The sequence below is a fragment of the Ursus maritimus genome, unplaced genomic scaffold (assembly GCF_017311325.1).
Source record: "Ursus maritimus isolate PB19 unplaced genomic scaffold, ASM1731132v1 scaffold_12, whole genome shotgun sequence".
NCBI classification, from domain to species: Eukaryota; Metazoa; Chordata; class Mammalia; order Carnivora; family Ursidae; genus Ursus; species Ursus maritimus.
Genome location: NW_024423564.1, coordinates 3,051,771 through 3,123,231, shown reverse-complemented (window position 1 = coordinate 3,123,231; position 71,461 = coordinate 3,051,771). Strand labels below are relative to the sequence as shown.

The window sequence follows — 71,461 nt, the reverse complement described above, 5'->3', positions numbered from 1 at the left end:
CCCAGTTTCAGGTACACCAAAGGGCAAACCAGATAAGGAATGGAAGCAGCCCCTAGATCTGGCAATTAGGTTACTGCTTTGGGGTAGAAGTCAGATGAGAGAAATGAAGTAAAAGTTAAAGGGGAAAAAAGCAAGTACAGTTATACCCTTTGGAAAAACATAAGAACGGAAACAGGGTGATAGTTGTTAAAGTAAACAGAGAGCACTTTGTATTTGTGTTTATAAACTAATGTCTGAAGAAAAGCAGAGCTCTGGGACTATCTATTATGATTATGGCTGAGGGACAAGGGCAGCACCGTAAGTGGCAATAGAGCTCCTCCACCAGGCTCATTCCTCCCTTCCCCAGCAAAGAACACCCACCTGGATGGGGCATCCCACCCGGAGGGAATGGGTGAGGATGTGAGTGTCCATGTCCAGGATGTCCAGCCCCTGGGGTTCCTGCTGATGGTGGGCCATGTCCTCCAGCCCCAGGAGGCATAGGTGGTGGGGGCATGGCTGGCGGTATCCCAGGTGGAAGGGCTCCAGGAGGCGGCACTGGGGGTGGGAAGGACCCAGGAGGAGGCATGCCTATAGAGAAAATGGAAGAAGAGTTAATGACAGTAAGGAGAAATATCTTTAGAGAGCCTGTTCAATCTGGCCTCTTCAAGCAGGATAAGCTCTCTTCCCTTCCTCCCGGGTCTCTAAAGTCAGTAGCAATACTAGACAACTCTGAACAACTTCAGCCTCAAGTCAACAACTTTCCTCCCCACAACTGTTGCCCCTCACTCCCTTTCTCATCACCTACTGACTCCACATCGTCCCCTTTTATCCATTATTTTTCCTTCCTCCTGCCTGACCCCCACCACACCCCAAACCCAAGCCAAAACTATTTTGAATAAAAGGTTTACCTGGTGGAGGAAGCCCAGACCCCAGTGATGATACCACAGGATTGGGGGCTGAGGGCGGAGGGGGTGCATCTGCAAACAGCTGATGAGGGCGGTCGGCCTGGGAGAGTGGGTTCTGGGCTGCCAGAAGTCGTTCAGCTGCTGAGCCATGGCGCTCACCCTTGGAGTCCTTCTTGAAGGCATAGGACACAGTGATAGGGCGGTTACACAGATACTGCCCGTTCATGGCCTCAATAGCTGCATCCGAAGCATCAAATGAAGCGAAATTAATAAAGGCATAACCTTTGGAGTTGCCTGTATCAGGGTCCCGCATAATCTTTGGGGTTTGTAAGATGACCCCAAAGGCACTGAAAGTATCATAAAGCAGCTTCTCATCAATCTCCGGGTCCAGATTGCCAATGAAAATGTTGGCCCCCACGTCCAGGTTCTTGTTGTGAGCTGATGCCTTGTTCACCCGTATTGGTTTCCCATAGAGTTTGATCATGTTCATGATCTTAATGGCATAGTCAGCATCTTCCTCACTCAAAAATTCCACAAAGCCATAGCCTGGTAAGTAGAAGAGTGGAGATTAACAACTTAAGTGAAGTGATTCAAAATGGGGTATAATTCATTCACCTTCCAAAGCACAAAGAACATGAAATAGCCACCTCACTTCAATGGAAAATGGTTCCAGAAGCAAACTGTGAGCTACGCTTAAAAGGAAAAATCTACAGGTGATTCATTCCAAAACAGCTACGAAAACTGCTGGAACCCTCCAGGAGAAGTCTGTGTCCCCAGTACGTAAACACACCTCTTGTCATGTACTCACCTTGGTGCTGACCTGTGACTCTATCCTTTGGCATATGGGTGTTGACTACTGGCCCTGCCTGGAGAAACAGCTCCCACAGCAGTGGTTCGCTAACCTTCTCGTCCAGGCCCCCGACGTAGACAGTAGCATCTAGAGGATAGAAGGAGATTAAGGCAGAGATGAGGTAATGACAGGAAACAAGGAGGTAACAGGCGGGGGGATTGGGAGTGGAGATGGGGTATTGGAGCAAAAAAGAAAAAAAAAAGTTAGATTTAGTCCTTACACTTCCCTCATTCCAGAGTTAGAGAAACTTCTTCAGTCTAACTGAAGGTTCTGCTGCAAATTCTCTGTAAATTCCTTTGTTTCTGTTTTTTGTTTGTTTTTGTTTTATTGAATGGTAAGGCAGAGGGGGTTTGACAGAGCATCACACCTACAGGCCTCAGCCCGCACCCGGCCACCCCGCCCCCAGCAGGCACGGGGGCCGGTCTCCCGACCTCCGGGGGGATCCGATCTCCCGCCCCGGCAAAAACACTGCTGGCCCTAGTCGAGGCCTCCTAGCCCCCCTGGGCCCATTCCCGGCTCGTCCCCTCCAATCACCCTGGTTCCGCTCGGAGATCGGGCCGGCCGCCATGGCGAAAGAGCTCCCGCCGTCTCCAGGCAGCAATCCCGCCCTCTGACCGCGGTCACTACTTCCACTTCCGGGGCGAAGGCGGTCGAGAGGGTGGTGGGCGGGGCCGTGGCGGGGGAGGAGCCGGAAGCGGCCGCGGCCATTTTAGGAGCTGCGAGGATGACGCAACTCGTGGAAGCGGCTTTTCGGGTCCTGTGCAGAGTTGCTGCTGCGAGCGGTGAAAGCGGGGAAGGCGGAATGGAAATGCCCAGCCCCTCTTAAGGCAGTGTTAGACATTAAAGGATCACAGTGTTCCCAAAAATGTAAATTCGAAAGCTAAAAGAACAACTTTCGTTTTTTAAATATTTTGTTGGCACTTGATCCTTCCGTTCCCCGAAGAAGGGTGTGCTGAGGAAACCACCCCCATCCCAAGGATTCGGCTGCGTTAGGGCGCGGAGGCAGCCCTCCACCCTGGCCCGCAGCCTTTGGGCAGGGGCGGTGTCAGCCCCAGCTTGAGCTTGAGTCGTGTCTTTGTTCCTCAGGGGAAGAGGGTTGCGGAACGTCTGAGCTGGGGTGACGTCCGAGCTCACCTAGTCCTATTGCATGGAGGGTGATGGAAACCTGAGGCTCAGAGATGAAGTGTGACCAAAGCTGAGGGATGGTTGACATTGGAGCCCAGAGGCTCAGTTTCAACCGCCAGAACACCCCGGGCCCAGCAACAATGTCTTGGTATGCTTTTTGCCCCATCTTTTCTAAAAAGATGCCTGTGGACTTCGCCTGACTTAGCCCCATATTTCCTTAACGATAATATGGTGGGTCCCATCCTCTCCCGGTTCATACCCATCAGTTTCTTACCTAGGATCTTTTATTCAGACACAAGAGATAATGCCAGCAATGTGTATAAATACTGTGCTTTAATGAACTTAAATAGAAATGTCACTACAAAATATACAATTGGAAGAGACTGGGGGCCTCCCATACCCACCCATAGAAAACTAAAGGGAAGAAACAGAAATTGGAATTAAGGAAGCAGCAAGAGGAGGTGAGGATGAGTTCTGTAGGCCATCTTGTTAGAACTGATGAACAGCATCTCTCGTCTCACAGTTTAACAGCTGGATATCCAAAGGCATAGAATTGCCTTGAAAAAAACAAAGGTTATTGTATTCTGGGTTGCTTTTGTTTCTTAATTCCTCAAATCATAAGAAACATATCTCGAGGAACGAAACAGGACAGGGCAAGAGTTGGGAGAAGGTTAGTACCACCCAACTGCAATGGAAAGTCAGGTCAGTGAGCTCGTTGAGGGTGGGAGTGTCAAAAGCTGAGACAGTAAGACCAGATAGGAAAAATTGGAGGATTAAAAAGAACCCTCCCTCACCCCAGACCACCCTCTGCCATGCCCATAAAAAAAACCCCAGCAATTTCAATGGGATTGGGAGAGAATGGTATTTGGATCTCTTTTCTTGGAATGATCCTCAGGAGATACTCTTGGTGTCCATCTCCTTAAAAGCTCCTGAAGATGGGATAGCTCATCCTGGAGGCCAGAGATTGTGGGTGCTGAGAGGCCTTTCTGTGGCGGGGGTAGAGAGAGGCAGAGAGGATATTATTACAGCTCTAGTTCCCTGTTTCTGAGATCTGTCCACTACTCTGGCATCTTTTTTTTAATTATTATTACTATTATAATTGACATACAATATCCTGTTAGTTTCAGGTATACATCCTGGTAATGTTTTTATACTTTCATAAGATTTTCTAAAATTATACTTTTATACTTCTATAAAATTTTATAAAATTATACTTTTATATAATTTTTATACAAAAAAATTATCTTTTTATATATTACAAGTGATCCCCATGATAAGTCTAGTTCCCATCACCTCTGGCATCTTTAATTCTCTTTCTCCCTCCAACTATGCCCTAGGTTCTACTTGATTTGAACCACAAGCAGTCTTTCCCATACATACACACACATTCCCAAACCTATTCACTCTGATACCAACAAGAATGGTACTTCACTCCTCAATACCCCCAGCCCTTTGCTTTTCTAGCTCCTAAAAACATCTGGTTTCTCCCAGAACATTTGGTTTAACAGTCAAGCCCCTTCTCCCACTCCCAATCCCTATCCCTGTCTTCCCTCCTCACCTGGACCTCAGGCCTTCCCCTCAGGTAGCAGCGTCTCCACAGCCTGATCTGGGGTCCCAGGTATCCAGGCAGCAGCAACCCCGGGGGTAAAGGGCAAGCTCCCCAGTGTGAGGGGAGCCCCCACTCCTGATCAGCCAGGCTTTCAGAGGAGATAGCAGGTCGAGGAAGCCAACGAGAAGAGACTGCCAGCACGGAGGGACTGTCCCGCCAAGGACAGAGTTGATTCAGGGGGGTCAGGGCCCCTCTGGAGAAAAGCCACACAGAACTGGGGGGTCCAGGAACCATGAAGCTTGGCTAAAGGGAAAAGAGAAATCAACTGGCAACCTAGAAACCAGATGACCCCACTTTCACCAAACTGGGTCAGGAAGGAATGTCTAGCTGCCACCTACTCACACTGCATTAGTGATCAAACTACAGGACTCCCCCTCTCCCCACCGAGAACTCTTTATCTACTCTCCTCATTAGGCTTCAAACTAGGCCTCAGGTCTGATGAAAGTCAATTTTAGGGAAACTTATAAAATGTGTATAAGAAAGGGGTTGCCTGGGTGGCTCAGTCAGTCAAGCATCCTACTCTTGATTTCAGCTCAGGTCATAATCTCAGGGCTGTGAGATCCAGACCCACATCTGGTTCTGCATGTGCTCAATGGGGAGTCTGCTTGAGATTCTCTCTCCCTCTGCCCACTCCCCACCCCCCGCTGGCATTCACATGCCCTCTCTCTCTCTCTCTCTAAAATAAATAAATCTTTTTTAAAAATGTGTATAAGAAATAGAAAAACTTAGATGAGGACAAGAAGGATCCCCTCTGTACTATTCTAAGATTTCTGCCTTCCTGGGGATAGTCAGGGACTCCTAAGTGACAGCTACAGAAGTGTGGGCAGCTTTCCCTGGGGAACTCAGACACCATGTCTTTCCACTTCTCCCTATCTAGTAGGATGAGCCTATCAAGTGAATTTAGGAAGTGTAGACACCTCACCTGCTGTCTAGGGAGCCAGGAATCTGGGCAGTGTTCCGGGTCATAGCCAGGATTATGGAATTGTAATATCTGTTCACTGCTGTAGCGTAAATCCCAGTCCCAGACAGACAGCTGCAGGTTAACAGAGTTCCCAGCAGGGGGTTGGGAGTACCCTGGGGTATAGATTTGTGTATAGGAGTTGAACTGGACAGAGGAAACAAAAAGGATGGTTAAACAAACAAAAAAGTAATCCTTTCCCCAAGTCTGGAGAGAAATCATGAAAACCTCACCTCTTCCTCTGGGAATCAGATGTAGGGTGAAAGTCCAGTCGTGAGAATGAGCACCAACCTCCCCCTTTCCCACCCACAGACCTCACTTTCCATAAATCAAGATTAAACTTCAGAGGGCATTTCTCAAGGAGAAGAAAAGACAGCTTAAAAACGGAAGTCACTGACCTGTCCACTCTGCTTTCCGCGCTCCCAGGGAGTATCTCTCAAGAATGTGAGAGTGTCAGGAACCCTGGCACTGTCATGAAGAGCAAGAAGGAAAAACTCTGAGAATTCAAACTCAGCTGGAAACTGATGGAGGAGCTGCCAGACGCAATCAAGGAAGAGGAGAAACACTGGAGCCTGAGAAGAGGGAAGGTGAGAGGTTAGAAGGGAGTGTAGGCACCTGAAGGGGGAGGATGACAAAATGATGGGGGACAAGGGACACAGCCAACAGGGCCACTAAGGACAGGAATAGAAATATGGATTAAGGGTAGTAGGGGGTTGTGGTGCCTCTTTCATGTAGGTCTCCCTTCAAGCTCAACCTAATCTCAGGATCCTTCTAACCCAATTTTACTTTCAGTGGATTGTACTATATAGTTTTCTCATCCCCTGACATCTTTAGTAATAACCTCCCCCCAGTACCCTCCCCATATGATCTTACCTCTTCACTGGCTCCTGTTACCCCAAGTCGGGTCAGGAAGGGATGTCCAGCTGCCACCCACTCTCGCTGCACTAGTGATTGGAAGCCAAGCAGTGTTCGGGCTTCCGGGGCCGAAAGCAGCTGGACGAGTGAAGAGAGGAGGCCATTGAAATCACGATCACCGCGTTCTGGGTGACAAAGAGGGAGAGGGGACAAAGAAAGAGGAGCCAAGAAACTAGGGCAGAAGTAAATGAGAAAAGGAAACATGGCAAGAAGAGAGGGACACAGAGGAGAAAAGTTTTGGTTAGGTAAGATTGAGAGGGCAAATAGAAGTGAAGAGAAAATAAAGACCTTGAATGATTCAGTTCATAGACTCCACCTGGATAGAAATACCCAGCTTCACGTGTAGGAGGCAGAATCATAAATCTCAGACCAGCTTCCACATTGTCCTTCCCACTCCAACCCAGTCACCATCTACTGACAGAAGGACGGGAACAGAAGGCGAGGAACCCTGCTGTTAAGGACCACAAGCTGTCGTAACACTACAGCTAGTAGTAGTACTACCACTACTGGGAGGCAGGGGTAGCACTGAAGGATGAGTTAGGGCCCAGGGGTAGTTCCTAGTAACAGGAGAGGAGGACCCTAGTGCTAGACGGGGACAAGGAAGACTTACAGATCTTCCTCCCGGTTGGGTGGGTAAAGGAAAAACGAAGGAATGGAGTAGGTTAACCCAAGAAACTCACCTTGGAGTACTACAGACCGAACCCTGGATGTCACTAAGACTGAGATGTCACTGGCCTTTCGAAGACAAGACCTGAGGGGGCAGATGACGAAGAGGAGAGAAGAATGATAAGCCTGGAAGAAGGGAGTAGTGGGTCATGGGATGGAAAAGAGGCAGACTCTAAAATTCTGCCTGTTCTCCTTCTAAGGAGCAGCAAGTAAGAGTCTTCTTGGGATACCAAAGAGAAGAATTAGTGGAAGGCCATTTAGGAATTCAAGTTAACAGAAGGTTGGGGAGGGCTAGAAAACAAGGGAGTACCTGACGTAATCCAACCATCGTGTTCCTTCCAGGGCTGAGAGCCATTTCTCCTCAGCTGCAGATGAATCTGAGAGAGAGTAGAGGGGTCAGAAGGACGAAGAGATCGGGAGGACTCGGGATTTATGATTCAGGGTCTGCAGCCTGAGGGTTAAGAATAAGTTGGGTAGTGGTTACACAGGACTGGGGATAGAAATGAACAGTAACTGTAAATGGCCATGAGGTTACTACAATTAAATTGTGGTGACAGTTGTACAACCTTGTAAATGTAATAAAATTCACCTAACACTTAAGATGGGTGAAGGGTGGATTTTATGGTATGTAAATTACATCTCAATAAAGTTGTTAAAATAACACACTGGGGACAGGAAGGCAGAAAATCAGTGAGTCCGTGGGAGATGGGAGTTGACTAGAAAACTGTGGATCTTTGGCTTGAAGGGTTACTCATCTGTAACAGGCAAAAGGGTAAACCGGGTTGGGATCAGCAGACCTAGGGGCGGGGGTGGGGGTCAGAGGTTATCTCACCAGGCAGGCAGAGGGCCCTCAGCTTCAAGTGGGCAAGTTGGACATCTGTAAGACTAGGCAGCTCATCCACAGTGTCCACCAGGACGACGTCTGAATGCCCAGCCTGGAGCATCGACTCCACTGCTCTGGAGGGGAAGAAGTCACAAAGTAAGGGAACAAGTCTGTCCTGAACCTCCAGCCCTTGATTCTACTCATCCAACCTGCCCTCACCTGATATGCTCCTTGTTAGGGTCGCTGGCTGTATAGAAGCCACCACAGCGGAGAAGATCACTGCCCCCAGGGTGATGCCAGGACAGACGCTTCAGACAGTGGGAGGTTAGGATCACCAGGGAGAAACTCCTAGCCCCACCCTATCCTGCCCCCACCCTGATCCCCTCCACAATGACCCCCCTGACCTCCCATAACCATCTAATCCCCACCCATCACCCTGGCCCCCACACTGACCGGTCCACGGCCCTGATGGAAGTGGCCAAATGCTCTCCTGACCTCACTGTCCAGAGTTCGCTTAGGGACCCAGAAGTAACGGGGGAGGCTGTGAAATTGAGAGTTACAGTCACAGCTTGGCTCAGTGAACTCATTATAATGCAGACCTGTCATTACAAGGAAGTTGTTTAGGAGGGGATTATCTCAAGGGACCTCAGGTTTAGAGATCTAGGCAGTAAGGGGGAGAGCTCTGTGGATATCCTAAGAGTCTGTAGAGTTTGTGGCCAGTCCTAGCTTTAGAGGATCTGAGAACTGTGGGAAGACTGGGAGGGCAGCAGGGGTTGGGGCGGACTGGGGGATCACCTGGTGGCTACGTCGAACCTCTCATTGACAGTGCTGACCCTCCAGCCCCTGGCCCCCTGCTTTTTCCGTTCAGTCTCCCAGTCTTCTGATGTCTCCAAGAGGGGAATAGGTGGTTTTCTGGACCCTGAACTTTGGCCTAGAGCAGGAATGAAGCACAGAAAAGAAGGAAGAGGAACCAGAGAGAGCTTCTCAGCGCTATTATCTTCAGCCAGCCTCTGCTCTTTCAGATTCTTTACCCTTTCCCTACCCTAAATAACCCTCACTCACCAGCTTTGCTCAGGGATATCCCTGCATACTGTTGAGCTTGACTGCTCTGAGCTCTGGCTTGGACAATGGCACTGGTCACCTGTGGAGGAAAGGGCATCCCAGCCTTTTGGCTCAGACTGCAGAAGTGAAGAGAAGGAGATGGGACCCACGTGTTGCTCAACTGTCTTAGCCACCAATAGAGAAGAACAGAGAAGACTGTCCCTAAGCAAGGGAGCTTCCGCAGGTGGTGGGGACTGGGGTCAGGAGAACACATCCAGAACCACAGAATCAAAGAATGTCAGTTCTGGGAGGAATCTCTGGAACAGTTTCATCCAGCCCTCCCTGTTTTTCAAAGGAAGAAACTTGCCCACTGTCACCATCTTGATCATGGGCAGTGCCAGGCTAGAATTCAGGCCCCTTACTCTCATTATACCATCCTTTATCCCAGCCTTTTAGCCTCTCCTTGAAGAGAGAAGCAGACAGAATGATGAGAGGGGTCCTAGGAGATAGGGGAGTAGTAGGAATGCCCAGAAAAGGATCCCAAGGCTCTAAGGGGAGGAGGAATGTTTGGGTTGAAGGCCTCTTACCTGAAAGGCCTGAGGCTCTAGTCCTCCAGCCTCAAAAGCAACTCTGAGCAGCCGGAAGTCTCGGCCATGAATGAGAATCTCCTCAGGGATAAATTTAAGTGGGGACCCTGGACGGAGGAGCTGGACTCTGGACAGGCCACTCACTGAAGTCAAGAGTTAGAAAGCAGTGTAGCCATGGATCAGGGTCCCTCTACAAGGAAGTCTTCCAGCCCATCCCACTCCAGCCCTGCTGCCCTCTGAAAATAGAGGAAGGATGAGGCCCTTCACCAACACCTCACCCCCCCCCCCGCACCCCACTCACCAGCCTCTAATCGCCCAATGTTGACCAGGACAAAATCATATTCACTGCTCAGGGGAGTCTCCTAGAGGGAGCACATGACTGATGTTAAAGCCATCTGAAATTTTGCTCATTGTCCTACCTTGGCAATCCCTAACCTCCCTGGAGATAATCCCAACAACCCCTTAAGTATAACTCTCCCTGTCTCACTTGTCTAAAACCTTCTAGACTTCCCAATCCATTTCTCATAGTCCTTTCCATTGCCCTAACCATCTCACCTGACTCCGTTGCCATCCACAGGGCTGGAAGGTGACCCTCAAGTTGGTGCAGATCAGGGTTCCAGACAATTCAGGTTCCAGCCCCTTCCTCACCCCTGGGGCCCATGCTAGGATCTGCTCCCCTACAAGGGAAGGGGGGAAGCCAGGTTGTGACTATTCCCAGTGTCACCCACACTGGTAATCACCTGCTCCTCTGAGACAGGAGGATGGAAAGAGGGAAGATTAAGATCCTCCCCTAACTTCACTAGGACAAAAGCTTAGGAGAAGACCATTTGTATTCTTTTACTCGAGAGCTCAGAATAGTGCCTGGCACAGAGTAGGCACTCAAATACTTCTTGAATAAGTACATGAGAAAAGGGACTAACAGAGTCAGAAAACAGGGACCGTCAAGGTCCACCCTCCTAGCCAGCTCTGACAGAGAAGAGAGCAAGCCTCAGACAGAAGCACTTTGAGCAAGGAGAGGAATACAGAGGTATCTTTGGTGAGGTTTGAAGCAAAGTTTGAGCAGAATGAAACTGGGAAGAGTCTTTGGAGATTGGAAGGATCCGAAGGGAGTTATTACCTGGGAGGCATCCCGAGGCCAGGTGACTACCAAGCTGACAACTCCTGGGCTCCAGCGTCCCAGTCCTCCGGACAGACTTTGGTCCAGAGAGCTGTGAAGGGTATAGGGTTAATCCCCAGGCCTCTCCAACCCCGGGATCTAGGATTACCTCAGCAGCCACCCTTGGAGGCCTACACTCAGACTCTGGGGGGAAACTGAGATCAGCGGCTGTGGGGAGCTTAGGACCCAGTTGGCAGACAGTAAAGGGAGGGGCTGGTTAATGGATAATGAGACAATGAACTTGAGACTGTGAAAAAGACCAAGCTCCATCAAGCGGAGCTGATCTGGGACACACCCTCCTCCTCTTCTAGCTCCTTTCCTAGCCCCTCTTTTATCTCCACATCCTCCTCATTCACACCCTCCTGCCCACGGTGCCCTTCCCTCCCAAGCCCAAGTCTCCTCTCCTTACCCCCATGTCTGGCTCCGCCTTCTGGGGGGCGATGTTGAAACTCTGGCCCCGACCCCCCCACCACATTTCTCTGGCTCCATCCGGGGACAGAGCAGTGAAGGGTGGGAAACCTTGAGGATGCTCAAGCCCCTTAGGGAGAGGCTGAATCTTATAGTTGAGAAGAGAGAAGTCAGGGAGAGGGGCAGGGGACAGCACCAGGGAAAGGAGCGTTTGAGGTGCACGGAGCACGATTAGGGGTCTTTTGAAAGGTGTGCCCAACCCAGCAAGAGGAGGCTCCTCGGAAACTTCAGTCGACTCTGGAGAGGGCGGGAGAGATGCCCAGCCCCTTAAAGGGGAATACACACAGTTTTGGAAAAGTGGAGGAGCCTGGAAAAGGTGAGGGAAAAGTGGGTAACTGGGGGGAAAAATACCCAGATTCTTTTCCCAATCCCAGATCCTATGCTCTTTCTGTTCACAAGCACTGGAAACTATTTGAGGGGAGCAGTAATGCCGAGTATTAACCTGGAATAATTTGGGCTCAGGTTTTTTGTCTTCTTAAAGGGGGTGGTACGGTGGGAGGAATGCAAAAAACAGTTCAGGCTTCCTTGCTGCCTCCCCTGACACACGGGAAATTGGGCCTCGGGGGATTTTTGCCTGGGAAGGCCCAAGAAATGAGGGAGGGGAGTTAAAGCATTTTAGTATATCATTCTCCAGACAGCATGAAACATACCTCATGTGGCGGGTGCCCTGAGAAAATTGGGGAGAGAAATGGAAATATCTCCGGGATGCAGACAAGTACAGGTGTGTTTATGGGCAAGTTCTGGGGGTGGAGGCAGGCCCAGGGAAGAGATCTTACTACTTAATCCAACACACACAGACACACACCAGTGGGAAACCAGAGCCCATTCCAGCTACATGACCCCTCCCTCCAACCCAGACACCAGATCTCCAAATTAAAGATTCATGTTCAGGACCTTCAAAGCTGAGGGCCGGAACCCTCTATCAGTTCAACAGCCCCATCTCCCACCATCCCCCCTGCAACCCGAGCAGCAGAGGTGGGTGGGGAGGACCCTAGGAGGGAAATAGAGGAACTGCAGTTGATGGTGCCTGGATAGGAAGCAAGTGTCTGCATTTAGATGCGAAAAAGACAGGAAATGAAATACAAAATAAGGGTTAATGAGCTGCTGTTTTATTGATTTTGAGTCTGTACAGAGGCAGCAGACCTTAGGTGGGCGCCCCAGTTTTCCAAAGTGACACTCAACTCTCTCCTCCCCTCAGCACACACACCCTTCCGGCCTCAGCTGTAAAAGTTCCCTGTCTTGGCCGCTACTGTGGAAATAGTGAAGATATTGTGAGACAGGAAGTTAATTTGGAACAAAGAGGCATACACCTGCTAGGAAGGTGGCCCAGAAGCCTTATTCTAGAAGTCCTAAAAGCTCCCAAGCACCCCCAACCCTACTTTCCATGGGCCTCAATCTCTTGGGAAGAAATACTTCCCAGGGTCTCTTGCACTAGGAAGAGCTGTGTTCCACAACTTTAAAATCCCTTTCTCCATTTTCCTTCTCCCCACCACCCTTCATTCAAGAGCCTCATTCTATCCTTAATATTTTGAGGTATAGCAGCAGCAGAGGAATCCAGAGGAAAAAAACATCAGGGGGATGGGGGGAGGTGGAAGGCAGAAAAAAGTGGGTGACTTGGATGAGCAGAGGAATGTAAAGGGGCAGCAGCCGAGGGCCAAGTGAGAGGAGGGACCAGGACTCTCAGCACCCCCACACCAGTGGAGGTTTCAGTGGACGAAAGGAGGGATGCAGAAGCAAGGGGCTGTATCAGATTTTTCCATTTTCAGAATCCTGGTCTGGTTGCAGGTTTGTGCCAAGAGTGAAGGCTGCTGGGAGGGGCAGCTGGAGGAGGGGGGCGGAGCTGAGTGACTCACGAGATGAGTCACAGATCCAGTTATAAGCACAGAAAGAGGCCAACGTCCTCCCCAGCCCCCACCGCTCTCCAGTCACCCTCAGCCAGCTTCCGCTCCTCTTCCCTACCGCCCCTAACCCACGTGGCCGGTGAAGGGCGGTGGCATGGAGAAAGTCTACATGAGGACGTCATAATAAATATTTTGTTAAACTACTTAAGTATGGGGCAAAACACCCTGCGATTTGCAGGCTGGGTACCTACAAAGTGAAACAGACAGGAGTGCCTGTGTGACTCACTGAAACTGCAGCTGAAGGGTCTGCAGGGAAAGGAAATTAGAAAAATTCTGTCTTCTCATCTAGTGTCTGGGGCACTGACTGCTTGGAGAAAGACAACACAGAGTCCAGAGTAACTGGTGTCAGAGTAAGTCGGGGACAGTCATCTCTGAATGGAAAGACAAATGTGACTGGAACCTTGGATGTGTGGCTGTTTAGAAAGGAGACCATTTGGAACCAGCTCCATTTTTCCTGCCTCTGTATCACTTCCCAAATACACAATATGAAGTCATTGCTAACTTTTGTTTTATTGGTCTGTGAGCTTTAGTTTCGCTTGAAAAGAAACAGAGCCAGGACGGGAGGGAGAGTACTTCCCTCCAGGCCCTGTACAGCACCATGTTTCACACCACCCCACTCCATAAAGACACTGAATCTTAAAAAAAAAAAAAAAAAAAAAAAAAAAAAGTTTTGATATAATCTTTTATTTTGTTGATAGAATCCAGTACGAGGGAAAAACTTTTGATTAAATCTTGTAACTCCCAATAAAACGAGCACAGATTAAGATAGGAATTTGGGGACCTGCCCTAGAGTATACTTGCTCCATCAGGGCTGGGGTGGTGAATGTAGGGTGAAAGGGTAGCACTGTCTTAAAAAGGGGAAAAATAACCCCAATATTTCCCCTCTCCAATAAAAACCTCAGTAGGTACCCCAATGCCCTGGATTAAAGGAACTAAGTGCACTTATTTAAGCCTGAGAGATACCATCCCTCGGCCAGGGCTACAGGATCTGCCCCTTCACCCACATACCCCTCCTTAACCAAGAAATTTTTGCTCATTTTGGGTGCACATCACGTACCCCTCTCCTCCCCTCTCCCCAGCACAGTAATTGCATGGGCTTGCCTCTTCCGCCCCCTCATCTTCCCAAAATACCACAAACCAACCAGAGTCTGTTTTCATTTCCCAGGCATTATTCCTTCACCCTCCATCCCACACAACCCCCCCCCCCCAAAGAATAAAGCAAAACAGTCTTTACTCATCCCTACAGAAAAACATCCATTGACTCAGGGCCCCTCATCCTTAGAATGGAGATTTTTTTTTTTTAATGCCTCAATATATAGTTACCTTCCCAAATTAAACAAAAACAATTTATTTCTGAATAAAAAGTTACAGGGCCTAAATAAAGCCCTAATTTATCATACTCACCCCTAGACAACCCCCCCAAATTTCTACCTTTTTTATTTGAAAAGAGGTCAAATAAATTGGGATTGGTTAGTTTATAAATCAAAACAAAAACAAACAAGACACAAGGTTTCTGTTTTTGTTCATTTGTCCTCAGTTTTTAAAAACAACAGTACTAACTAGAATCTAATAACAAATCAAATCCACACACAGCAGTCCAATGGAGAGTTAAAACGTTCCTGGCTTTACTCCCTGGGAAAAGCCCTGGTCTGTTCCCATTCCTATTGGTCCGGCCGGAATGCTACGCTGCGGACGGGCTGCGGGCGGCGCTGCTGAGCGGGAGCCGCCTGTTGCCTGGCTGCACTTAGGGGACGGAGGCTCACAAGGCGACAGTCTCACCAGTGTTGTTCTAGCCCCAGAGGCAGGATGACACGAGCAAGGCACTCATTTCAGGCACGAAATTTAAGGGGTGCCCCCAAACTCAATAACCAACATACTATTTTAATGCAGTATTTTTTGAACATCAAAACCCATGTAAAACATCCACAATGAACTAAGTATCCAAACTGCTCTGGACAGGATTTCAACCCCATACTTGCTCAATTCCGCTTATTTCCTTCACCCTAGTCTCAGTCCTGTGGGTAATCCTTCTTTACGATTTTGGTATTTTATTCGTCATGGAGTTTGCATTGTATTTTAAATACTGCATTGAGACGGTATTTATCTCCATCACTGAGGTTTTCAGAACCCCTTAAAGTTCTGTACCAGAGGGGAGTGCTCATCTTGTACTAGGTTCCAGCCCCGCCCAGAAATACACACATCCCCTCTTCTGGAACCTACCTCCTTTAGCCTCGGTGCTCTATTTTCAAATAAAAGCCCAAGAATTAACAGCCATAGGAAATGATTAAATCAACAGACTATCAGATTTGAAAATGAGTGGCTTTCAAGTCTGCTGAGAGGAACCTTTCTAAACTCTGAGCAGTTCCAATGAAGGGGACAGTCTTGACAGGATTTGTTACCAAGGGGGATATGGGAGGACAACTTTCCTGATTGGGCAGAAGCAACATATGGCAATTACAGGTCCCCAACACACACACACACACACACACACACACACACACACACACACACCCACATCCGGTTTAGAGCAAATGTGGGGATGATATTCCATGAGATGGGTTAGGAGGACATACCTCAAAAGAGAAATCCACATACAGAAAAACAGCCCCAATTAACACTCTGGACACTTAAGTACACTTATTCCCCTTCTTCATATGCACCCAGGAGTGTATACAATTGCATAGTTGATTTTTTTTTCCCCCAGAAGAAAAAAAAAAAGAAAGAAAAAGGAAAATTGGCCCAGGATAGGTCCTCCAATTTAAAGCTCTTAGAAATGGTGCTGGCCAGAGCAAAGGCTGTCCAGACTTGTGCTTTGTGCAAAATGCAAAGGCGCTCCCCCTTCTGTGTCCGTAGACCCATTCCCACCCTTTGGGGGAAAGGGCTGAGTCAGGGAAAGGGGGAAACCCAAAGACAGATCAGCTCATTGGGACTAATCTGTGATCTGTGGTTACAGTTCACTAAAATATATTTCTCTAACTACCTTTTTATAAATTGCCCCTAACCCCTACCCCCGTGTTTCAACATCAATCCTATTATCAAAAATATGTCTTCTTACAAAGTGTTTTTTTTCTTATTTTAATAAACTAACCACAGATTAACGTCAGCTATGGCTTGACAAAAGAAGCCGGGATGTTAAATTCATTCTCCAAAAGTAGAGAGGAAGGAGAAAGAATCACTTAAATAGGAAGAAAAAAAAATCGTTTTTTAAAATGTTTTTGCTCACTGGGGTCTTTTTGTTTCTTTTCCTTAAAAAAAAAAAAAAAAGTCAAAGTAAGTTGCTTTCTACAGAAACACAGCAGAGAGGATGGTAGTGCTCCATTTAGGTTTTTGGTTTTGTTTGCAACAGTCCGGCCAGAGGTCTGTCCTGCTCCCGCCCCTCCCAGGGTGCACTCACACCCCAATGTGTGGTTATTGCTAAGCAGTTACAAAAGATGACCTGTGCCCCCGCTCACCTGGAGAAGGCTCAGCCCACACAGCTGCTCTTCTCGTCACTCTTCCCTTTCCCTGAGGGAACTTTCTTTTTAATAAAATTAAAGTCGTTAAAAAAAAAATCACAATCTTAGCTAAGCTCAGCCCTCAAAAAGGATGAGGAAAAGATAGGGGGCAATCAGCAATCTCCTCTCGAACTAGAACAGATGACAGATGGCTATTTAGAAGGAAATAAAACTTGAGAGGAAAAGGATTCCCCTTTTAAGTTCTTCCCTTTCCCATCTCAATAAACGGATTTCAACTTAACCCCTCCTAATAAGCACCCGTGAGCACACATTACTGCCTCGTCTTTCCAGATCCTTCAGGAGGAAGAATTTATCCAATCCTAATTTCTACCTTAATTCAAATCAACAGCAAATCTGTCTAATTCCCAAGTTTCCCTCCACGCTCCCAACTCCACCGTCATGTGCTTTTTTCCAACCTACAAGAACTTTGGTCTGTTTTTTCTTTTATTGACTGAGAACCTCCTTGGCCCGCTCCTGCCCCAGACTTCTGCCCACCTCCCCACCCCCACACACTAAGCCTTCCCCTCATTTCCCTTAGGTCCTGGGGTGTACCCAAGCAGTTATGAGACAGAGTCACCATCTCCCCCCTTGTACCTTCTCGGTCCCATCAAGACTGACGAAGGACTAGCGCGGCCCCCCGGGCATCGTCCAGCCCTGACTGCTCTTGCCAGCCTGGCAGCTCTCCAGCACACACACTTCCAAAGTTTCTAGCCAGGCTCCCACCAACATTACTGCATTTGCCCCATCTGCATGGGGGCTGGGTCTTGATGAGCCAATTAGTTGAGCTTAACTCTTCGTTTAGTCCCCCTCGCCCTCCGAGGTTCCCCCCCTCAGAACCTGTGCACCAGCAGCTCCCCGCCCGGCTCACGCTCCCTCCTCCTCAGTTCTTCCCTGTAACAGCAGGAGCAGAAGTTGTTCGTCTCAGGGTGTCCGTAGAAGCTGCAGTTCGGCTGTTTGCATTTGGTCTGGGTCGGAGGAAGCCCCCGGGGACCTCCAGCCCATCCATCTGGCTCAGGGGGCTCTCTGTAGCCGTTGCTATAGGAATCGGCCACGCGGAAGGGGGGTGGTAACAATGCGCCCCTGTGAACGCCATCCTTGCAGTGACTGCCTGGCTCCAGAGCCGGCATGCAGTCCTGATGGGGGTAGGGTCGCCCTGGAGGGCACTGTCTGGGGAAGGTGGCATATGGTGGTAGGCCCCCCCCACAAGGACCCCCGGCCAGCTGCCTCCGGGGCTCCTGGCAGTGGACTCCAGCCCCAGCAGGGCGAGGGACTGTAAAGCCCCCAGGGTAGCCAGCAGAGAACGCCACTGCCTTGGACTCTGCTGGGGGGGCGGTCAGCAACTCCTCCCCGCCGCCGTCTGGCTCTGGCTTCTTGGCTGGAGGAGGCCCACTCCCCGCTCCTCCATTCAGGATCTTCCTTTCTGTCTCCTTCTGCTTCTGCTCCGCCAGGAATCTCTCCTCCGCATCAGAGAGGTAGCGCTGGATCATCTCCTCCTGATACTGATGGCGGTGGCCCATCTTCAGGGTCCCCACAAAGATAAACCTCCCCTCCCCCTGCAAGGCAGTCCTGAGCATGCTCAAGCTTTGCGTCACCTCCTGGCTATACTTGCTCCCTCCGTTACCGACAGACTCCGATGCGGGCTTCTCAGACACGGGCCCATCCCCAGCTGCCTCCTCCTTGCCCCCCTTCCAGCTCCTCAGTGAGCTCTTCTTCTTCTTCTCCAGTGTCTCGGTGCCGCTGCTCCCCGCCGACCCTGTCCCCACCCCTCCAGGCTTAGAGCCCTTGCTGTGCATCAGGCCCCCCATGTTCTTCTTGAGCTTGCTGCCCAAGGTTTTGCCAAAGCTGCCCAGTTTGTTGGCCACGGAATCTGCTCTCTTCTTGTCTTTCTCCCGACCTCGCTTTGACTTCTCTTTCCGCTTGCTGCCCTCATTGCTCGTAGAACTGCTGCCAACTGACTCCTTGTCTGATTCCCCAGACTCAGGAGTGGACCGGGGCTCGTCTCCGGCTGAGGCTGTGGGGGACTCAGGCTGTGCCAGGGGAGCCTGCAGGACGTAAGAACAGGGTTAACGGCTGTCCCCTGGGCTGAGCTGAGGGGAGTCCCCTCTACCCATCCATCTGGTTCACAGGGCCCGCTGCAGCGCAGGTACAGGAATGAGCCCCGTGGAAAAGGGCTGATAACACCCCTGTGCACTCCATCCCTGGAGTGCCTGCCTAGTTCCAGCGAAGGGCCCTTGTCGTGGTGGGGAAAGGTCACCCAGGAGGGCACTGTCCTTCCCCAGCTCCAGTCAGCTCTTCCATGGACCAGGGAAAGATGTATCTAATACCTAACTTTTATCTCCCCCCGTAACTCCCTCTGTAATAAGGAGATAACAAAATGAGCCTGACGTTCTTCTAGAGCAATGGAGCAACCATGTAATACAGGACGTCTGGGTAAGGAGGAAGAATATTCCATAGGGACTAGCATATCCTTTATTATAAAGTTTTCTCTCTTTCTTTTTTTTAAAGATTTTATTTATTTGACAGAGAGAGAGCATAAGCAAGGGGAGTGGCAGGCAGAGGGAGTGGGAGAAGCAGGCTCCCCGCTGAGCAGGGAGCCTGACGCAGGGCTCAATCCCAGGACCCCAGGATCATGACCTGAACCAAAGGCAGACACTTAACCAACTGAGCCACCCAGGTGCCCCTATTACAAATTTCTCTATGCCTGGGGCACCTGGGTGGCTCAGATGGTTGGGCGTCTGCCTTCAGCTCGGGTCATGATCTCCAAGTCCTGGGATAGAGCCCCATTGTCGGGCTCCCAGCTCACCAGGCCGTCTGCTTCTCCCTCTCTTTCTGCCTCTCCCCCTGCTTGTGCGCTGTCTCTCTCTCTCTCAAATGAATAAATAAAATCTTAAAAAAACAAAACACCAAATTTCTCTATGCCAGATTCTGCCCAAAATTAATCTCAACGAAGTCTTAACAAACCACAACCAACTCTAACCATTCTGTATCCCCTCAACTTTTAGACATTCAGCACTGGAGTCTGTCAGTTTGCCCTTGTTCCTGTGTTCCTGTTCTATGGAGAATGATGACATCCTCAGAACCTACTGGATCAGGCTCTTAAGGAGACTTAAGCAATTCTGACTCCTCTGGCACCCTCCACACAGGTCTACATATATAAGGCTTGGAACAAAGGAATGATGATCTCAAGTTCACCAAAAAGTCTAGAAAACTTTTCTTGAAGACTGTTTTGGTATCACAAAGTAGAGCTGGAGAGGAGCTGTGGAAAATAGAGGCCACTAACAGGTAGAAAGGCAGGAAAAAGTGTCTTTTGGAACTCATCTGATATTTTCCAGTTACTCCTAACCTTGCATCATCAGCTACTACTCAGAAGCGATTCGGAAGACCACCGCCAAATCTCCCTGTTGCCCCTGTCGCTGACAACGAGGAGGTGCAAGGGTGGGGTCAGAGAAGCCCTCACCTGTGCATCAGAGGACACTGGGATCCACTTCACATTCATGTAGCCATGCAGCAGATGCAATTTCACCTCTAGGGACAGGATTACACTGTGAAGAGGAGAGAGAAAGAATTAAAAACATCCATGACCTTTAAAAAGCAAAGTGTGTGATTCAGTTGGGAGGCAGGATGGGAGAGGGCTACAGACAAGGTTGGGTCTGAATTACAGCTCCACCAATTAGTACTAAGCTTTATGACCTTGAGGCAAGTCACTTCACCCTCCCTGAAACTCAGCTGGGGTTGATAATGGGCATAGATAATATCAAGGGTTGTTGTGAAGATTAAAATAGTATTGGAAAGGACCCAGCATACTGTCTGGAAAACAGGAAATACTTACTGAACAGCAGCCATTATTGTTGCTGGTGTAAATATTATTAAGAGGGAACTTTTGATATTTAGGTAAGAACTTATTTTAAAAGCCATAAATTCTGAGTTTTTAAATCAAACCCTCTCAATTGGATCCCAGTGTCAGGAGCCCAAAGAAGGAAAGACCGGGTAAGAGGTGAGGGAGGAGCTTTTATATCCATACCTTCTTTTTTTTTTTTTTTTTTTTTTAAGATTTTATTTATTTGACAGAGAGAGAGACAGCCAGCGAGAGAGGGAACACAAGCAGGGGGAGTGGGAGAGGGAGAAGCAGGCTCCCAGCGGGGCAGGGAGCCCGATGCAGGGCTCGGTCCCAGAACGCCAGGATCACGCCCTGAGCCGAAGGCAGACGCTTAACGACTGAGCCACCCAGGCGCCCCCATATCCAAACCCTCTTTGTAGGAAGCTGTGGAAGGCACAGGTGGAAGACTAAACCTGCTTTGGGAGGCGGCAGGGAGGGGGGCTGGCAGAAAGAACAAATTTTTCTTGCTATTTAAATTCAGAAAGGCAACAATCCAAAGCAAACTAACTACTTTGGTCAATTATTTAACACCCCCCCCCGCCCCCCCCCATGGAGTGCCTGGTTGGCTTAGTCAGTAAAGCACGGAACACTTGATCCTGCGGTTATGAGTTCAAGGCCCATATTGGGTGTAGAGATTACGTAAAAATTAAAATCTTAAAAAAAATTTTTAAATAAATAAAATAAAAGCCCTCTTGCTTGGGCTGGGAGAAACAGTGTGACTTGATTACCTAGATTTTCTGGTCACTGTTTCGGAGATTCTGGGATGTATCAGTAGAAGAACACGCCTCATATTTCTAAGGAAAGAACAAGCTGCGATCCCAGATTTCCCTCTTTCACGGGGAGAAAAAGCAGCTGCATGCTGCAAGAATCCTGGTGCCCAACCTGTCCCCCATGTCTCCATCTTCCCAAAACACCGGAGCTAGGATGTGACTGTCTTGCCTCTGAGCTGAGGAAGAGTCTCGGGGGAAACGGATGCTGTATGTGGAAGAGACACTTAGCAGGTGGGAAGGCCACGCCTGCCTCACCTGGCCAATCGGACGTTGTCATTGTCATCTTTGCCCCACTCCCAGCCCTTTCCAGGGTCCACAGCAAAGTGCAAGGGCAGCAGCTTATGCTCTGAATCTGTAAGCGGGATCACAGCTGGGGAGGAAGAAACATGTCATCAAGGAGTCTCCTTAAGGAGAGAGGAAGGCAACCGAACACAGACTGACTTCACGAAAAAGGAGGCTGGATCATATCACAGGTCTCAAACTGAGCTCACTCCTCAGTTCGTAATTCACATGTCAATTAGACTGGCAACAAAAACAGACAGACTTGTTTTCCCTTACTAGCCAACACACAATTTAGGCCACTGATCTCCATGACTCCCCACCAGTCAGTCAGTCAACAAACACTCATGATGTTCTTGCCAGTTCAGGTGGATTCAAAAACATTCCAAGTCATTATTAAGACAAATACAGCAAAGCATCACTTGGAAGGTTCTATGGTCTTAATAGACACACGCTTTACTCCAGAACAGGGAGCAGCAAATACAGGCAGGCTACAGTGTTTTTCCCCAAAGCTCTTTGTCAAAATGTATTGATTTGAATTTAAAAGCCCTGCTGGATCTTTAGCTTAGTAAAACAGTGTCGGCGTGCACTGTGTGGGTTTGCACGCTACTTAATTCTTCCCTCCTACACCCTCCCCCACCTCCGTTTTTCCAAGTGAAAATAAAGTAGACCAAAAGACACCAAAGACACCAACATTGCATTAAGTACCTTGTTCCTTGGCATTCTCCTTCTGCTCCATGGACACAAGTGCAGAAAAGTGGGCCTGATCGTAGGCGAGCACCAGAGGGGAGCGGTGACACTGGCTGGCTGGGACCTCCAAGGGCAGATAGATTCCCCCAAAGGGAATAGGGGCAAATGCTGCAGCAAACCACAAAGACTGTTCTTCAGGATGTGTTCTTGCCTACAGGGTAACCCCCACACCGCACTATACCAACTGAGCTCCCCCTTCACTCACTCTAATCCCTGGTTCATCATTCTTTCTTAAGAAGCCTCATCAGTTAACCCCAACTGCTTTGCTCTTGATCTCTTGAGAATTTTGCATTGTTCTAATGTACACCTTGTTTCTCCCCAAGGGTCCATATAGCCCCTTCCTTCCCTCCTCCCAGTGCTTAGCCCAAGGCTCTGCAAACAGAAGGTGCTCAGGGCAGGGAGGAGTCACTCACCTTCCCCACCAGAGTCCCTCAGCATGGTGTCAGCCACGACGACTATGGGCCTCCTAAGCACATGGGCAAGGACAAAGACGTGGAATTCTTCTAGGCTCTCATACACAGGCTCCTCTGAACTCTCCACCCTAGAGTTGCAGGAGGGGAGAGAGTGGAAGGGGTGCAGTGGAGGGGGGGGGAAACCAAACAAGACACCCCTGGAGACCAGTTCCGCAGAGAGGAAAAAGAGGAATGCCCTTTCCTGGTTTTCTAATCCTAAGGCTGCCGTGGACATAGCTGATTATTTTATGCTACCGTGGCTATTTCTAGTCCCGTTTCAGAGATGGGGAAATCCAAGAAAAGAGATCTGAAGGCCCTGAGGTTCAAGTAGCGTTAGGAATCTGGAGGTAACCCCTCTGTTAAAACCAATCTTGCTCAATAGCCTTCCCCATTTGCTTTATCCGTAGCTCAGAACTGTGCAGCCTCACTTCACCTACCACACACATCACGTCCTACAAAAAGAAAAAGAAAAAGAAAAAAATTCCTCTTTCTACGTTCCCTTATGTGAAGAAGAGCATCTCACCCTCAACCTATCTACCTAGTAGCCTAGTCAGAAATCTGTGAAATAATTACTCCTCTTTATCTCTCATCTTAACTAGCCACCTGGCTTGACCGATTCCATCTCTTCCTGTCTCTTGTATCTATCTCCTCCGGCCAGTCTGCAGCCCACCACTCTTGTTCACACCCATGGCCTGTCTCCTGGATTACTACAACTGCACCAGCCTCACTGCCCTCCACTTCATCACCTGCTCTGCTGGCGGTGCGTTCAAACACACGAATTTGCTCCTGTCACCCGCATCCACACAACTCGGTGGCTTCCTGCCCCCTGCAGCAATGTCATTCAACACTCGGATCCTGGTACACATGCAGATTTCTGGGCCATAGCTCAGTCCACTCAACCGAACTTCCTTAGGGTGGGGTCCCCAAATCTGCACTTTAACAAGCCTCCCAGATGATTCTTATGCACAATAAAGTCTGGATAGGTTATAATTTTTAATTTTATATTACAGAAAATTTCAAACATTCAAAACTAGAAAGAATATTATACCTAAACTCTCACGTATCCATCACTCAGCCTCAACCATTATAAAACACATGGTCAATGTCGTTTCACCTAGACCTTGATCTATTTCCCTATTTGTCCCCACCCCACCCCACATTATTTTGATTCAAATCCTAGACATCATTTCATCCATAAATTTTTCAGTTTCTATCTCTAAAAAAAGAAAGGACTCCTTTTAAAAACAACCACATAACCATTAGTATCACACTTCAAAAAAAAAAAACTAACAGTAATTAAACACATAGACACTGTTCACGTTTCCCCAACTGTCTTATAAATGTCCGTACGTTCCCACTCATTGATTTAAGTGTCTTTAAACTTAGATTCCCTCTCCCTTTTTATATTCTTTGCAATATATTTATTGAGAAAACTGAGTCATGTCCTGCAGTTTCTCAAAGTCCGGATAGGATACGATTTTAATTCCTCAGCCTGGTACAACAGAACCGTCAGCATGGCACACAAAACTGGTTATCCAGCCTCGTCCAGCACTCTACACCACACTCTGTATTCTGGCAATGCCCAGCTACTTGCAGTTCCTAGAATACACCATGCTGTTACACCCCTATGGTGCCTCTCTTTCCTTCTAACATCCTCTTAGCATGAAGTTCTTTGGACACTGAGGACTCAGTAAAGATTACTTCCTACTCCCCCCACTTAGCATTACTTACCCACCACAGTTGGCTCCATTGGTACCTAGATGCATGCGGGGTTCGCTTGAGGCAAGCTTGATCAACTCATTCCATTCCTTCTGCCATTCGTCCTCTGTGTACACCAGCCCTGACTACATGAAAGACAGGCAGGGGAGATCAAGCAGTTAGAGGCGAGGTTCACGAGGCGGCAGCTATTCCAACTCACTCACATTGCCCCACTCCCTATTCTCTTAGCACTTGGCTTACAATGTGTACCACAAAGGCAAATCTCTTCTCCCTTTCCTAGTCAAGTTTCACAAAAAGAATAGTCCATGATCTCTCTCACACTTCTTTTTCTTCCATTCTTTTTCAGCCCATTTCAGCCTGGCTTCTTTTCTGTCCTCCAGCCTCCACCCCTTCCCGACTTCTGCCACTTCACATAACTGACTCTGGCAAAGAACAATGACCTTCTAATTGCCGAATTCGGTGGACTCCTTGGTTCTCATCTCTCTTAGTCTTCATGCAGCATTTCAACTCCTCATTAAACTCCCTTCTCCTTCAGTTTCTGCACCACTGCTCTCTCCTATCCCTCTTAACTCTGTCCACCCCGACAATATTGGTTTGTGTCAACAACATTAGCAGCCTTGGTTCCTTCTGATGATCTCCTCTACTGCCATCTGTATGCTCAGGACTCTCAAATCTCCCTCTCCATCCCAGACCTCCTCTTACTCTCTGTATTCACATCCAGCTGCCTACTGAAGACTGCCACCTGCCCATGACTGCCTCAAACTCTATACAGTCAAAACTGAACTCCCACCTCTTCCAAAACCCACCCTTCTTCCTATATTCCTGCCTTAGTGAATAGGGCTGAATATTACCCAAACACCCAAGCTAGAAACAAGGGACTTACTGAAGACTCCTCTCCTTTTACCCACTCCACACCTGGATTCCTTAGTCAACAATTATTAAGCATGAACTACTGCACTGGACCCTTACCTAGTTTTACTACTTCCAGTCATGCATTCCTCTGATCTACTTTCTACAATGTTACCAGGAAGATTTTTCTAAAATTAAAATCTGATGTTTGCTTCCTGCTACAAATTATTCTAAGAACCATCATGACATGGGGCACCTGGGTGGCTCAGTCGGTTAAGCATCTGCCTTCAGCTCAGGTCACGATCTCATGGTCCTGTGATCGAGTCCCACATCGGGCTCCCTGCTCAGCGCTGAGCAGGGAATCTGCTTCTCCCTCTGCCCACCAGCCCCCCACCCTGCTCATGTTCGCTCGCTCTCTCTCAAATATAATAAAATCTATCAAAAAAAAAAAGAACGATCATGACCTATTAGATATAGTTCAAAGGGGCGCCTGGGTGGCACAGCGGTTAAGCATCTGCCTTCAGCTCAGGGCGTGATCCTGGCGTTATGGGATCGAGCCCCACATCAGGCTCCTCCGCTATGAGCCTGCTTCTTCCTCTCCCACTCCCCCTGCTTGTGTTCCCTCTCTCGCTGGCTGTCTCTATCTCTGTCGAATAAGTAAATAAAATCTTAAAAAAAAAACCCTTTACTGTAGCATACACAGTCCACTTCCTGGCCCCTACCCCCCTCTCTGATACATCATTTCATTAGCTGTAGTTCCCTGAATGCACGGAGTTGCTTTATACTTGAGCTTTTGTCTGGCTTGTTCCTTCTGCTTGGAGCAGCCCACTTCCTATCCACCTGATGAACAATTTCTCAACTTGTCAGGAGAGAACTCAAGTATCTTTTCTATGCAGCCTTTCCTAAACCTTCCTGGTAGACCCACTCCTTCCTTTGTGCCCTCCCTCCTCAACTGCTGTACAGACTTTATCACAGTACCAAAGTAACCTGTTACTTCGGAACAGTTATGTATTTACACGTCCATCTCCTACTCCTACCCTTAAGGGCCAGGACCATGTTTCAGGCAATATACCAGTGCCTATGATGGGATCGGTAACTAATAAATACATGCTGAGTGAAACTATAATTTTTATCAAGGGATCGGAGAAGTGGTACAATTTAAAAATATCATTTGCCTTTAGGATGTATATGATAATTTGGCAGATAATTTGGCTTACATTACTAGTATTAAAATGAGTTTATACCACTTGAACACACACTAACAGTAGAAAGAATCGCACTGAAAACATGAGGAGCACGAGGAGCAAATCTAAGAAGTACTGAAGGCTGCTGTAAGCACATTTTACTTTATTTCTTTTTAAAGATTTTATTTATTTATTTGAGAGAGAGCACGAGTGGGGGGCGGGGGCAGAGGGAGAAGCAGACTCCCTGCTGAGCAGGGAGACCTGATGCAGGGCTCGATCCCAGGACCCTGGGATCATGATTTGAGCAAAGGCAGATGCTTAACCGACTGAGCCACCCACATGCCCACATTTTACTTTAATGATAAAAAAATGACAAAGCTATGTTCTCTTTGTAAAATGCTGTAACAAAGCTTTTCAATTAAAAATAAAAAGAACAGGGATGCCTGAGTGGCTCAGTTGGTTAAGCGTCTGCCTTCGGCTCAGGTCACGATCCCAGGGTCCTGGGATCCAGTCCCGCATCGGGCTCCCTGCTCAGTGGGAGCCTGCTTCTGCCTCTGCCTGCAGCTCTCCCTGCTTGGGCTCTCTCTGACAAATAAATAAATAAAATCTTTAAAAAATAAAATAAAATAAAAAAATAAACAGAACAATGCGCAGGCAGTATGTACTGACGGGATACTCTGGTCACTCTGTCTTCCTCTCACCTATTTCAGCTTCCTGTTTTCATACACACAGCCACTAGGTGGCGTACCCTTCCAGCCTGAAAAAGTCCTTACTGGGTTGATTCTGTTGTTTATTTATTTAAACAATCTCTACACCAAGGTGGGGCTCAAATTCATCACTCCCAAGTCAAGAGCCGTATGCTCTACCTACTGAGCCAGCCAGGCGCCCCATCCTTATTGGGTTTGACCACTAATTTCAACACAAAACAAGAAGGCCTGGGAAATCAAAACCAATTTAGTTCGTGTGGTGTTTGGTCCTGATTAAAAGAAGCCCCCCAGTCCTTCATGCCTCCCTCCATTCCCATGCCCAAGGTGCACTATAATGCTATAAATAGTCTCAACTAAAACAATTCTCTACACCACATTTCCAGTATGAACTTCTAAGTGCTGGGCAAAAGGAGTAAAATATTGCTCCTTTGATAGCCACTATTCTCTATGCATGTATTTCCACTGGAGACTTTAAGGGGGAGCAGGTGGCTGACCAAGAACAGAACCTGGGTATTTCTGGGTCTCCTGGCTAAATCCATAATAATCTAACCCCACCTTTAAAATAACTACAATAGCTTAACAGCTGGAATTGGGCATACCTATTCTGACTGCTGCTGTCACTTCTACTTAATAGCTGAATGCCCCAGTCCGGCCTCTTCTTGACTCTGGAGTGGTCAAATGTAAGGTTCAGGGAGATGGTGTGAATTCAATAGTGAAGAGGCTGGCTCGAGCTTAAGCAAAAGAAGCTCTCCACAAGGTCCAGCTCAGCTCGTCAGGGAGCCATGGTACGTGGCAATAATGAAGAATGCCATTTACCTGGCCTTGCCCCTGTGTAGTTATTTCCCTCAGGACTCCTCTGGGGCAGACTGGCTGATCGAAGACACCATTCTGATCCTAATACCATCCCAATTTTAACAATTGGGTTCTTTGTTTTTAAGAGAGAAACAAGACACATTCTGTCTTCATATTTTAATATTCAGGATATAAAATCCTAATAATTAAAAAAAACTTAGTTCTCTATAATGGCCAGTTATGATAGAACAATAAAAGGGGACAAGAAAGAAGATGGAAAGAAAAAGGGAAGTTTCCGAAGAGACAGTCCCATTTTTATGCCAGAGCACCCAGCCATATACATGGCAAAAAAAACCCCCAGATACACACAGACAGCGCAAGATAAGCAGAGCAGACAGAGAACCAGGGGAAAAAGAAAGAGGGAGACTGTTATCTTTCTATGTAAATGTGCAGCGTCATTATTAAAGTGAGGGGTGGGTAAACTCTTTTATTGCTCCACCATAACTGCAGACAGTAAATCTTTCAGGCTTTGCGGGCCATATGCAACTACTCTCGTCTGCTGCTGTTCTAGCCCACACGAGGAAAGCACTTCACACAAACAAGCGTACATAAATGAATGGGCAGGGCTATGTTCCAATACATTTTTTTTTTTTTTTAACAATACTGTTGGTGGGATTTGTCGCACCGGCCATAGTTGGCTCAACCTGTTACGGGGATGAAAAGTACAAACAGGCCACTGTTACCTTCTTATACAAAAGCAGTCTCAACATCGGCTAAACCCCATTCAAACTCAATTTAACAGGCACGTTTTTAAAATTTTTAAACAAACAGAGTGTATGAAAAGCAAACAGTACATACAGCCAACAAAATTCTTAAGCATTTACATTTCTATAAGAATTGAAAACGTAAGTCCTTAAAAATTGGTCGAGCCTTACGATAAACAAAAAACCCTAAAAACGATACAAAAATCCTGTGGACTTGTCGTATCTTATTTTGCAAAAGATGACTACTGAAGCCTTACTGAGCATCTATCAGGTGAGAAGCATAATGTCAGCTCCCTCCTCCATGGTCTCAGCTTCCCCACACTAGTTCTCATGACCGTATCAGAAAGGCATGGGCCCTGTGGTGTCTTCTGCATTTCCTACAATTCCCAGGATTACAAGGGGAGTACCGCCAATTAAGCACCAGGAGACACAGCCTGCTGGTACGCACTGAGCACTTCCTGTAGCGAACTGTGGGGACAAGGGGCTCCCACCCAAACCCCCTCACCTCTTTATTCTGCTGTGTTTGCTGCCACCTCCAGCGCCGTTTTAATGCTTCCTTCTCGGCCCCTTTCTCCATCAGTGCGTACAAAGCTTTCCGCAGCATCAAGTCCCGATCATGGAAACCCCACATGCCTGTGGCCAGAAAAACACACCAGGAGGACATCTTACCTCGACCGACCTTTATTATGATGCACATACCCTAGCATGAAGGAAATCAGGCTGAAGACCAGGTTCAAAGAAATCCCTGTGACTCAGGGGAGAGAGACTTAATCATGAGAGAAAAGATGTTCCTACTCTGGAGGTTCAGAAACTTCAAGAACTTAGAAGTGGGGGACACACTACATCCTACAAACTCCGGACAGAAAGCCCCTTACTCATGAGGCAAGTCTAACAAACTAAAATACAGAGCAGCGGCAGAGAAGATTGGCCTGGCACATGGCAATCAGCATCAAGGCCGGAGGGATGGTTGAAAAAGAGAACTTTTTAAAAATCTAAGGCAAAAAACATATTGAATTACAAGTAAGTTTTATAATTAAAGTAAACAAATCCCACAAAACTGATGAAAGCATCTTTTTTATATACCAAAAGAATAAATATTAAGTAGAATGATATACACACATAGTTGTATCCTGCTTACATACTTCCTGCTCAATACTTCTGGGGGGCAGCTCTCAGAGGGGGACCCACGCTAAATCCCGTGTCCTCCACATGCTCTCTGAGTAAGACTGAAAGGCCAGGGCAGGCCTCTCCCCCCCCCCCCCCCCCCGCCCCCCCCCCCCCCCCCCCCGCATGCCCATGCACACGCACACGCTGTACGATCACTTCTGCCTAAGATCCGGGTTAGTGGATTCAGTCCTGCACATGAGATTTAATTCTACTGCTTCCTTTCTGAGGGCCCGGGACACCATCTTCAGGCTCACCCAGAGAGGCTGCATGCAGGAGGCAGTTTCCATCGCCGGTAGTTGCCAAAGGAAGCAGCCTCTGGCAGGTAGGGTCCACACTCACCCACCAGTTCAAACGCCCTACAGAAACAGGAGGAAAAGGAGAGGAGATTATTCGTAAAGCCCGTCCCACTTCCCTAGCTCTAAAACAGTCTCCAAACTTGCCTCCTCTAGGAAGCCTACCCAGAATAAAACCATCTCTGTTACTCCTTATACCCTCTTCACTTACACCTAGTTGATCAGAATCTGGAGAGCATGACTGGTGAGATCAGCAGTTCTTACATGGGGACCCCTGATCTAACCATTATCCAAGGAGACATTTGGCAATATCGGAAATATGTTTGGTTGTCACAACTGGTGGGGGGATGCTACTGGCATCGAGTGGGTAGAGGCCAGAGAGATCGCTAAACATAATATAACGTAGCAGGCAGCTCACACAACAAAGAATTATCTGGTCCTAAATGTCAACAGCGCTGAGATTGAGCAACTCTGGGTTAGATGATGGGGCCAAGGTCATAGGTTGAAATCTGTGTCTGGCTCTGATTCCTTCACCCTGCTCAGGAGACCAGTAAACATCATACAATGAAGCTCAGCACAAATCCATCATCAGTAAAAGAAAAACAACCCAAAACATGTATTCACAGCGTCACGTAAGTATCATCGGCATATCTGAGAGCATGCCAACTTGTACGTGGTATGACTTTAAAGACATGAGCAACAAGACAAAGCACATGAAACACCTCAGAAAGTGAGTCTTGATTCTGTACAGTCATCCCACAATTGCTGATCCTTTCACATGAGGGAAATATTTCATGAATCGTGCTTAAAAGTTTTCTTGAATTACTGAAAAGTCGACAGAAAGAAAAACTGGCCTATGATCTCACTAGCCAGATAACTTGCTAACTTTTTAAAAAAGCATAAATAGAGGCACACAGTTACTATAAAAGGGTACAAATGAAAAATGAAAGCTTCTTTCCCATGCCCCCACCTCCCAGGCCCCAGTCTTTCTTCTAAGGAAGTTCATTTATTTTTTTTTTTTAAAGATTTTATTTATTTATTTGACAGAGATAGAGACAGCCAGCGAGAGAGGGAACACAAGCAGGGGGAGTGGGAGAGGAAGAAGCAGGCTCCCAGTGGAGGAGCCTGATGTGGGGCTCGATCCCAGAATGCCAGGATCACGCCCTGAGCCGAAGGCAGACGCTTAACGACTGCGCCACCCAGGCGCCCCATCTTCTAAGGAAGTTTAATACCTGACTAGCTTTTCCCAGATTCCCAGCAGCCTCGTCCCACCATATTAACTCATTTTAACAGTCATTTAAGACAAACACAACTGTAAAGGTAAATAAATCTTCGGGGAAAGGCTCATATAAACACATGGGACTTTTAAATTAATCACCATTGTACATCATCTGTAGTATTGGTTCTTTCTGGTCACAAGGGTGTTCCAGAGCCAATTATAATTCATTTGTATTTTTTTCCCCATGTATGGATTTTTAGATATTGATTCCTGGGCTGTTCATGTGTATATCTGGTTTCCCTACCATCAAACAGGAAATTTCCAGGGAAAAGTGTCTAATTTGTGTCCCGAAAAGAAGCGCCTAGCTCAGTACATGTTGATCTGACTGACTCCTGACTTTGCAGTCCGCTCCCACACTTAGACAGGAAGCTACTGGTCAAGGCCAGGCCCTCCACGTGGCTGCCTACAGGTGAAGAGCAGAGGGAAGAGCCCGGGAAAAGGAGTACTCACTGACCTGCCTGTTCCAAGGCAACCAACATGGACTGTTCAATAAGGTCTCTCTCTATGAAGCTGCGGAAGTCTTCGTTGTACACAGTGAGATCTGGAAGCTGGAAGGCACAGATGGGCATTTCCAGGGGGTGCTCACTGCTCCCCCCACCCCCACCATTGGAGGAGACATGGGACCGGGCCAGGGAAACAATGCTGGAGCTGGCGTGGGAGATGCCCCTAGACAGGCGTTTTTCTGCAATGAGAAACGGAGTTACCTTAGAACATACACAGCCCAGAGAACATTCTACTCATGCGGTGATGGTTACCTCTTGACAAGGGTTACCTCTTCCAGGCAGGGAAAAACTGTGAGTCTAACTAGCTACCAAATTTCCCAACCCTCTTTCTCAATCCAAATACAAGTGGAGAAATATAGAAAGTAGTATTTTTACAAGCACTTCTATTAGCACCAAATATACATTCCCCTTTCTACCCTTTTTAAAAGAAATTGCCTGAACTTCTCCCCATGACTGTCTTTTTTAATTTCCATTTCCCAACATAACAGGGACTTATTCATTTGGCAACTTGGTCAGTGTTTGGTAGAGAAAAGAGGGAATAAGGGAAATGGGGTTTCATTTGGCTAGACTGCATCAAATTATCACTCTGATAATTTTCACAGTTTTGGAGAATACAGGAAAGAATTTCCATTATAGAAAATTAAGGATAAATCTTACACATCTGGAAACTTTCTTATCTATCATCAATAACATTTATTTACATTATTTACTACAACTTTTCTAGATTCATATTTATCAGAAATGTACAGGTACAGTCATTCTCACTTAACATGCCAGAGAAAGACAGTCATGTAGACAGGGCCCCAAATTATTTTTTTTTAAGATTTTATTTACATATTTGTCTGGGGGGGGGAAGCACAAGCAGGGGGAGCAGCAGGCAGAGAGAGAAGCAGGCTCCCCGCTGAGCAAGAAGCCCGATGCGGGATTCAATCCCAGGACCCCAGGATCATGACCTGAGCCAAAGGCAGACACCCAACCAACTGAGCCACCCAGGCGCCCCTATTTCACTTGTTTCGATTACATGGCACCTACAATTCCCCAGCAGATAGTCTGTGATCATAATCTGCTCCGTGTCATAGTATGATTCATTTGCACGACTTGAGTTATATAAAGATTATCAAAAGCTAAAAACTGTGTTGGGAAGTAGTTCTTAATCCAATACTTGCCAGAGATGACAAGCAAAGTAAATCAAGAGTTGTCTAAAGTTATTTTATAGTGATGTTATTTTTTAAACTATTGTTTTTGGTATTTAAAAAGCATCATAAGCCCATGGTAAAAAATTAAAATACTATCAAATGATGTAAAGTATTACAAAGAAATCTCTCCCTTATTTAAAATTTCTGATTCCTTTCCCCGAGGCAACCTTTGGATCCTTCTAGAATTTTTTATGCACATAGAAACACATATAGCTCTGGGCATCTGGGTGGCTCAGTCAGTTAAAGCGAGTGACTCTTGGTTTCAGCTCAGGTCGTGATCTCGAGGTCATGAAATAGAGCCCCACATGTTCTATGCTTAGACTCTCTCTCCCTCCCCCTCTGTCCCTCCCCCTGCTCTCTCTCTAAAACAAACAAATAAATCTTAAAAAAAAAAGCAATATAGCTTTGATATCATTTTAAGAAACACAAACAAGAACATACTATATAAACGGTACTGCATCTTACCTTTCTCAATAGATTTTAGAGACTTTAAAAAACAGCACATCAAGTTCTACCTAATTCTTTCCAATGGCTGCAGAGTATTCCACAACATAAACGATTTTAATTTATTTAGCTTCTCCTCTACTAACAGACATTAAATGTTGTTTTCAAGCTTTAACTTTCAAGCTTTATGCTGTATATGTGTATGTGTCCACTTACATCTATTTATTTAAAGGACACACACATACAAACCCACATGCACGTACACATGTATGATCAATTCCTAGAAATCAAATTGCTAAGTCAGAGTCTACATGCATTTTAAAATTCTGATACATACTGACATCCCCATCTTTGGAGGATGGCAGTGATCCTTTGAATTCACCCTTTACTCTATCTCGACAACTAGACTGTACTCCCTCATCCATTTCTCTCCCAGGATCTGAAAAAGGCCTTTGGACAGAGTAATAATCAAGGTGCAGTGGGACAGTGTGAGCAGGGGAAGGACCAGGCTCATCTCCAAAGGATGACTCCATTTAGCAGTCCCCTCGCTTCCTTTCTACTCTGCCTGTAGAAACACCCCTCAGTTACCCCAGTACCTTGAACGATGTCATCCTGCCGCTGCAGGGTGGGTCGGGGAGGGCGGGCCGACTCTCTCTCCGAAAACCCTTTTTCAGGGGTCCTAGAGCCACCACTCCCTTCACTAAAGGGTGGGGGCAGGTTCCCAGCATGGACTTGACGTAGCTGTTCAAAATCACTGAGGGCGGCACTCACGTCCCAATTCTTTCCTGGCAGAAGACAAAGCAAAAAGTGAAATGGGTACTCAGAGAACGGGGAAACTGAGGAAAGACACAGAACAATCACTCGAACCATCCTCTCAAAACCAGCAAGCAAAATTCATGTGCACTTCCACCATTCTCCTGTTCTCCATCACACGTTAATTTTCCTCATTAACACTTCAGTCTTCAATACCACAACCTATTTATTTCCTTGTTGTCCATTTCCTAAGTCTGCTCTGTGGGCACTGAAACTTTGTGTCTCTGAACTGAAAGGGCCCACAGAGACCACAGATAAAACAAAGGAAGCCTAAAGAAGTAGAGCGACTTGCCCAAATGCACTGCTAGTTTGCACCAAGGAAAAGTGCAACTAAAGCCCAGGTCTCTCAATTCTGAGATCCAGACAGTTCTTAGCCTCAACATGCTCTATAATGTCCTAAACCATCCAAAATTGTATACAAAGGTATAGGTATGTGCATTTTTCTAAAGAAAAAGAGCTGACAGCTGTCATCAGATTACCAAAAGGAGCTGTTAACTGCCCCCAAATTTAAAGTTAAGAATCACTACTCTACTGAAGGAAAGACCCTAGATGATAGATTTGTCATAATGGATTTTTCTGTTGCTTTCTGCAGTTATATTATTCTATAAATAACATACTGTATGACTGTTCACATTTCTTTCTATCCACTCGTTACTCCCTTAATTCAATTCCTATCACCCACTGCCTCCAATCCACTCTGAAGTACCCCACAAGATTAATCCTTCCAAAGCACTGTTCTGATCATTTCAGTTCCAGAATCAAAATCGCTAACTGCTTGCCACTGGAATAAATTCCAGGCTCCTGTGTCTGACATTCAAGGCTTTCTATGACCTGGCCTACTTTTCCAGCTTTTTCTCTGTGCTTCAATTTCCCTGGCTATGAAAGTGGAAATGATTCCATGTAGGACTGTTATGAAGATCAAATGAATTAAAAGCACTGGTACACAGAAAGTTTTACATATGTATTTATGGCTGTTGTGTTATATCTTGTTATTACTACAATTTTCCAGTAAAGCTGTATGAATCATTAATACCTGATAAATTTCCTTCTGAGCCATTACATTCACCATTTGTTCCAACTCCCTTTGCTCACACTGCTTCAGTCAATCTGGCCTCTTTGCTGTCCCTACAAACATGCTAAGACTGCTCCCACCTATGGCCTTTCCAACAACTGGCCCCGCTGCCTGGATCTCTCTCCAATTTATCTACACAGACAGCCCCTCATCTCCTTCAGATATTTGTTCAAATGTCACATTCTTAATAAGGCCTGCCTTAGCCACCCAAGTAAAAATCAAAACCTATCTCATCGTTTCCCATAGCACTTCCACCTTAACATAGACTTTACAATGATTTGGTTATCATGTTTGTTATTTACTGACTGTCTTTCCTGCTAGAAGGTAAGGGCAGGGATTTTTGTTTGTTTTGTTTCATTCAAGCACCTAGAACTTGGCACATAGTAGACACTCAATAAATATCTGTTAAAGAATGAAGGACTTTTGTCCTGACTCAACAAACGTTTACCACACAGTTGGAAATACAGAACACCATACTGAACGCTGGCTCTGTATTTGCAACCGTGTGGTAAACTCCTTATAATCAGGTCCTAACAGCCAACTTGTCCAAAACTGAATGTCCACCATCTTCCTTCCTAGGACTTGCTTCATCTCCTCTTTCTATAGTCCCCAAATTGGTAATGGTATCACAAGCCCTCCAGGCCAGAAAATTCTGTCATCTTGAGCGCCTCACTACTCAGACCCAACTCCTTCTCTGCCCTCACTATCTAGTCAATGTTTGCACTCATGAAATATCTCTCAAATCTGTTCTTTCTTGTCCATTTTTATTGTCACTGTTCCCATGCAGGTCCTCATGATTGTCCCTGGTCTTTGGGAGAAGCTCAGCTAGTCTTTCTTGCCCTAACATGTCCCCTCTCGAATTTGCTCTTTACACTATAAACCAAAGCTAACTTTTAAAGGAAAAAGCAAGAGAGAAAGACAGAGGCAGGGAGAAAAGGAAGATCAGGCCCTTTGATTTCCCGTCTACATTGTACCTGAAATCCATCCACTTTCTCTCTTCTGCCACCACAGCGGTTCAAGCCACCATCATCACTCACCTCAACTGTGGCAACAGCCTTAACTGGGTCGATCACTTCTCTGGCCACCTTCCAATCTGTGCCACATCCTTCAACCAAAATTCAAATCCAATCACATCACCCCCCTGATTGCCAGCCTTCCCAGCTTCCCACTGAACACAGAATGACATTTAAACTCCTTACCCACAGTCCACAAAGGGCCCCATATTCTGCTTCCTGCCTTTCTACCCATTTCCTGCCACTCGTGCCCCACTCTTCCGACCCAGTGCCAAACTCTCTTTCACCTTAGGTCCTTGTATAACCTTCCATATCAACACTCTCTTCTCTATCCCTTTTGTCTTGCTACTCCCACGCACCCTTCTGGGTTCAGCTCAAATGTCACTTCCTTAGAAAGGCCTTTCTGCACCCTGTATCTGAATTAAGTTTCTCTCTTACACTTCCATAGTACCCTCAACCTTCCCTTCATAGCATAGAAGTGTGTGCACGTGTGTAAGAGAGATTACACAATTATTAACTGTAACATGTTAAGAGCCAGCCTCTGAAACCAGATTGCCTGAGTTCAAATTCCACTTAACTTCTCTGAACTTCAGTTTTTAAAACTGTAAAAGTGGGATAATAAAACTTATATTGTAGAGTGACCGTAAGAATAAAATAATGTATCTCCAGTACCTCACACATACAGCGTTCACCACATGTTACAAGAGGAAGAGGAAGCATTTGAGCTGAATCCCGAAGGCTGAGGAGAATTTCAGGAGAATAATAGAGGAAGGGACACTGCAGACTTAGAAAACAACTTAACGTGACCAGGGAAAGGTGATGTGTTGGGCCAGACTGAAGCATAAGAAGGAGACGGTAGCAGGAAGTAAAACCAAGAGTGCCAGTCAAGGGCAGAGTCATACTGAATTAGCAAACCGGAGTCTAAACCCAGATCTCCCATTCCCTAACTAACAGGTAGAAGCAAATGTCAAACTGTCACACCTTGCTAAGGGCTGACAACCCAGAACATCAGAATGTATGCTAACACCCTGCCCCTTTCACCTCAGGCTTACCCATTTGTGTCATTATATATTTCCATCATCGCAAAACATCTGTTAATTATGACTCCAAACAAAGACTCCTACTGACACGATTCCAAGCCTTAAGGACCTTAAAATCTAGAACGTTCACACTGATGTGTACATACAGATGTAAGTAAACAAAGGCAGCAAAATAAAGACATTAACTTAATTCACTCTACGGAGAATCACCTGTACAAATTAGGGAAGGAAAGAAACAAAACCGCGAGTGATCCCAAAGTCATAAAAGACGACGACTTACAGAAGATCTAGAATTGTGCTTTTAGTGGCTTAATATAAAATTTCACTTGCGTTACCTAAGCATAAATTCACAGTGGAGAAAGCTATACCAAAAATTCAAGATGAGAAGGGGATTTTGCATCTTAAAATTATGGTGAGTCATACACAGGTGGATTATTAGAAGCAACTTAAATGTAAGGTCTGCCACACACAAAGTATCTTTCTGATCACCTTTAAATGCTCCAAGTCATCCTAACAGTAAATATCGCTTCTTACTTTCTCTCTTCTCGTTTTCCCCCTCATGACTCCTTACCTTCCAGGAGATCTCGGGCCAGCCCAGGCTCCGCGCCTGTAGAACGGACAAAATCTGACAGGACAGCATCCATGTCCAGGGTCATGTGATCATTAAGTACTTTCAGGCAGCTGAGGTAGGGTGGACATAGATCAAAATTCAGGCCTCCACCTGAGGAGGAAATAAACACATGAGGCTCAAATTACACTGAAACAGGATGATCACAGCCCAATTTCAGCAGCTTCCTAACCAAATGGGGAAACTATCCCGGCTCGCTCATTTCAGCTGAATTTATTATGGAGAGCAACATTTAGTTTCCCAATTCCTCTTTAATTTCTTAACTATTAAATTAATCGCAAAACCGCATGTCATTCTGAATACTTTTCTTCTACCTTTCTAGAGTATTCCATTTCCACCCAGAAGTTTGCTTATCCAAACTAATGGAAGAAAGCAGCAGACTACCACCCTGAAGAACTCCCCACCTTGTTTATTTCCTTCCTGGCACTTGATATAACCTGGAAATATTTTAATAGTTGCTGTCTAGCCTCCTCCTCTAATATGTAAATTTCTTGAAAGCTGAGTGCTTGTGTGTCTTGTTCACTAATGTGTCCTCAGCATGTATCACTTGGCACAGTGCATGGCATACAGGCCCTCAGTAAATATTTGCTGAATGAATGGGTACATGAACAAATGAATACTATACACTGAATAACTTTATAGAGTTGACTAGTGTTCTGAGGCGAGCTGAGGACATGGAAGGAGCAAGCTGATAGCTAAAACTACTCCAAATAAAACAATAAGCCATTACGCAAAGCACAGTGGAGATCCCAAGGGTACACAAAAGTCAGTTTTTGTCCACTAATTTCATGAACCCAGGAAACATGCCTTTCTCCACTGCGGACAAATGAGCCAAAGAAGCTCACCTGCAGAAGATCTCTTTCAGACTTGACCTTGGCAGAAACTCTGTCCCTGACCTGATAGCCTGGCACCAATCCACATTCCTCTAAAGTTAGCAGTCCCAGCTGAGGAAGCATAACACAGTGAAAAACAATCTCTAACCAAATTCTACCAGAATTAGACAGCTTTACAGTTCTCTGGAGACGAGGGCTTGTTCCTAAACTAACCATAACACACCTGCCCCACCACACCCACCAACCCCCTGCGTTTTAGGGAAGGCCCAAAGTAGAATTCTCAAAGGTAAAAGGTGACTCAGGTGACTCTCTGCAGAAACATCGCCTCCTAAACAACCCAAAGTCTAAGGGTGACTCAGATACCTTTTCTTCAAACCTCCCCCAATCCCAGGACACAGCCTGTCTAGTGGTATGATTAGATCCTGATTTTCTGCATTCCTTAGAAATATTAAGGCAAATAAACAGCAATGACTCGCGGGTCATAAAACCAGGAAGTGACTAACTTGAGTGCAGGGACGTGTTTTATTCATATTTATAGCCCCAACACCTAGCACCTAGCACAGCACCTACAATACTGTAGGCATCAATAAATGCCTGATGAGTAAATGATTAAATGACCAAGTGGACCTCTACACCAGCCACCACCAAGCCAATCTATTTTTGGCTTAACTCAGCAGATGAGAAATTGCAGGGTCCTTCGTACTTCCTATCACCCCTCTCTTTCTAAGTGTCTGCCCTGGTCCCAATCCATCTCTCCAAGTTTCAGAAACTCTCTTTTCTGAAGAGACATCATCCGTACTCTCACCAGTTCCACCACCCTCGTATCGTATGATTCTTACCCGCACCTATATATGTTAGCTGGGTAGCTGTGGTCAAATTACTTACAGGCTTTCATTGCCTCTTGTGTATCCTAGACTTGGAGTCGATGACCTCTAAGATCCTTTCCAGGTTTAAAAAATGAACTTCTCCAGTTCACTGTAGCGTCGTAAACCATGATCCTGACATTCTCTTTTAGTCTATGTATTATCAATGTCTGATTTCCTTCCATTTCAATATCCCAATTGTCAGAAAAGGCTGCCAATACATGAGGAATTTTTGGCCTAACATACCTCAAATTCAAAATGTCACATTATAAAATAAATTAGTTCCTTACATTTTATACTCAAGAATTAAACTCCGTCAGAATTCATAAATGAATGAGTGGTTTCTCCCTCCCCTAATACAGACAAGAATTTCCTCTCCAAGCCCATTTTAGTCACTGTCTTAGAGGTCACAGGAGATGGCTGCAGCCCAAGTAACGTGAAAGCATGACTAATCCAAAACCAAGAGCAAAGCTGCAAAATGAATTTCAATCTTCTCTCTTTAAAAAAAAAAAAAAATTCAAAGGAACTTAGTAAAGCCACTTTAATAACTTTCTGAAAGACTGTGGGAGGTATACAGTAAGCACACAAATAGCCATCAGCAAAAAGATGCTCAGCAGAGGAGGGCAGAGTTGATCAAGCCACAGGCATGTAGGCAATTTCCCAGCCAGACATAGGCTCCCATGACTGAGGAGCCAATAAAAACCATCAATTTCATGGCATCACAGATCTCACTCGCCAACACAGTAGGTCATTCTTTTCAAAACACTACTTTTGAGAAGTAATTTTGTTTTAAGATTTTATTTATTTATTTGACAGAGAGAGACAGCCAGCGAGAGAGGGAACACAAGCAGGGGGAGTGGGAGAGGAAGAAGCAGGCTCCCAGCGGAGGAGCCTGATGTGGGGCTCGATCCCAGAACGCCGGGATCACGCCCTGAGCCGAAGGCAGACGCTTAACGACTGAGCCACCCAGGCGCCCCAGTAATTTAGAGATCCAACATTATCTAGAACGACTTGCCAAAAAATTCAAAGCACTAAACCAAACTTCTTGGCAGCACATTCTACGTTTGATGCCTCCAGGAGCAGGCCGCAGACTCCACCCTAACCCCACCCAACAGGTGAGAACAGTAGCTTTTGTTACATCATCATGAACACCTGGCTTGAGCTTCTCAAATTCCAAACAGGCAAAATCCACAACATGGACTAAAACACACAGTCCTTGGCTCTGTCTCAGCACACAGGAAGAAAAAAAAAGAAAATACTGGCTTTCAAACTTTCAAACAAAACAGAGGAGGCACTGAAACATCTGTTGATTGTATGGTGTTTAGACAAATCTCAATTGGGGTCAAAACCCTCCAGTCCTCCAACTGGACGAGGTATTACTGATTACTTAATCCAATGTCTGCCCCCATGCAGAAATCCTTCTATTACATCTCTGACAGGGAAATCACCCAGTTTCCGCATGGATACAAGCTTTGATGGAGAACTTGTTCCTTTGCCACAATGTCCGTCTTATTGTTGGACAGATCTAATCATCAGAAAACACTTTTCTAAATTAAATCACCAACCCACCTCCCTCTGTAACTTCCACATAGTGACCTGTGTTCTCTTCTCCAGAACAATAAAATCCACACCCAAGAATGATGGCATTTTCATAGACAAAGATTAGAGAAAGCAGTTCTCCACATAAAAAGGTGTTTACAAACAGAGAAACAAATAAGGCTTGAAAAGTCAGGTGGGCTGCCCGAAGTGTGGCCATTTTGGACATGCACTCTACTGCACCCACTGCCTCCCAAGGCACTAGGGCATTACTGAACCCCAAACAGCACTGATTCTTACCCGCTGTGCCTATCTAGGACACGCACTCTACTGCACACACTGCCTCCCAAGGCACTAGGGCATTACTGAACCCCAAACAGCACTGATTCTTACCCGCTGAATTCTTCACACAGGAAAAGGCTGTGCCTATCTCTCACATTTATTCAAGACTTAGACACCTGCCTTATATTGCCCTCATTTAAACCCTCCCATTTTCCTCATCAATTTTAACACCCAGCTACACGATCCATCCAATGTGTCTGCCATAAGAGTTTCATAATCTCATCAAATGCAAAGACCTTCATCTCCACTCCAGCACCTCAGTCCTGGATCCTGCCATCTCCTAAAACTATTCCACCTCTGTATTTTCAACATCCAAAATCTTACTTTGGCCACAATCTTATCTTCCTTCCAGCTTTCCCTACTACTAAACCTGCTCTCTTACCTCGAGATATCCTCACCTCAGACTAAGTCATCCAATTCTTTAACCACCTTACTCACTAATTCACCAAAAATCATGCAGTGCCTACTATGTGTTAGGTGCACTACGTTCAGGATTAGAAACACAACAGGGAACTAGACAGGCACAGTCTTTATCCTCATGAAGATTCCAGTCTGGAGAAAAAAAGAAAAACACAAAATTTCACAGAAAATTGAAATAAAGAAATGCTGGACAGATGGCTGTTATCTCCTACCGGGAGTCAGAAAAAAAGTTTCCCAAGGAAGTGATATTACATCTAAGGACCAAAGAATGAGTAGGAACTGGAGGACAAACTGGGAAAGAAAGAATGCTCCAAGCAGAAGAAACATATATCGATGTTCTGTAGCAGGAAGAAACACAGAGGTGAGAATGGTACAAAATGAGGATTAAGAGGGGTCTGGTGGACCCTGCTAAACGTTGAGATTTTATCCTAAAAGTAACGAAAAGCTACTGATGGGTTTGTAAGCAGGGACAGGACACGATCAGATCTGAAATATTAAAAGATCCCCCTGGTTGCAGTGAGAAGAGTGTGGAAGGAGCACAATGGAAACTATTGCAAAGACATGACGGTGGGGGCGCCTGGGTGGCACAGCGGTTAAGCGTCTGCCTTCGGCTCAGGGCGTGATCCCAGCGTTATGGGATCGAGCCCCACATCAGGCTCCTCCGCTGGGAGCCTGCTTCTTCCTCTCCCACTCCCCCTGCTTGTGTTCCCTCTCTCGCTGGCTGTCTCTATCTCTGTCAAATAAATAAATAAAATCTTAAAAAAAAAAAAAAAAAAGACATGACGGTGAGCTGGACTAGGAATGACAGCAGTGATGACTAAGACAAAATGGTGGATAGATGCCACTGTATCCCTTCTTGCCTAACTGAATGTGAACCCAATGACTGACCATTTATTTTCCAGTAAAAACCTAGTTCTGCTATTCTTCTTTCATCTGCCTAACCTGGAAGGCTCCCACATTCAACTTCTCTGCTACTACCTGGGGCTACTGAGCAAGATCAGAGCACATAACCATGCAGAGCAACCCAACTACACATAAACGGCATTCAGTCTACTTTCAATGAAACACGGCTGTCTTCTGCTTGACTTTGGTACAAGTCAACCAATCTTCTCGCTACTATCCCCACACCTCCACCATTCTCCTACCCAATCCTTATCACTCCCCTTACTCCTGACACATGACCTTGCCTCCAACTTCACAGAAAAAAATTATGAAACAAAGCAAGAGGAGTTCCTTCAGGTTTCCTCCCCTGTCCCTACCTGCCAGCTGTTCTTCTCCTCCATCCTACAAAACTCCCTAAAATCAACGTTCACTGATGCTACTTTCTCACCTAGGTGCAGTGCTCATCCTGTGATTCTATTGAAGGAGAATGGCACTGGCTTACAATAAGATCACATTTTCCTCACTGCTTATCTAAAGTGATCTCCTCGTAGCACGTGATACTTCTTGATCACTCTTCCTGCTTCTCTGGCTCCGTGTCTTGGTCACCTTTGTGGACTCCTCTTCCTAACCAAGGGCTGGTGCACCCAAGGTTCTACCTTCTTCCATCTTTTCTTTTTCTTTTCTCTTTTTTTTTAAAGATTTTATTTATTTGACAGAGAGAGACACAGCAAGAGAGGGAACACAAGCAGGGGGAGTGGCAGAGGGAGAAGCAAGCTTCCCGCTGAGCAGGGAGCCCGATGTGGGGCTCGATCCCAGGACCCTGGGATCATGACCTGAGCAGAAGGCAGACGCTTAACGACTGAGCCACCCAGGCGCCCCCCTTTTTCCATCTTTTCAATTTATATCATCTCCATGAGAATTTCATTCATGTCCCTGAGCACTCAAATGCTGGTAACTTCAAATGTTTCACAGCCCCAAACTCTCCAGCTCACCTGGGAATCCCACACGCACTTTAAACTCGGCACATTAAAAGCATGAGCTCATTCTCTCATCTCTGCCCCTCCCCCTTTCAAACTACTCCTCTTCCAGTATTGCCTATTCTAGCAAATGGTACCATCATCCGCCCTATTATCCAAGTCAAAAAGCCTGGGAGCCACTCTGGACTTCTCTTTTACCTTATCCTCATTCACAAATAGTCCTTTATGAAGTTCTACTCATTTTCCCTTTAAAATTTCTCAAATCCATCCCACACTTTTCATAAACTACAACTCTTTTATTCTCTCTCAGGTTTTCATAACCTGTACTCCAGGAAATAGCTTCCTCATTTCTCCCTCTTCCTCTCTCCAGCCATCGGTTGCTTGTGGAGGCTGATCAATCTACAATGCAAATAGATATTATAGCTCACTGCTCTAAATTCTTCAACGACTAAAGCTTAAGATCCCTTCACAATCTGGCTCTGCCTAATGCTCCGGCCTCATTCACCTGCCACCTTCCCTCTGCTGTCCTGGTAGTTCCCCAAGTACACCATGTGCTCACATTGCAGTTCCTTTGCCCACGTTGTTTCCTGCTGCCTGGAATGACTTGTGGTCTGGCAGGGGAATTCTTGTCTCTAGTCCTATAAGACTACCTTGAGTAATACCTTGTTTGCAAAACTTTCTCCAGCTTCCCAACAAACTGCCCACTTCCTCGCTGCTGCTGCACCTGGTACTCCACCTCTGTAATATATATTATTTATCACACCACACAGTACTTGTGTTTATTTACACATTTGTCTCCCCCACTAAACCATGAGCAATTTGAGGGCAGGAATCTTGTCTTGTTCATCCTGCATACCCAAGCACCTAGTAGGTACTCAGTTTTTGTTTAGATAAGCTGAGCTGTATTTGTACAGTACCCTAGCACACACGCGCACGCGCAGACACACACACACACACACACACACACACACACCAGTATTGCAGATAATCAGATAATTAGTGTTGTAAATAGGCAGGTCTAAAACAGTGGCTCATCTCAAAGACATTTGTTTAAGATTGTTATATGATCTTATTTGCAACAAATTTCTCTTCCTAAACATTGTTTAACTCAGACTAACATTACAATCAGTCTGCATGCTCTGCATGCCCAACTACTTAGTAACAGAGAAAAATGACCCAAAATTAAATACTGATTATAGATAACAGTTACGTTAAAATGCCTGAGAAACTACTGACCCTACATTTTCTCGTTTACTACATCCCCCAAAGCGTCCACATTCTCACACTATACCCTCTCCCAGTCCCAGTGATGCACTACAGCTGTGTCTGGGTCCCCTCCAACTCCTCCCAAAACTCAGTGGAAAACCACAACATTCAAGACTGTCAAGAATTTTCAAAGGTCAGAGACTCCTCCATGTCTATGATGTCAGTCCCAAGGAATCCAGACAGGGAGAAAGAGGAGGGACAAAAACCCTTAGAAATTTCACACAATTCTTGATTAGGTGGGAGGGAAAAATGAAAGAGTCTCTTGGCAGATTGTTTTTAATTAATACGGGTCCTTCCAAGTGAAAGAAACAAAATATAACCTTCTTTAAAGAAAAGAGAATACGACCAAATTTCACCAAAAAGACCTATGCAGACCTATGTTACAACCCAGAGATAACACAATGGGTCTAAAAGGAAAAACAGAAGTGACAGGAAGTAATATGCACTGAAGCTTCAGACATTATTTCATTTTAACTTCCAAGTAACTCTAAAAGGTTGGTTTGTACCAGTAACCCTACCTTAGAGGTGAGGCCACTAAAGCTCACAAAGGTTGGGTAACCCACTCGAGGTTACTAAAGTGGAAAGCCGCAGAGCCAGACTTTCACGCACCCAGCCTACCAGACTCCAGACCAGAGCCCCGTACCACAGCACCTAGTCCAGGGAGGAGAACTGAGAAAGCACATGCCATCCACCCATGTGCCAGTCTACCCTCCCTGTTTCAGCTGCTTTCAACACCACAGTGAGACAGAACTGGCTCTGGATTCAGACAGATTTGGGTTCAAATACCAGTCTACCTACTAAGGGCTATCCTGTGGGTAACTAATATAACCATTTTGTGCCTCCATTTCTTCATGTATAAAATGGGGGAAATACCTGCATTTCAGACCTCCTGTTAGGATTAAATAACTGAAGATACATTAGGGCAGGGCCTGGCATAAAGTAGTCCTCAAAAAAAGTCAGTTGCCTTCCTTCTGCCTAACTCCCCCACATACTCCGCCTCACTCCACTAGTGCCCAATACAGCCCCTGTACCTTTCCTCCAAAAGCTCCCTCTACTCATCCCAAACAAACCCTCCAGTCCCACAGCCATTTCCAAGGCACCGTCAACACATGCACAGAGCACCCAGTCTATCATTCCCATTCCAGCATCTTTCAACTCCTTGAGCCTCCAAGAAAATGTTGCAAATGGACTTTTTGGGCTGTTCCTTCTACCAGATGGTCCCTCAAAAATAACAGCAAAAGAAAACTGTCTGTCCTCTCCTAGATGTACAGACAGAGCTAAATAGCTCATTCATCCCCAAATTTCCAGGAATAGCAAATTCACACATATTTACTGAAATTCTAACATCTTAATCTACCACTCCTATCTCCCCATGTTTATCCCTTACTACTCACTCACTCTAGATTCAAAGATTTTATAATAGTCTCTTAATCTCATGCATGTTGTCTATTTTTTGGAAAAAAAATGTTTACATCTCCTCCCACTCACCCTGCACAATTCTGGGTTGTTTTCTACCTCCACAACAGTGTATACTCAAGGAATAGCCATTTTCTGTCCCTAAATCAAACTTAAGAAAACTCAATCATATAATTTACCATTCCCAATTTATTAGCTTACTATATGCTATTGTGGATACATACTAGTAAGGACTCAAGAATTGGCTCCATGGCTTTATCACTACCACTAGTATGTGTATATGTCACAACAAGATTTAACTATTTTTTCAAGAGTTTCTAGCCTTTTTAATCAGGCCTACAAATAGCAAAATGAATCTCTAAGAGACAAATCCACTAACAGCCAAATGCTGATATAAAGATCAGGGAGAAGTTCACAGAGAACTCCTTAAGAACTGGCATGTCTTTTCAGTGCTACTGATAAAAGGCTCTTCGGATTACAGTTACTTGGGAAATTTAATAATTCGGAAGACGTGCACAATGGAAGTGACCTTTAGAAAAATAAGAGCAGACAGAGTCATAAAGAGAGGCTGTTATTATAAAATTGGCACAACAGTAACTTGAATAGAAACAAAAATCATGTTAATGTTTATTTTTTTAGATCCAGACCAGTATTTCTATTTGCCACACACAACGAATTTTTTCTCTTTCCTTTCAGCGAGGGTCAAAGATAGTTCAAGGTTTGATTCTCAATACATTCAACTTTTAAGAGGATAGTCTGTAAAAGTAAAAACTCAACATAAGCCCTTAAAGATTCTGATTACTAAACTTTTGACATGAGAGGAAAAAAATAAATCCCACAAGTCAACAGAGGCTAGTCTAATAGTAAAACACATTCTTTCTCTGAATCAACCCGCATTCAGTAGCTGAACACAATCTTCTCTCCCCTTCTTGATTCCTAACTACCGGTCATTTCACTGTCAATTAGAGAACTTCTCTTCAAGGAGAGATATAGCAGAAGGAAAAAAATTCTAATTATGAACTATCTACAATTAGTTACCCATAGGAAATTTATTCATTGTGTAAACTTATTCTGGTAAATTAACTTCCTGCAGCACACAACTACTAATTCTTTAAAAGCCCCAAACAATTAGAAAAAGAAATCTGTCTTTTATAAAATTACATAACTCCGTTCAAAGAAAGATACTTTTTATTACTATGATTATGTTTAAAATTCTCCATCGGCACGTTCCACAGTTCCATCTGTCCTGGCCATATCTAGACCTCATTTGAACTCCTCTAGGCCCAGTATTTGCAACAGTCACTGGCACTTGCTGTTACCATATCCTGCCTTGTAATATTAGTTGGCCTTCCTGATACTCATATCTAATCTCTCCAATCTGACTATCATTCATTCAATCGAAATTTATCCAGCTGGGTCCACCATGTACAAGGCACTGCCCTAGGGCCCTGGAGATACAAATGAAGAAGAGAAGCCACAGTCTGGGCACTCCAGTCTGCTGGGAGAAATCTAAACATGTTATTCATGCCCAATGGGGTAGGAAGAGGTATAAGAACTAGTTTACCTGGATGGGTTAGGGAAGTTTCTCAAACTGGATCTTTAAGGATGTGCGACAGGGAGATCATCAGGCTGGAAAACAAGATATATTCTACATAGAATTAAGATCCTTGAGGTTGGCACCTTTCTTTTATACTTTAAGAAATTCTAAACAGGCCTAAAAAATTGCTTGGCACATAGCAGATGCCTAACAAATATTTGTAATTCTAAATTATTCATGCTGGTCCATGTGTATGGATGACTGAGAGCTAATCTATATCTAAAATAGGCTTGTGAATTATTTACCGGTTTCAAATGTCATCATTCGCCCCATAGATACATATAATCAAGTTCTATGCGAATATATCTGTACAGCTGTCTGTTCACTAAAAATAGCTTCTCTTTCGCTGTAATTTCTGTTCTTAAAGCACTTCCACAAATAAGGCCTCGTTTAATAAGAATTCTAAAAATTAAATACTCTTTTTGAGGTTTTTAATCCCCTCTTTTCTGATGGAAAATATATACACACAGAGAAGCTTACAAAGCTTAAATGATACCCTGATAGCAAGGAGCCTGGACCTAGGTATTCTGAATTTGAATACAGGCTTTATATCAGTTCTACAGGGACTTATGACAAAATCAAATTGGTTTGGCCATGCAAACTCCACATACTAAGGAATTCTTGATTATTTTGCTTCTAAAAATACTATCCATATTCATCCACACTACTAGCCCCATCCTCCCCACCCCCCACCAACTCCACCAATACACACATATTTCTATTTCTAGGTTGGAGTTAGGAAACAGAAACTCCAACCCAGGATATCCTGAGACCCAAATAATTTTGGGTCTCTTTCATTTGTATAGGTTGTGCCATTTGTGGTAGTAATTTTTCTTTTAAAAGAAACTGAGCCTCGGGTGCCTGGATGGCTCAGCTGCTTAAGCATCTGACTCTTGATTTCTTCGGCTCAGGTCATGATCTAAGGGTTGAGACGCACCTGGCGCAGAGCCTCCTTAAGATTCTCTCTCCTCTCCTCGAGTCTCTGCAACACCCCCCCCCCGCCACATACCACCATTCTCTCTCTCTCTCTCTCGTTCTAAAAAAAAACCTTTTAAACTGCTCTCAGTGTGGAGTCTACTTGTCCCTCTCCCTCCCTCTCTGCTCCTCTCCCTGTGCTCTCTCTCTCAAATACATTAAATTTAAAATAAATAAAAGCAACCAAGCCTCTTATATTTAAGCACATAAAACTAGTTATAAGCATAATAATATAATCTGACTTCCCTCTACCTGGGAACACAGACTATACACTTCTATTTTTACATAATTAATACTTCACATTTGGGTCTAATGTGGAACGAGCCTGGTGGTGAGGTGCAGAAAGTCAGTCTACTTTCCTTGTTTGGCACTTTGGAATTATGGACTTTGGAACCAGGACATCAGAGATCACTTCATTCCATCCCTCAAATTACAGATGAGAAGACTGAGAACCAGGTAAGTGAGATTAAGTGACTTGCCCAAAGACACAGAGCTAACTAGTGCTAAAACTGTGTATAGAACATAAATCTGTGGACTACTATTCTTTTTTCTCTCTCTAAAGATTTATTTATTTATTTTAGAGAGCACGAGAGAGCTCATGCACACACGCAAGTGGGGTTAGGGGCAGAGGAGGAGAGAATCTTTAAGCAGAACTTCCTCTTCTCCCCACTGAGAGCAGAGCCCAAAGCGGGGCTCAATCCCTTGACCCATGAGACCATGACCTGAGCTAAAACCAAGAGTCAGATGCTTAACGGACTGAGCCGCCCAGGCGCCCCTGCTGACTCCGATTCTAGCAGTCTTTAACCTGACTTGACATATATCAATGACTTTCAATTCTCCATGTGATCTACTTTGTGGATTTATGTATGAAAACTTCCTTTCCTCCTGCCATCCAGAAAAATCTCTTACTTCTACAGATGTGTGCCAAAGAAAAAGATGCATAATTAGGAAATTTAATCACTTAAGCAAACCATTAAGGGAAATCATCTATACAGATGATCATTAGGGCGTGCTAAATCAAACCCCATGTGTGTTGTGCTCATCACCACTAAAGATATAAACTGGATTTGGAAATATTCTTCTAGCACTGGATCCCTGAGGTCCAAAGTTTTGTAGCAAGAGGGCAGGATAAAATTAAGTGTGACAAAGAGATTTTTTTTTCTTTTCTATTGATAGTCTGAAGCTCTAATATGCTGTTATGAAATCATGGCAGTAACTAAATTTTGAACAGAATAAAACATAAAATAAAAACCAAGAGAGAATAAAGCATCAACTTTTAACACATTATTTCTCCCTGTCCCAGAGAGTAAATAAAATGCGTGCCAGCATCAGAGCAATCACTTTTCTCACATTCACTTTGTTTCATGTTGATTTGTGGGAAAGCTACACCTCTTCTTCCTCTTAGGAAGGGCCATCAGCACAATAGCACCAGGTCACTGCAATTCTCCCCTAATGAAAACCTTACCTCCCCCTCAATCATTCAATAAGCACTTAGGAAGGACCCACTGCATGCCAGGCAGTCTGCCAAGTGAAGGGGATGCGTAAACCAGTAAGTCATCATCCCTGCTCTCTAGAGGTGCATCTAACAGGCTGATTCCAGAGAAAACCCCAAGATAGGTATCAGTTAACTTCCTTTATTCAACACAGATTTACTGAGTTCCAGGCATCGGAGACAGAAAAAGATGAAGAGTAAACTTTTAAAAGAGTCTTTTCAAAATTCACTAAACTTGCTCTTCTGAATTATTAAAATCACATGTTCTTCTCCAAGAATGCCAATCATCAGAAGTTGACTGTAAAGGATTTTGATGGTAAAACCTAGCCAAGTATTTTGGTCAAACACACTGTTTCCTTAATCCTACCACTGTGGGAGGCCATACTGTCCTAGACGGATACATTTTATCAGTATAGGATCCACAGTAATGGATTGTAGTTATCTTACCAATGAACTGGAAGGAGTGGTTTCCTGTATTGACAGATGCTTTCAGTAGAATGCACTATGTCAAACCTACGACAAATCCTGTTTAACTTTCTTGCCGCAACAGTGTATATCTAAGTACTATAGGCAACCCCTCATGATGACATAGCCCCAGGCCAAGTTTTCAGGGTGACAAGTCTCTGCTTTTCCTTTTACGTTCCACAAAAAGTACAAAAAGTATGAATTAGTACACAAGTCATTTGGCAAATATCCTGTTGTCCTCTGAGTTCTTCTCCTTGAAATTACTCCAGGAAACCAACCTTCATTAGAATGAGTCCTATTCCATTAATATTTTTAACATTACTATTGGTAGCGGTGGTGGTGGTGACAACAAATGCTAGCTTTGCAGTTCACAAAATACTTTCAAATATACTACCTCATTCACTGAAAAAAATGCAGGGGATAAAAGGAAAAATCATAGGCAACTATCTCAAATATCAAAAATCAAACCGAGTTTAACTGGAATTGAAAAGCAAGCATTTTCAACTCTACCACAGGGTCAAGAAGCTAGTTCTATCAAAAAAGCACAGGATTAACCCTAACAAAGCAAAATCACACATTTCCCTTTAAGTTAGGCCTGATTCAATTTGTACATGTTAAGACCACAATTTCAGCAAGAATCTGATATAAATCTTCGATAGCCCAATCCCTTTTCCAAATGCCTTACCCAGAGTTAAATGATCAATAACTACTCTTCTAAAGAAGGCACAGTTAATGAGAAAGCTGCCCTAGAAAGACAAACGGACAACATTTACCATTCAAGCACCTTTAAAGATTTAACTAGTATTTACTGTGTACCAATCAAGTACCAAGCACTAGGTTAGACACATCCATATAAATCATCTCATTAATCTTATGTGTCATGCACAGATATGACTAAATCCCAATCCTTAACTGACCTGGGTTCCTAAAACCAACTAGTTCTTTTTTTTTTTTTTTTAAGATTTTTTATTTATTTATTCGACAGAGATAGAGACAGCCAGCGAGAGAGGGAACACAAGCAGGGGGAGTGGGAGAGGAAGAAGCAGGTCCCAGCGGAGGAGCCTGATGTGGGGCTCAATCCCAGGACTCCGGGATCACGCCCTGAGCCGAAGGCAGACGCTTAACCGCTGTGCCACCCAGGCGCCCCTAAAACCAACTAGTTCTAATACTAACTACCTTGATCCTACCTAATTAATCCCTAAAACTCAAATGGAACTCAGCTTCTCAGTCTCACAGACCTAAGCATTTTTTTGTGCTTCCTACAAGGTAATGCTTAGCACAAAACCTGTGTGCCTATTTTTAAGCTCCTAACTCCAGAACAAACACCGTACATCCGAAATGTGGCACATGGTGATAACAGACATAATCGAAAACAAGTAACTCTCTTGCTTCACACTAGCTAAAGAATAAACCTAGAATACTAACAAAACTGAATTTTTAAAAAAGATTTTACTTATTTGAGAGAGAGCGAAAGCGAGAGAGATCACAGAGCTCTGGAGAGGGAGAAGCAGATTCGCTGCCGAGCGGAGAGCCCTGCATGAGCCTGGATCCCAGAACCCTGAGATCACGACCTGAGCCAAAGGCAGACGCTTACCAACTGAGCTCCCCAGGCACCCCACAAAACTAAATTTCAGCTGGGCAGAAGACACTGGATTTTATTTTATCCTCTTAAAATTTTATTTATTTGAGAGAGTGAGTGAGAGAGAGAACATGAGGAGGAGAAGCAGAGGGAGAGGTAGAAGCAGACTCCCGCTGAGCAGGGAGCCCGACACAGGGCTTGATCCTACGACTCCAGGATCCTGACCTGAGCCAAAGGCAAACGCTTAACCAACTGAGCCACCTAGGCACCCCAGACATTGGATTTTAAGTCTTCCCAACCTCAAGACTATTTTCTAGTCTTCTGAATACAGAAAGCCTTCTCTATTTGAATGAACTGCAGAAGGCAAGTTTGACCCAAGAGTCCCCACTCACATACTCATCAAAGAGAACCGGGGGAAAAAGAAAAAAAAAAAATTCCAACTGGTATGACCACATTACAACGTTAACCTCACATTACTCACCATCATGCTACAAGAAAGCACTTGCAAGTGGGCAAGGAATGTTCAGGAAGCCAAGGAAACAAACAAAACTCTCCCAGTCCTCAAAACACAAACATATCCACATGCCAAAGCAGGTCACACTGTCCAGTTTATACCCAGTATGAGTGAGTGGAAAGGGAGTGGGGAGAGGGGAGGGGAAGAGAGGAAAAGCATTATTGGGCAGGTGTGCTTGTCAGCACCAACGTATTTCTTTCTTGGATTCATGGAGAACCTTTTTTTTTTTTTTTATGTAAAGATCCCTTGATTTTTTTTTTTTTTTAAAGATTTTATTTGTTACAGAGAGAAAGCACAAGCGCTCACACATGAGAGATGAGGAGGGGCAGAGGGAGAAGCAGACTCCAAACTCCCTGCTGAGCAGGGAGCCCAACAAGGGGCTCTATTCCAGGACCCTGAGATCATGACCAGAGCTGAAGGCAGATACAGACGCTGATGCTTAAGCAACTAAGCCACCCAGGCACCCCATGGAGAACCCCTTTAAACAAAGAAATACTGTGAGGAGCACCTACCTTTATAAATTGATTTACTTAGGTAATCACAGAGAACATGCAATATATATAAATGGCAGCATGTTATAGTGGTTGCATACATTTCCTCTGAAATCCACCAGATCTATATGTAAATCCTAGTTCTGTCACTTTCTTGCTGTGTGACTTTGGGCAAGTTATTTAACTTCTCTGTGCCTTAGCAGGGACTTCATCTGATAGTCACTGTGGTATCCTCAGCAACTTCAACAGTACCTAAATATCTTGGCTGAATTGATAAATATTTTTATTAACACAGGAATAAATATTTCAGATGAATTAATCTAGAAATAGGTATAAGAATATCTACCTATCTTACTGAACAGTTATGAGTATTAAGTGAGGTGATATATAAAGTACTTAGTATAACTCGTGGTAGGGTCTCACTATTAAACAGTAAAGTTTTCTTCCCTTCCCAGCCAGGTCAGAAGTTATAACAGAAGAGTCATGGCAAAGATTAAAATGGGCTAAGAGGGATGCCTGGTGGCTCAGTCGTTAAGCATCTGCCTTTGGCTCAGGTCATGATCCCAGCGTTCTGGGATCGAGCCCTGCATCGGGCTCCCTGATCAGTGGGAAGCCTGCTTCTCCCTCTCCCACTCCCCCTGCTTGTATTCCCTCTCTCGCTGCCCCTCTCTCTGTCAAATAAATAAATAAAATCTTTAAAAAAATAAATAAGTAAAATTTAAAAAATGGGCTAAGAATTACAGAAGCCAAGCATTGGAAAATGTTTACTACTAAGGCCCTAGTCATAAAATCTAGGAATATTTCACCTTGGCAGATGAAATTAAATAACAGACTCTTGTAGTAGGTACATAATAAATGTTACTTGATCCAGATAACGCTACTGTGAGTGTTCAGGTATCTGTTATTACCAGATAAAAGCCTGGCAGAATAGGAAAAGTGAAAGAAAAAGAAAGGAAAGGAAAACAGAAGGGAAAAGAAGTGAGACCGAGTCACATCTTAAATATAACAGACTATATATTTAAAAACCAAATATAAAGGATTTTTAGAAGGCTATTTAATTCTCTAAAAACTTCCCATTAGCAAAAACACTCTATTGATTCACAATATTTACTGACCTTTTTTGGTAATAAGATCTGTGTAAGTAAATTGTTCTTAACTGCTGACAGGGTAAATAAGCTTGAAAGATTTGGGTCCAAAACTCTCCTCCTCCCTTTACTCCAAAAAGACTGATGGGGCCTTTGAGGCTACCTCAGACTCAACCACATCAGCCTATAACAGCCTATAACCACATCAACCTATCTACATGCAGAGGAAAAGATATTTCATTTTCAAAACTGGGAGTCAGAGAGCATATGCAATTAAATCCCAAATCTGAAGGAGCTTTTTCCTTGCCTATGAGGAACTGAACGTCAGAAGGTAGCGCTAAGGAACGCAGCTCACTGTTGCATTATGAGCCCGACAGTATACACATTCAGTGTCTGAAGATAAGGAAAACCTATGAGAACTGAAACAGCTTGTGGGTAAACCTCATCATAATGTGGTCTTCAACTTCCCATTTCCCTTCCCAGGCATCTCCTCTGTGTTTTTAACCACTTGACCCACGTCCTCTTAAGCAACAGGATATAAAAGAGCACTGGCCAACAGTCAAAAGAATGGGCTCTACACCAAGTTCTACTAACTTAGGTAGTGTGCAGACTTAAACCGGTCACTTAAACCATGTATCCAGTATTAACTGCGAATGTTGGGCTAGACTCAGTGCCCTGCAAAGGCTTCTACCAAGGTATCCCTTTGGAGAGCAGATGCATTAGAAACCAGCCAAACCCAGCTCTTTCACTGCTACAACCCAGATAGAGAACACGTGCCCTGTTATTATCCACCCTTCCTAAAAGCAGTTACCAAATTCGACTTACTTTTCCTCAAATCACTGGAATCTTTTTCTCTCTCCATTACCATCACCCCCGTAGAGACTCCTTTCCCCGGGACTATTAGAACAGCTCTACCTGGTCTCTCCTCTTCCACTTTACACTGCGTAGGTGAAATCCACTTTCCTAAAATACTCATTTACACATAAAATTCTGTGCCCGGGGATTTTTCACTGCAAGTATAAACCAAATTCCTCTGCCTGAGATTTAAGGCCCTCTCCAATTTACCTAACTCTCCAACTTCGTTGATCTTGTTGCTTGTCTACTTGCTCTGCCCTCAAAACAAGCAGGCTTACTTCACTGTTCTCAGGCCTTAAAGGCCTTCTGAGTGCTCACCGTTCTCAGGCCTTGCCCTCTAAACTTACCCAGTCTTCTCTCTTCTCTAAGGTCTAGATTAGCCGAAGTATAAAATTTCCCCCACCCACTCCCTCTAAACTCCTATATAATTCCTAGGAGCACCTGGCAGGCTCAGTTGGTAGACCATGCAACTCTTGATCTCAGGGTCGTGAGTTCAAGTCCCACATAGGCACTAGAGCTTACTTAAAAAAAAAAAAAATCTACGTTATTCTGTACAACTGTAGTCCTCACTTGACACTTAGTACCCATGACTTCGTATCATTTCTTATCTTTTTATGCAAAGAATTCAGTCTTCACAACTAATTATTAAGTTCTTCATGACTTTAACTCTTTGTTTACTGAAGCCTAACTTTTCAGAGAGCAAATATTCTACAAAACGTTTGCTGTTGAGAGTAACTACTACCTTGGACAAGTCAAATTTTCTGTGCCTCATTTTCCTTACCTAGAAAATGATGACAATATGTAAATTTCCTTTCAGTTCTGAAACCTTTATGAAGGTAATACAACTACTCTGTAGTTGTATTTGTTTCTCACATTTCTTTTTTTCTGCATATGTATTTATGTATATGTAACTATTTCCCATTTAACACAGAATGTAAATTCCCAAGGGGCCAGTTCTCCCACTACTTTTTTAGTTTATTTGCTGGGTAACACTTAGCATCTCCTTAGAGCAAGTTGTTCAAATTCTGGTACACAGCAGGAATTCAGTAGAAAGGAATTTATAGTCTCAAGCTGGCAGCAAACATCAAGAGAAATTTGCGTAGATGATTTTTTATCTTAATTTCCACAATGAACTAGCATATTACCAAAAACTTCAAAAATGATGAGAGACAGAAGGAATTTAATGTTGTTAAAATGAGAGGTCACCTTGTGCCAAATAGCTAGGAATTTATTTTAGGCAACCAAAGAAACCAGGATGCAGCAAAAATTAAGTCTAACAGTCGAATTCTATTTTCAGGATTCTGAGGACTATGGGAAGTCTCTATCCCTAGTCATCAAACACGGACCGAGTATTCTTCATGTCAGGTAATTTTGTCCTTAATACTGATGGAAAATTTCAGAAAATGAATAGTCTAACACACGGCCGGGTAAGCTCTTAGTTCAAAGACAACGAAAGCAAATACAAAGGAATTCATAAAAGCAGGTAAGTTTTTAAAATAGATAAAAACTTGCTGTCTAAAATATTTTTGTTAGCAGCATATTTTCCCATTGTCTTTCTCAGTTCTTCACATGAGAATATCTTCATGTAAAGACCAAGACTTACTCATATTAAAGGCTTAGAGTTAACAACGATTCAAAAGACAACAGACCAACTCATTTAAAATAACCCTGACTTTTCAAAGAACTATTTTAGAACACAAAACTGGTATTTTTAAGGCTGAATTCTATATATGATATTTTCCAAGCAGGTATGTGGCCTGGATACAAGTTTGATATAGTTAAGGTACAAGGGTCATAAAGACTTCTAAGCCAGGTTTTGAAGGATGACAGGAAACAGAGCCTCTTTAAATGTTTCTACCTACCCCCGTTTTTCCATTCCTGTTCCCCAATCCTATTCCACAGTATCTGCTAACTCCCACTATCTCTTTGTTTTTTTGCTCTCCACCCTCCCCACCTCCCCAGGGCTCCCTTAACCTAAGAACTGTTTGGAGAACCATGAAGTTAAAGAGTCTGGTTCCAGGAGCTAGGGCTCATACCCTCTTTCCTGTTAAGTCTCCAAATAAAATCAAGGACCCCAGGTAATTTTCTCTTCCATGGTTTTTCCCCACCACCAGATCTCCCTTATCAAGACTTAGAGAGGACATAAGGGGATGGCAGGAAGTGTGGGGTAGGGGGTCATTTATTCAAAGAAACTGTATGCTCCTTAAAGCCAACTCAATCAATTGTATGTAGCTATTGACAGCAAAAGTTTTCATCACAGGCTTATTTCCCACAGTGCACTTTGGCCTACAATCTTTACACACTCCCCAACAACCTTTCTCAATATATACTAAATATGTGCTGAGAAATAAACATTTTATAAAAAACTTGAGCTTAAGATAACTACAAAAAAAAAAAAAACTGGTTGCAAATTAAAGTTCAGAAATGCATTTTAGAACTATAAATGGATTTGGGATTAGCCACTTCAAAAAGGTCCATGATAATGTTCTGCAGAATACCAAGAGAAAATCAAAACTGGATGTATAAGGTTTGTATAAAGTTTAACCATACAAAACTGCCAATATTTGACTGCTTTTACCTACAAAATTGCAATTTCATATAGTTTCACTTAATATTTAATTTCTACTTGTCAGGGAAGAGCTTCTGTGAGACCGAAATGATGTTATATTGGGACTATACCATCTAGAATTAAACGCTTCAAAATATTCTAATGAGATACAATCTGGTTTCAGTAAAAAACACAAGTGTTAAAAGTATACGTACATACATATATACGTATGTACAAATGTGTATATTAGGCTTTCTTCTTTAGGGGCCAAAGAATTCCTAGTTCTCAGCAGTGTTTATGAAGTGAACAGAGAGGCTGTTTTTTCTCAACGCCAGTATCCCATCTCCAGGGAGGGTGTCAAGACCTTGATGACAACAGCAGAATATGATAGCCAGTGAAATGAGTCTGGCCACAGGAGCACACTGCCTCACAAATGCCATCAGGATCAATCCCCAGGAGTTTCCTCATTGGATGATATCACCAATCAATTCCCATTTCATTTCTCGGGGAATGTTTGCTCATCTCCTGCAGGAAGTTAGTCTTGACTGTTCTTGCCAATTACGTGCATTTTATTTAATTTTCATTGTTGAGTGTTTCTTTATAAGCTCTATTTTCATGGGGCTAGTATCATGCTCATAATTAAACTAACAATTCATCAACACAAAGGACTGTCTTTATTTTTTAAATCATTCATTAATTAACCATTTAGTCACTAATCCCTACCATGTATAAGTTACTGTGGCAAGCCCCAGGAGAGACACGAAGATAAAAGAAACTTCTCTGCTGTCAAGGAGCTCATAGTGTAGTAGAAATGGCATGCCAAGGGCACAAATAAACGAAAATACCAAAATATACAACTATGACAAGTATGAATAAAATGACAGGAGAATTCAGAAGTGGGAAAGACCATACTGTGTTGGAGGGAAAAAAAAATTAGGAAAGTTTTTGTGGAATATTTGGTTTAAACTGGGACTTTGATAGGTAGGATATTTTCTACCAGGACAAGTGAAAAGGGCAATGGAGGTAAGAGGCTTAAAGATTAGATGATTAAGTGAATTAGATCTACATGCAGACACATCTGAAAAACAATACTGAGGAAAAAACTGCAATAGGATACACACAGTACAATTCTATTTATGTTAAGATTTCAAAACTATATGTTGTTTGTGTATATGTAATACGTAAAAAAAAAAAGTATTAAACATGAAATTGAATGAAAGATAGCAAATCAGCCCAGTAGTCTTTTCCCAAGAAAGAGGAAAGGGGAAAGGATCCAGAGTAGGACTTAGCTATATCTAACATTATATCTTAGAGTAAGAGATCTAAGACAAATATGACAAAATGTTAATATCCATTAAATTTCAGTTATGGGCTCAAAAATGTCTTGGATTTTTTTCCCCTGAAGTTTTCTAAATATTCAAAATATCTCATTATTCAAAATTTTACAATTAAGAAAGGGCCAGGTGACTGGAAAAACAGTGGAATCATTAACCCAAAAATAATACATAGGGGTAAGATGGTTTCCCTAAACTTTCAGAGAACACTTGATTAGTTCGGCTCTCAACTGAACAGCGTGCTTCATATTCCTCAGAGCGTGCACAGAAGGCACTCAGAACACGGTGAGGTGAAGGCTGACAGATATGGACAAGAAGGATGTTTTTACTGCCATCCAAAATCAGATATCTGAGGGGAACGACGACCATGATCCCACACAACATAAATGCCAGTGTAACCAAGTCATCTCCCCCTCAAAAAAAACCAAGGAAACTTCCAGTTACATAGGAATTCAGATAAAGACTCACTGTGAGTAGTTATTCTGTGCCTCCTCTCTCCCCTCCTCTCCCCCAAACACTCACAAACAAAAACAAAATGTACCCTTGCCCACTTGAGAAAGAATTAAGAATTGGCAATTCTGCTAAAGTGGACAGTTTCCAAACCAAGGCCTGTCTCTGGAGAAGATGTGGACAAAGCCCAGAGAAAAGAATAAAGAAATCACAACTCAGTTAAGTTTTGAGGAAGACTTATCAATGGAAGGTAGCCATCCTTCCACATCCCCTTGCATCCCAACTTTCCCCAGGGGAGTCTAAGGACCTCTAAGATATGCTTCTATCCTGTTCTTCTCCAGCAAAATGACTAAAATACAAAACCCCAACTCTAAGTTAGCACTTTAAACCCAAACAATTTCCCTTCACAAAAACCCAATGAAGGGGCCCCTGGCTGGCTCATCGGTAGAGCAAGCAACTCTTGATCTGGCCGTCACGAGTTGAGGCCCCACGTTGCACCCAGAGCTTGCTTAAAAAAAAAAAATAATAAAAACCCAATAAAATTAAAAACACAGGAAAGGAAGATTTAGAATACAAGTGTAATGACAAATCTTGTCTCTTTAGATAAATATCCTTTTTGTGGGTAACCAATTTATCCAAGCCTATTTCTTCTACTGAAGTTTCATTGGCACAATTTAAAATTAAGTTTAAAAGAAAAGAACTTGAACAGAACTTATCAAAAGAGATAATTACATCTGCACACTCAATAAAACAAATACCTTGGCATTTTTCTACATCCGCATCATTACAGATGAATAATACTAACATCCTATTCATTCCACTCCAGAGCACCCAACTACCTCAGGTCCCAAGTCCCTACTCCCCGAGGTACTCTCGGGGCAGATCTTCCTCAGTCAGACCCGGGAAAATGCTGCTGTTCACTTCAGACTGGTAAAAATGACAAGGAGATGGAATGTCTCCTAGCACAATGAAGGGTGGCAGGATGTAACGAACACACACCGGGATGGGACATGAGAGGATCAAGAGGTGAAATGACATTTATTAATCTCCAACCACATTATAGCCATTGGAGACTGAATTCCAGACCAAGTTATCACAAAACTACTTCTGTGATCCTGAGTAAATCTCAGCTATGCCCTTTGAAAATGAATGGGAGACGAAGAAACAGTCCCTGTAGTTCTCTGATTCCATGAGTCTACCAACACAATCACTCAACAAGAAATGCGTTACTGTTACGCATAATAAACGTATTTAAAAAGCCCTTTGCTCTGTTCCTCTCCAGTGTACCCCTACACCACTGCCGAAATAATCTTTCTACAACATGAAACTTACTTTTCCACCCGATGCTTAAAAACTGAAATGCTGCATGGTGCACTGGGTGTTATACACAACTAATGAATCATCGAGCCTTACATCGAAAACCGGGGATGTACTGTATGGTGACTAACATAATATAATAAAAAATCATTATTAAAAAAAAATAAAAAATAAAAAATTAAAAAAAATTAAAAAAAAAAAACAAAAAACTGAAATGCTCATCACACCGCACCACAAGCTAAAGCTGTCCCTGATCAGCCTTGCCTACGTCTCCAGCCTCACCCCTGCCCCCCAACCCTGTACTCCAGCACAATCATTACTTAAAAATTACCTGAAGGGGGCGCCTGGGTGGCTCAGTCGTTAAGCGTCTGCCTTCGGCTCAGGGCGTGATCCCAGAGTCCTGGGATCGAGCCCCACATCAGGCTCCTCCGCTGGGAGCCTGCTTCTTCCTCTCCCACTCCCCCTGCCTGTGTTCCCTCTCTCGCTGGCTGTCTCTCTCTGTGTCAAATAAATAAATAAAATCTTAAAAAAAAAAAAAAAAATTACCTGAAGAAGTCTGGCTGTTTCACTCCTTTAAGTTTCTGTTCATGTTGTTTTCTCAGCCTGGAGTGTACTTCTCCCTGTCTTCTGTAGGGCACACCCTTAACTCATCTTTCAAGACTCATCTCAAATGTCACCTCCTCTGGGAGGCACTTTCCAACCTCTGCGTGCCCAAGGCAGACTGACCTTCAGGCCCCCACTATCCCCCCTACATACTTCTATCGCAACAGTACCATGCTTCATGACATCTATACATTAATGCGTCTGTCTCCTCCCTCTGGACCCATAACTCCTTGTAGGCAGAGACCTTGTCTGACTCATCTGTTTCCTCGGTGCCTAAGACGGTGCTTACAAGGTAAGAGACATTCAAGGGAGGTTTGCTGGCATTAGAAGGAAAGGAACAGAAAACATGAAAGGACAAGGAAGAAGTCAATTCAGATGGCCCGAAGAGTGCAGAATAGTGTTTATCACTACCACTATCCCTGGCCTTCTGCTCTTTCCCTGAACTCTAGTCTTCAGAGAGCGTATTCATTCTCTTGGCTCCAGCTACCACGTCCATGCCGACGAACTGCAAACCCACACTTCCAAAGGTTATGAACCTCCGCCTCTACTCTCCACCAGCTTCTGGTTCATCTCTAACAAATGCATCCGTTTTCTCTTGGGTGTTTCAATCCCACTTCATCTATTCAATACCTCCCAAACTGAACTCATCAAATTCCCCTAAAAAATGAGGAAACCTTCCTAACTTCCTTATCTCTGCGTCTCAGAAACCCAAGCTTAAAACGTCATAGTCATACTTGATGGATCACTCTCCTTCATCTGCTGCATCCAGTCCTCACTGACTTGAATTTTTCCTTCACAATCTCCTTTTCCCTCCTTCTCTCCTTATCCCACCCCCCTACAACTCTAGTTCAGGTCTCATCACCTCATACACCCTGGGAGCCAATCCCCCTTCCCTTCTGGCCCACCCGTTTCCTACTTTCATCAAATTACTATCCTCCTCAAAAATCCACAGTGGTTCACTATCATTTAAAATCTCAACGTATGAGCCTACTTTGAAGACCCCTCGAAAACACAGCTCCAAACCAACCTAACCATCAGTTTCACTACTATTCACTGCTACTCAGGTCAGTCTGATCGCTGGCCCAAGAACACCCAAACCTGGTCCAGGCTTTTGCTTGATCCCTCTCAGCTCCAAAATGAAATGATTTTGTTGTTGTTGTTATTTGCTTCATCTTCACCCCTTGTACCTACTACAATTTTGTGGGTTTTTTTAAAATCTGGAATAAGTTACAATTCCTCTGTGAGAGCATTCATAACTACCTGAGTGCTCTTCTTCCCAAATACATATGGTATGAGGTCTATACTATGCAATCAATAATACAATTTCTCATTTTCTTTGTTTTATTTGTCTGGTATAATAGAGGTTCAGTAGGTATTAACTCCTTCCTCTACTCCTTACTCCCAACTAGACTGTAAACTCGTCAAGGGCACAAAATCGCCATTTTTCCTAATCCTCCACAGTACCTAGCATAAAACTGAACTCAAAGCAGGTTACCAAAAATAATAGTTCAGTAATTTTTCCTTTCCAAAACTATTTCTTAGAGAAATAAAAAGATGACACATAATCCTAAAAGACACAGTTGAAAATAATCCTGAACTAAACTGTATAAATCAAGATTCCTGACTTCCACCTCTAATTTCCACTCAAAAATACTACAGTCTCCTGACTCAAGAGGTAAATAATAATCCTGTGCTCATGACATCATAAGCACATAGTTTGGTAATGACTGTGAGAAGGTAGGGGGCTAGGCAGGGATGAAAGAAGGCAAGTCAACTGAAAGAACAAGGCTGGAAGAACAAGCGTGGGATCCTTTGTTTATGACATGTGAACACTGCACCCCATTCCTTTTTTTTTTTCCTTTAATTGGCCATATTTTCGAACAACTGTACTTCAGGAGGAAAAACCTGACAGTTTTTTAGCAGAGCTATTATCTGGAAGAGCTTCTACAAAGCCCAGGTCCTTTGAAAAAGCCACCTTCAGCTTCAACAATGCAACATAACACAATAGGATTCCTCCAGATACTGTGAGTAAAGACTCACTCTGACTACAACCCAGGCATCATCTATAAATCGCTCAGGCATAAGGCAGACAGCTTAAGTGGCCACACTGGACCTGCACAGATTTTGAAAAGAAATTGGTCTTCGTTAACATACTCCTATAATCCAGTCTTAATTATCCATAAATGGATTATCCAATTTACAGGATTTCTGAGGTGTAATCTTTAAACCAAGTTTGACTGTTCCTCACCATCAGTATACCCTCCTCACCATCAGGTAATATAGGCTTAAAAATGCAAATTCATTTCAACATTAGTATGATCATCACAACATTAAAATAAATCTGGCTTAAAAAATAATGCATTTTCAAACCAAGAAATTTTCGCATTAAATTCTGAATTACTTATACTACTGCAGCCTACAATAGCAGAGATAACTAAAAATTAAATGCACTTAAAACACGATACTGGCCTTACCATAAGCTCTTGAGGATAATCCAGCAGTAGTCCACAGGCCCACAGTACAATGTGAGATAGGCACAAACAGAGCTCAGCATAGTGAGTAAGGTGTGTGAATACAAAAACTCCTACAAGGAATCTGATGTCTCCTGGATGATCCCCTTTAGGCCAAGATGGTCCAGAAGAGAAACCAAAGAGTTACAATGTACCGGTGCCTGCCTGACTCCTTGCCCATGAGTTCCTGGACCAGAAGGCTCAATACTTATTAAATCCATCCTTTGTTCAAGGACCTACAATGACTCTATTGACCCTTCCATCAACACCCAACAGAGTCTGGCCTCTGAGTCCCCTCCACCCTCTTGCCCGCTCTACCCATGACTTGACCACCCACATTCTCTCCAGTCCCTCTCGTTTATTCCCCCAACAAACACAACTTAGTCATTCATACCGTCACTGCACACTGTACATTCTCTACTTTCTGCCTGGAAGATCTTTTCTTTTCTTTTACTCTTAACACAGAATAGCTATTTCATTTACTTGAATGCTCACATATATTTCATAGATAAGGATGGACAAGTAAATTGTCCAAGATCACATAGTCAAGATTTGAACCAAGTTCTATCTAACTCCAGTGGCCATGCCTCTTTATGACTCTAATCCACAGCCTCCAGGTCCATTTCAAATTTCGCTGATTCAGAAATCTTCCCTAATTAATTTCACAGACTCTGTTACTTCAAGTTTTCTAGCCTTTACATACTCCATTTGTAGCACATTAAACTTGGTTTTATGTTGTGTCCTAAATGTTAAAGCTTATAACAGTGTGCCTTCCCATTTATACACACCAACTTCCACAACCCCACCCCTGTCCCAAGGGCAAGGACACTTGCCTTTACATCTTTTCTATCTTCCCAAAGCCTGTCACTGGAGCTTGGAGACAGCATTATCCACAAAAGTGCTCAATCATTATTCAGCCACGATTCCTTACTTAAAAAAAGAAAATACAGGGGCGCCTGGGTAGCTCGGTCGGTTGACCATCTGACTCTTGGTTTCGGTCATGAGATCAAGCCCTGTGTCAGGCTCTGCACTCGGCGTGGAGTCAGCTTGAGATTCTCTCTCCCTCTCCCCATCCCACTCCCACTCATGCTCATGCTCTCTCTCTCTCTCAAATAAATAAATCTTTAAAAAACACACACAAAAAAACCTTTCTTCTACCATATTAAAAAATCAACTGAGTTCAGACATTCATAAAACTGCCCTGCATCTCTATTCCAGTTACACAGATTTTAATTATCTGAATTTATCAGGGGCTATGGAGAAGATTTCATCAGCTCCTAAGTTTCCACAGGGAGGACATTGCTGAAGCCACACTTCAAAGCACTGTCTCAGGATTTTCCCTCGATGGAATGAATGTCTGGGGTAAACGAGGAGGTGCTCCTTACAAGGAGCCTCCCAAGTATCTGCCAGGATCCTTAGTATGCTTAAGCATGCTTGAGAAGCTCGAAAACTTACAACTGGCCCTTAGTGCCCCCATAACAATCTGAAATTTTGATACTGTTATTCCATCATAATTCACTTGGTTACATATGCTGAAGCTCAAAACCCCAAACAACGCCTTCTGAGAAATGGGAATAGTGGTAGACTAGTAGGCTGCCCTAGGCTTATTCCTACTTATTCAACTGCTTTAATCCCCACTCCACCAGCCACCAAATAATAAATGTAGGGGAAGTTGATATAAATAGATATACTTTCTGCCTGGAAGCTCTTTTCTTTTCTTATACTCCTAACGAAGAATAACTTTTTCATTTGCTTGAATGCTCATACATATTTTATAAATAAGGATGGAAAAGTAAATTGTCCAAGGTCACAAAGTAAATGCCATAACCAAGATTTGACCAAGTTCTATCTAACTCCATAGGTCATTTCTCTTTATGACTCTAATCCACCACCTCCAATTTCATTTCAAATTTTGATTCCAAAATCTTCCCTAATTTATCTCATTGATATAAAGAGAATTTCCCAGACATCACTAATACTGGCATCAACCGACTCACAAATTAAAACAATTATTAATAGGTAACAGATTCTGGGAGGGTATTTCTGATTTTTAAAAATTTGATTTTACCCTCCTAATTAAATCTTTTTTCAATAGGGGTCCCCAGAAGTAGGAGATTAAGGAAGTAAAGCTTCAAGAATATTTCCAAGTTGTAGATGACCTAACTTCACCAAGTCCAACTAACAATTACCATCCATTACTGTTCAGCCTGCCTTATACAAGTCAGCAGACAGCCTTTTCTCTGGCAAAGGTTTACATTTTTTTTTCCACAAGGGAATTTCTGGCATTAAATGAAAGGGATAAGTTAAGTCAGGCAACAACAAAAAATTAGTAATAGTTTGGAAATTATCTTCCTTCCATCTTTCCTTCCTGCTTGAATGCTTAATGCCCAAAGTGGATATCTGTTCAATTCTAAATTATTCATGTTAATGGATAATTATCGGCAGAAAGGTGCTGATAATCCAAAATGGAAAAAAAAAATCCAAAAATAATCTATCTCAGTTTTGGAAGATCTTTTCAGCATATTTACCTTCTCAATTATTCCTAGCATGAGCTAATATTTGTATTCATTTGCGATCACTAAGTCCATAGTAACTGGCCACTTACTCAGGGCGGTGCTCTGAGGCATGCCTGGTAGCTAGTGGAAATTAGAACAAGACTGGTATTCACACTCCAGATGAGCAACATCAAGTTCATTTATTTTACACTTCTGTTCAGCCTTCAAAATATCAATAGACTAGCACAGCAGGTTGGTTCCTAAACTTTAAAAGAACTGTTTAGAAAAACAATGAGGACAAAGAGTATAATTGTTTGCCTATAATGTATTCATTTGTAAATTATGCACAGCAAATGTTTAATTATAAGTCTGATTCTCCCTAGTCACCCAGCATAAGTTCCTGCTGTCCTCTCCACCCCACCAGGAATGCAGTCTGGTTCACAAGGAAAGAAATTCTCGACGTTTTTTAAAAATTTAAGATTTGCTATCTTTTTGGACTAGCCTTACCACTACTTCTTGTCCTTTTCCACCTTAGAAATAGATTCTGAAAGACAAAGGGACCCAACTTCCTCAAGGACCTCCTAAATATACAGTATGACAAGCCAAAGACTGAAAAATTACCAGCTTCTGGTTGTTCTAAAAAGCATTTTACATAGTTATAAAAATACGAGGAAAATAAAAGTAAAAAGTCCTAATTCTTGCTTTTGCATTTATGAAAAGGAAACCCCCTGAAGAGTGTGGGGGAAACTCTCTTACATCTAATTCCATCAGTCCACTTCTTTCAACTTAATTTCTATTCTGTATTGTGTCCACAGGAACCACCTAGGTTAGACTACCTAGACGAGAGGGAGGAGGGGGGAGGGAGACGGAGGGAGACGGAGAAAGACTCAGAAAGACTCAGGGAGACTCAGACTCAGAGCTCTGGTCCTTGTGAGCCGACAAGCTAAAAATACGCCGGCCCAGTAAACAAATCCCATTCCATCCCGACCGGAGCCACACCGTTAACCTAGTAATTATGAGAAGAGGAGTGAGATCACGCAGCCCCCGGCTTACTCATCATCAGCTTCTAAAGTTTCCATCGGCTCATGGCAACTTTTCTTTTTTCTAAAGTTCATAAGCCTGCCCTAGAATCAACCTCTCTCTCTCTCTCTCTCTCTCTCTCTCTCTCACACACACACACACACACTTCTTTTTCGCTCCCTTCCTCCATTACTGGACGCACCTCTGTTTGGCTACCTACAAGCTTGTTTTCTTTTCGTTGTACTTTTATACTGAGACTTTACAATGAACTTCATCCTACTAAGGCGGTAGAACAGGGGGTAGCCTACACTCTTAACCACCTTAAAACTCCACCATCCCTCCCCGAAAGTCTCGCTGACAAGGGAGGGGGGGGGGACCGTCCAAACTGCCCAGCACAGCTTAGGAAGGGAGGACGGGAACGGGGGTGGGGGCTAGGAACGCGGGACGCAGGTGAAAGGGAGGAGTAACGGGGAAAAGGTTGGGACGAAGCAAGGCGCAGCCGGGGCGAGGAGGGGGTGCCGGGAGGCGGTGGCTCCGGGTGAAATATAATCAGAAAGGAGAAGGGGGACAGTGGAGATCAGAGGGTCAGAGTTTGGGAGTCTGAACAGGCGGGAGGGGCGGGAGCAGACGGGGGGAGGGTGACAGGGCAGGGGGCTCCGTTACCCTCGCGGCTCCCGGGGCAAGGCCCTAGGCCGGGGCGGAGCGCGGGGCCCGGCCGCCTCTCCTCATTCCTCGGCTGTGACCCCGGGGTCCGGGTGGCCCCTCCCCCGACGACGATGGAGGCGGAGGCGGTGGCGGAGTCTGCGACCGCGGCTGTTGCTCCGCACGGGATCAGGAGCTGGAGCCAGACGGCACTGATCAGGACTGGCCTCCCCCAGTGGCTTTTTGCCTGCTCCACACCCCGTAGCCACTCCGACTCCGGCGGCTGGTTCGGGATCGGTGGCTTTCGGCCGTCCGGCCGGAAACTAGCGCCAGTTTCCGGCCGGAGCGGGTTGGTGGTGACACCCAAGCCGCCCCCAGGCCTCCTCCGGCCAGGCCCGGCCCCGCCCCACCCCACCCCGCCCCGCCCCGCCCCGTAGGAGCCCCGCCCCGTAGCAGCCCCGCCTTCAGCGCCGCTCCTCTGGCTGCGGCCAGTTTGGCGCCTGCCCCGCGCGTGACCCCGTGTTTTCCTGGCCAGTGTTCTTAAGCCCTGTGATCTGCAGAGTCCTTGAACCGGAGCTGGAGGGGTACAGAGTGGGCTCTTGAGACTTTGAGGTAGAGTCAGTTGGCTACAGCTCTTTGGGAAGAAGCAGAAAGAGGCGGGTGGTTCTGGAAAGGTGAGAGGGGTGAAAATACTTTCGAATGAGAAGACTGAAATTCTAGTTACTCTTCGCGGTCATTCTGGACTGACCAGAGGAAAATTAACAATTCTTCTTCCAGACCAAGTCTCCACCCAGTTTTGCAGTCTTCTTCCGTCACTCGTGAAGTGAACATACCCTTCTCTGTCGACACTTAATACTTGCCTAATGATGACATGTCTGCCTTAGTCCAATCAAAAAAAGTTGTCTCGCTGTTTTTATTAATGCCTTTTAACAGCATTACAGCATTATTCAATGCAAATATTTATTGAGTCCCTACTATGTGCAAGATACTATGCTCACTGATATTGGGGACACAGAAATGAGTAAGACATAATTCCGGGCATCGAGGAGCTTACACTTTAGTAAAATACATGAAACTATGTTAAATAAAACAGAACTCACATGTGTGCTATGTAACAATGGGCTATGGCTATGAGAACATAAACTTCAGCATATAGCAGACCTTCTATATCTATTGAATGAACAAACAAATATTAGGAGAATGTGGACTATTTCTAGTAAGAAGAGCCATTTAATCCATACCTCTTTATGACCAACACAAAATGGGGCCAGCCCCTGCTATAACCTGACCAAAGAAATCCTAAATTTTAATTGAGTCCTAACATTGTGGCACCTGATCTGCATTTTCACAATGTTTATTGTCTCAATTGCCCATTAGGCCTCCTTAAGAACAAATACTGTACCACAGTCAGCTTTTCCCCTCAGTACCTCCTGAGGTCCTCAGTTTCTAAATGGGAAGGGTGGAGCATAAGCATTTTGGAATCATCCAGCTCAGGACTAGAAAGTGGACACCTGAAACAGGAAACTGCCTAGACAGGCAGCTCTATCTCCTGGGGACACCCAAGGTTTAGAGTTGATTTAGGGCTGGGCCTAAGGCCATACCAAGGCCAAGCAGGTCAGAGTGCCTTGCAGGAGGCACACCCAGGACCAACAGTACAAGTTGGCAAGCAGAGCCATTTGGCCTGGGCTTTGCGCATGGGGGGACTGCAAATTTTGGCTCCTGTTCAGAGGCCAATTTGAGGAAGAGGGTAGAATGAGCCTTGGTCATCTAAGTCGATTCTAACTTAACTCCACTGATCACAACTACCCCTTGCCAGCTAAATCTGAGGTGGAAGGACAGATCCACAGGTGAGGAGCCTCAAACATCTAAAATTATCTTGTTTCACCAAAGCCCTCCTAGGACAAGATTATGCTAATCTGTTGACTATGTCTTTCCAGTCTTCACTACCACCGCCTTATTAGAACCAGGTATGGAGTTCAAAGGCACTCTCCACCCTCATGACAAGGCAGACTTTTACTTTTGGCAGTGACCACAAAAAGTTTCCAAATTTGAAAGCTGGGCCAAACTCAATTAAGTAACCACAAATTTACAGGCTTGCCTGGAAATTTAGGGGCCAGGAAGTGATGGGGTTGCAGTTGCTTTGTGCCTATTTCTTGCTCTGACCATCCATCACTCATTGTTGTTTGTGCAATTGCTCAATGGGCTGCTTGTTTTGGGTCAGCCCAGGCTATGTGGGTAGCAGTGTGGTCAGCCAGGCTGGGAGCCAAGCCACCTGGATTCTGGTCCCAGCTCAGCCAGTCCCTAAGCCATTAAGTGACTCCCTTCCTATTCCTATGTGTCAGTTTCTCTGCCTAGAAACTGGGGACCTCTTTCGTAGTGAGCTGCAGCCATTTTGGCGGTCACTATGCTGAATGTTCAGAAGCAGCTGTCTGATGTCGTTGTCAGCTGCCAGAACACAGCTGATTATTTTTTGTCACCAGGTAAAAGAACTGTAAAAAAAAGAAAAAGAAAAAAAAAGGGGGGAAAGCAACAGGGAAAATTCTACCAGTGTACAAGCCATACACCCTCATCTGCCATTCAGTACTAAGTTCTCTTCCATCCTAAGGCCTATTTTTGTTTACTCATGTTAGCAGTCCGAAGGAATGCTCCAAGGAGTTCCCTGAGCTTTCACTTCACTTTAAGCAAGAGCAGAAAAAACAGAACTTTGCATTTCACCAGAAAAACTAAAAGGAGCCATTATTTCAACACCAGCTATTGGATAGAGTGGGGGGAAATGTTCAGAGAAAGCTATTTTGCAGCTAACCAGGAAAAAAAAAAAAAAAAACAGCAATTGTTTGCATTTATATGCTTTTGTGGTGGAACAGAAAACCAAACCAAAATAACTTC

At 44.5% G+C, this 71,461-nt stretch overlaps 3 protein-coding genes across 6 annotated transcripts in view; all 3 read right to left on the bottom strand.

The window, feature by feature from the left end:
- Positions 1-2,404, bottom strand: part of SF3B4 (splicing factor 3b subunit 4) — a 4,674-nt gene extending 2,270 nt beyond the window's left edge. The window contains exons 1-4 of the mRNA XM_008695739.2: positions 2,269-2,404; positions 1,693-1,821; positions 888-1,430; positions 361-567 (exon numbers count right to left, since the gene is read on the bottom strand). Coding sequence (XP_008693961.2) covers positions 361-567; positions 888-1,430; positions 1,693-1,821; positions 2,269-2,302 — 913 coding nt within the window. The 5' untranslated portion in view covers positions 2,303-2,404. The remainder of the gene's footprint in view (positions 1-360; positions 568-887; positions 1,431-1,692; positions 1,822-2,268) is intronic.
- A 769-nt stretch (positions 2,405-3,173) lies between these two features.
- Positions 3,174-11,293, bottom strand: MTMR11 (myotubularin related protein 11). Its single transcript, XM_008695738.2, is given in 18 exon segments — positions 3,174-3,712; positions 3,714-3,845; positions 4,418-4,711; positions 5,391-5,573; positions 5,825-5,998; positions 6,300-6,466; positions 7,022-7,092; positions 7,318-7,384; positions 7,840-7,964; positions 8,050-8,138; positions 8,284-8,371; positions 8,626-8,761; positions 8,893-8,971; positions 9,459-9,601; positions 9,760-9,820; positions 10,014-10,135; positions 10,576-10,666; positions 11,024-11,293. Coding segments are annotated over 18 exon segments (2,151 nt in total). The 5' UTR covers positions 11,090-11,293; the 3' UTR covers positions 3,174-3,649.
- Positions 11,294-13,651: 2,358 nt separating this feature from the next.
- Positions 13,652-68,969, bottom strand: OTUD7B (OTU deubiquitinase 7B). Of its 4 annotated transcripts, none has more exons than XM_040626811.1 (12): positions 68,597-68,969; positions 38,012-38,161; positions 34,099-34,287; positions 31,814-32,041; positions 30,042-30,143; positions 29,126-29,253; positions 24,337-24,449; positions 22,567-22,694; positions 22,112-22,261; positions 21,380-21,494; positions 19,935-20,019; positions 13,652-18,519 (listed from the first exon to the last, which is right to left on the bottom strand). In XM_040626811.1, exons 2-12 carry the CDS (start codon positions 38,094-38,096, stop codon positions 17,308-17,310), a joined length of 2,535 nt encoding a protein of 844 aa, XP_040482745.1. In that variant the 5' UTR covers positions 38,097-38,161; positions 68,597-68,969; the 3' UTR covers positions 13,652-17,307. The 4 variants fall into 4 exon arrangements, with proteins under 4 accessions (XP_040482745.1, XP_040482743.1, XP_008693957.1 ...); XM_040626809.1 differs by having other exon boundaries at positions 34,099-34,282; positions 68,597-68,729; XM_008695735.2 differs by lacking the exon at positions 68,597-68,969 and adding an exon at positions 48,168-48,230.
- Positions 68,970-71,461: the final 2,492 nt, after the last annotated feature.

Coding starts and splice junctions, on each gene's coding strand:
- OTUD7B (XM_040626811.1), bottom strand. CDS start 38,096: ATGACCCTGGACATGGATGCTGTCCTGTCAGATTTTGTCCGTTCTACA. Junction 21,495..22,111: donor GGAGAATGCCAAGGAACAAG/GTACTTAATGCA, acceptor CTTCCTCCCCAG/CTGTGATCCCGCTTACAGAT. Junction 20,020..21,379: donor GACAACGTCCGATTGGCCAG/GTGAGGCAGGCG, acceptor TCCTCTTCACAG/TGTAATCCTGTCCCTAGAGG.